We start from the raw sequence: 72,089 nt of genomic DNA on the forward strand, positions 1-72,089 counted from the left end.
GATTTTCTGTGTGAACTTTTGTCACTATCCCTTGTGGGTACGCAAGCTGTTGAACAACTGTTCTTCTTTCATTAGATCACAATGAAATATGAGTGCGGCAACAGACAATTTAAGAAAAATATTTGATCCCAGCACTCGTTCAACAAAACAAGTTAAGGAACTATGGGTATTTCAAGTTGCTTTTCTTTTATTGCTGGAGAAACGCTGTTCCTAATAAGCATCAGCAGTTTCGCAAAAATAAAAAAAATAACTTACCGTACAAGCAAAGCAATTTAAACTGAGGTAAAGCTGATTTGATCTTCAGAGCGCTCTCTCCGTTGGAGAGTGATAAGGGAGGAAATGAGCCGCTGCCTATTCAGAATCCGATCTCAGCATTCGACTGAAGTTATGTAGAAGAATCAGGAGGCGCCTTAGCTTTAGATAGATTTGTACTAATGTCTTAATGACAATAGTGGTGAACATGTTTACCACAGGCAAAACACAGCCTCTGAAATTGATTTGCTTCAGTTAAACGTGTCAGCAAATCCATAGCGGGCAGAGCCTCAAGGGTGCACGTCACGTCTTACAACATGAACACGTAATAAATTTTTACAAGTAGAGAGATATACGAGGGTAATCCCAAAAGGAAGGTCTCCTATTTGTTTTAATAAGTACATTGACCTGTTTATTTCTACAATTGTTTACATCAGTTTACAGCTTGAACATTTAGCTACTTTTCGACATAATCACCATTTATGGAGATGCAGTTTTGTATGCCCATGTCATACCAACTCGCCGCCATGCTGTTCAGAAAGTTATGAACTTCTTCTTTCACCTCGTCGTCAGAGCTGTATCTCTGGGACAACAATTAACGCTCACGTTACTGTGAGAATCTGAAAAAACTCGAACGGGCAATTCAGAACCGGAGAAGAGGTTCAAATGGCTCTGAGCACTATGGGACTTAACATCTGAGGTCATCAGTCCCCTAGAACTTAGAACTACTTAAACCTAACCAACCTAAGGACATCACACACATCCATGCCCGAGGCAGGAACCTTCGACCAGTTTCAGTAGAACATAGTCACCCACCCACCCTACAGTCCTGACTTGGCGCCCAGTGTCTATCACCTGTTCTCTAGATTAAAAGAACATCTGGCTGGAAAGCCATTCAGCTCCGACGACGAGGTATAAGAAGAGGTTCATAGCTTTCTGAACAGCATGGCGGCGAACTGGTATGACATCGGCATACAAAAACTGCCACAGCATCTACAAAAATGCATCGACAGACATGGCGATTATGTCGAAAAATAGCGAATTGTTCAAGCTGTAACCTGATGTAAGCCATTTTAGAAATAAACAGGTCTATGTACTTATAAAAAATAGGAGACTTTACTTTTGGGGTTACCCTTGTACTTCTGTTTCGAACCCTAAAGTTTTCTCTGTGGATACCAAGTTAATGGGATCTCATGGACCTCATGTCGTCAATAGATACATAACGTATAACCAAAAATTTTGAAATCTAGTTGCATTTAAGAGATAGTAACTAACTTGTATATGCATAATAAGCTCAGGGGCATTTGATCATTCTTAGTCTATTAAAGCCATGCATCATCATACAGGAATATCAACTTACTTACTTTTCACACAGGCCGTATACTACAGACAACTGATCGATGCATCATTTACCTGACGAATTGTGACAGGGATATCGGAAATTTCCAATTCCTGTGGACAACTACGGTCTGCCCTTGCTGCAACCGTAGCGTGAGTGATATCGAGCGCCCTCTGTCTAGGCATCACGCACGAGTACGTGCGTGGGGCGACCAGCCAAATGTGTTCGCATCACCACGATAGTCAAGGTTCCCACGAGACACGGCAACACTAAACTATTGATCTGTGGGGTATCATTCTTATCTCAGGTCAGTTCCGATTTAGCTAACAAATTACGTTATACTCACTTTGATTCGTTGGGTAGTCCGGACCCGTTATCCTCTATCAACCTGTGTAGTGGACAAGACTCTGTACGGCGAAACTGTGTCGCGTAGACTTTCAGGTCTTCTATCACATATAACTGCGAGTACACACCGCCGTCGATGTTCACAGGCTTCTGATTCTGGTACAACAGATCATTACTAGATCTTACAAGAAAATATTCGTAAATGATAGGTTCGTATAGTGGTTGGCTACTTTGATAGCAAAAATTCAGGGCATATGGCATCCAGACTGATTTCCAGGCCGGAATACTACAGAGCATGAGCATGCTTCTTGCCACTGGCAATCAAGCTGAAAGCAGTTTTCAAGAGCCATGTCAATCACGTCCTGCAGAGCTCTTATACACTCCTGGAAATCGAAATAAGAACACCGTGAATTCATTGTCCCAGGGAGGGGAAACTTTATTGACACATTCCTGGGGTCAGATACATCACATGATCACACTGACAGAACCACAGGCACATAGACTCAGGCAACAGAGCATGCACAATGTCGGCACTAGTACAGTGTATATCCTCCTTTCGCAGCAATGCAGGCTGCTATTCTCCCATGGAGACGATCATAGAGATGCTGGATGTAGTCCTGTGGAACGGCTTGTCATGCCATTTCCACCTGGCGCCTCAGGTGGACCAGCGTTCGTGCTGGACGTGCAGACCGCGTGAGACGACACTTCATCCAGTCCCAAACATGCTCAATGGGGGACAGATCCGGAGATCTTGCTGGCCAGGGTAGTTGACTTACACCTTCTAGAGCACGTTGGGTGGCACGGGATACATGCGGACGTGCATTGTCCTGTTGGAACAGCAAGTTCACTTGCCGGTCTAGGAATGGTAGAACGATGGGTTCGATGAAGGTTTGCATGTACCGTGCACTATTCAGTGTCCCCTCGACGATCACCAGAGGTGTACGGCCAGTGTAGGAGATCGCTCCTCGCACCATGAAGCCTGGTGTTGGCCCTGTGTGCCTCGGTCGTATGCAGTCCTGATTGTGGCTCTCACCTGCACGGCGCCAAACACGCATACGACCATCATTGGCACCAAGGCAGAAGCGACTCTCATCGCTGAAGACGACACGTCTCCATTCGTCCCTCCATTAACGCCTGTCGCGACACCACTGGAGGCGGGCTGCACGATGTTGGGGCGTGAGCGGAAGACGGCCTAACGGTGTGCGGGACCGTAGCCCAGCTTCATGGAGACGGTTGCGAATGGTCCTCGCCGATACCCCAGGAGCAACAGTATCCCTAATTAGCTGGGAAGTGGCGGTGCGGTCCCCTACGGCACTGCGTAGGATCCTACGGTCTTGGCGTGCATCCGTGCGTCGCTGCGGTCCAGTCCCAGGTCGACGGGCACGTGCACCTTCCGCCGACCACTGGCGACAACATCGATGTACTGTGGAGACCTCACGCCCCACGTGTTGAGCAATTCGGCGGTACGTCCACCCGGCATCCCGCATGCCCACTATACGCCCTCGCTCAAAGTCCGTCAACTGCACATACGGTTCACGTCCACGCTGTCGCGGCATGCTACCAGTGTTAGACTGCGATGGAGCTCCGTATGCCACGGCAAACTGGCTGACACTGACGGCGGCGGTGCACAAATGCTGCGCAGCTAGCGCCATTCGACGGCCAACACCGCGGTTCCTGGTGTGTCCGCTGTGCCGTGCGTGTGATCATTGCTTGTACAGCCCTCTCGCAGTGTCCGGAGCAAGTATGGTGGGTCTGACACACCGGTGTCAATGTGTTCTTTTTTCCATTTCCAGGAGTGTATATCATTAACGAGTATCTCAAATAGCTATCTTCGGTATTACTGCTAAGGGTAATCAGTGGATATAGAAACTTCTTGCGGCATGCCTCACTGACAAATCCGTATAGTACATATGAAACATATTCTTAGATCTTTTTTCAGTCATCACTCTTCTGACTGGTTTGTGCGGCCGAACACGAATTACTCTCCTGTGCCAACCTCTTCATCTCATGTAACCCACGTCCTCAATTATTTTCTGGATGTATTCCAATCTCTGTATTCCTATAAAATTTTTTCCTGCTACAGCTCCCTCTAGTACCAGGAAAATCGTTCCATGATGTCTTCTGAGATATCCTGTCGTACTGTCACGTCTCCTTTTCAGTGTTTTCCACATATTCCTTTCGTCTCCGAGTCTGTGCATGCCTCCTCATTCTTCACCTTATCAGTCCACCTAATTTTCTACATTCGTCTGTAGCGCCACATCTCAAATAGTTCTAATTTCTTCTGTTCCGGTTTTCTTACAATCCGTGTTTCAGTACCAGATACTGCTGTGCTCCAAACGTCCGTTCTCAGAAATTTCTTCCTCAAATTAAAGCCTATGTTTGATGCTTGTAGACTTATCTTGACCACGAATGCCCTTATTGCCAGTGCTAGTCTGCTTTTGATGTCCCTCATAGATTATTTTGCTGCCTAAGAGGCAGAATTTCTTAGTCTCATCCATTTTCTGTCCATCAATCCTGACAAATTTCTCGCTGTTCTCAGTTTTCCTACTTCTCATTACTTTCGTCTTTCTCTTATTTACTCTCAGTCCATATTCTGTAGTCATTAAACTTTTCATTCCATTCAGCAGATCACGTAATTCTTCTTCACTTCCACTCAGGATAGCAAATGTCATCAGCGAATTGTATTTTAATTACACTCCTGAACCTTTCTTTTATTTCCACCTTTGCTTCTTCTATGTACAGGTTGAAGAGTAGGGACGAAAGACAACATCACTGACTCACCTCCTTTTTAATGCGAGCACTTCTTTCTTGGTTGTCCACTCTTATTATCCCATCTTGACTCTCGTACAAATCGTATATTACCCGTCTATCCCTATAACTAATACCTATTTGTCGCAGAATTTCAGACACTTTGCTCCATTTCACATTGTCGAACGTTTTTTCCAGGTCGACAAATCCTACGAACGTGCCTTGCTTTTTCTTTATTCTTGCTTCCATTATCAACCAAAACGTCAGAATTGCCTGTCTTGTGCCTTTACCTTTCTTAAAGCCAAACTGATCGTCATCTAACACATGCTCAATTTTCTTTTCCACTCTTCTGTATATTATTCCTGTCAGCAACTTGGAACATGACTATTAAGCTGATTGTCCGACCTCGCGCTTGTCCGCTCTTCGGAATTGTGTGGATGATGTTTTTCCGAAAGTCAGATGACACGTCGCCAGACTCATACATATTACACACCAACGTGAATAGTCGTTTTGTTAGCATCTCCCCCAGTGACTTTAGAAATTCAGATGAAATGTTACCTATCATTTCTGCCTTATTTGCTCTTTTAAATTCTGATTCTAATACTGGATCCCCTGTCTCTTCTAAATCGTTTCCTGTTTCTTGTTCCATCACCTCAGACGAATCTTCGCCCTCATAGAGGCCTTCAATGTACTTTCTCCTTCTATCCGCTCTCTCCTCTGCAGTTAACGGTGGAATTCCCGTTGCACTCTCAGTGTTCCCACCGTTGCTTTCAATTTCACCGAAGGTTGTTTTTATTATCCTATATTTTGAGTCAGTCCTTCCAAACATAACTTCTTTTCCGGTGTCTTCATAATTATCATGCAGCCATATCATCTTAGCTCCCCTGCACTTCCTATTTATTTCATTCTCAGCGACTTGTATTTCTGTATTCCTGAATTTCCCTGCACATTTCTGTACTACCTTCTTTCATCTGTCAACTGAAGTTTATTCTGAGATAGAAAACAAATTCTTATTATGGAATTGTTCATTAACGTTTTATTGAAGCCACGTCATATACTATCCACTTTCACTTACTTCCCTAACATTCGATACTTAGCTGTCTGGGTTTTCGTTTTTCTGTTTTTTTTTTTTTTCTTTTGGTTTATAGAAATCAGTAATCATAAATCTACTGTACATTTTTTGTGTTTGTGTACTATGAATGAGTTAAGTGTCTGATATCTTAAAAATACGCTGCATTTGACGAGGTACTGTCTATTTACCTATGACATAGTCCATATCTGCGCTAGAAGAACGTTGGTGCAAACAATAAACATAAGCCTACGACAGAGGTGGTTATGTGTTCGCCACCGCGATTTGCTACCAGGAAGACCGATCTGTTCACCTTCCTCAGACAACACTACATTACGTCTCACATGTTGTAATATCTCTGGAAAGAGCATCCGGCCTGTTACGAGCCTATGACATACACACTGAAAAACCGTCTGCTGCATGAAGTGGAGCTTCTATATCATTTACTCATTTAGTATCGTTCCATAGATCGATAGTAGGAAGATCCTCAAGGATACGGAACTTGTCAACCCAAAAATGCGTAGCACATTTTTACAAAGAAATAACTTTGCTGACGTTCCTTTCGTGGGTCTGTAGTGAAATGGTCCTCAAGAATGTAGACTTAGTAAAAAATATGAAACATATTTTCATTTACAAATTAATACCAAACTTGCCCAAAAAACATGTTCACTGCGCAGGCCCTAGTCTACTCACAGCACGATGGTTTGAATTATTTGCTGTCCTATATGCAAATATGATGTTCTATGTCACGCTTCACATGCTCTTCATTTCTTCATTTCCACTAACGTATACCACAGCTTATGTGGAAACGCGAGGGTGTGCTGAAATGCAATGCCTCCGAATGTTTTATGTCAAAATTCTTATAACCTTTTAAATAACACATACTCTATTGTAATTCTACATCTTTATTATTCATATCTACATCTTTATTTCTCAATATAGCCACCCTCGTGACGAAAGCATTTCTCCCAACCTGAGACCAGTTTGTTGATACCGTCACTATAGGATGTCTAACTTTGTTGACGGAGCCACAACCTCACTTTCACTCGCACCGCTGTACCACTATCAAAGTGACTGTATTGAGGATGATCGATGACAGTGAACCCAAGGCGTCGGATTGTTGCAGATGTCGCGGCGCTCGTGTGTGGCCTGGCATTCCCATGCTGCAGCTCATCACGTGTCGATGAGCTATTCGATTCGAAACTCGACTGCAGTACGCTGTTTCTCACGCACGTTACACACTGCCATGTTACACCCTATGTGGAGTCATTTAGCGGTATGGGGCTGCAAATATGTGAAGAATAAAGATGTGGAATGTTAACAGTGTCTGTTTTTAAAGCCATAAGAGTTTGTACATAAAATATCAGGAGGCATTACTTTTCAGCACGCCCTCGTGATCCAAATTCTTGTTTCTATTCTACATGAAATTTAGAAGTCTTGAATACAGATAATTTTTTTCCTGGTGTTAATGTATTGTGAAGATTTTGTTGATATTAACATGTTCAGTCGACATGTTTTTATTTGGCGACAATGGAAAATCGTTTCAGTAGGATGCTGGAATTCTCAGAATGTATGGGTACATCACGCTCTAAGGGTGAAGTAAGCTACAGATACAGCTTAAAATGGAAAGACAGCTATAATAACAGTGTCTGACTATATATCTTCAACTAAAATTTGGGAAATCTGTTCCATTACTGAGATAGATATCGAAAACTAGAACATGTTCTTACATGTCGAAAACGTATAATTTTATTGAGTTTGGTGCTAACCAGATGGTGACAGTTAACTGAAGTTTGTCATCGTCACGGTACCGCAGGTGTCGTCACTGTGAAATGGCTTTTCTCTCTGATTTTCGCACAAAATCTCCACACGAATCCTTGAGTTAGTATTTACGGCCGAATTTCTACTCACAGTCATCCACTGCTCTCACACAGCTCCAGCTCCAAACAGACCCAAATGACTCAATCACACAGTGAAAGCAGGCATGGCGTGTTTACACGATCAATACGACGTCAGCATCACAGTGTTGCTAACATGATTGAACTGAATTTACTTTCTGGACTACCTACGGTGGGAAAAGCTACAACACAGTGTCAGTTTACTCTACACAGTGAGATGACATAAGCCGTGCGATACCTGCTAATATCGTGTCGAACTTCCTTTTGCCAGGCGTAGTGCAACAATTCGACGTTTCAGGGACTGAAAAAAGTCGTTTAAGTCCCCTGCGGAAATATTGCCACGCTGACGCTATAGCCGTCCATTACTGTGAAAGTGTTGCCGGTGCAAGACATTGCGCGCGAACTGATTTCTCGATTGTGTCCTTTAAATATTCTATGAGATTAATGTCGGGCGTTCTGGGTGGCTAAATCATTTGCTCGAATTGTCCAAAATGTTCTTCAAACCAGTCGAGAAAAATTGTGGCCCGGTGACATGGTTCACTGTCATCCATAAACATTCCGTCCATGAATGGTTGCAAATGGTCTCCAAGTAGCCATTTCCAGTCAACGATCGGTTCATTACGACCAGAGTGCCCAGTCCATTCCATGTAAACAAAGTTGAAACCATTATGGAGCCTCTGTCAGCTTCCACAGTGCCTTGTTGATAACTTGATCCACTGCTTCATGGCTCTGCGCCACCAGCTTTTCCCAACTGATAAGGCCATGGTTTTTCAGTTGTCTAAGGACCAACCGATAACGGCACAAGCCCAGGACAGTCGCTACAGGCGATATCTTGTTTTTACAAAATTCACTCGCATCTGTTGTCAGCTGCCATAGCCCATGAAAGGCAAATTTTGCCGCGCTATCCTAACGTATAGTTTCATTGTGCGCCCACATTGATTTCTGCGGTTGGTTCACTCGGGGTTGCTTCTCTGTTACCACTGACAACTCTACGCGAACGCCTCTACTCTGTTGTTAAGCCAAAGTCGTTGGCGACTGCGTTGTCCGTGGTCAGAGGTAATGCCCTAAATGTGATATTCTGGGTACGCTCTTGACACTATGGATCGCGGAATATTTAATTCCCTAACGATTTCCGAAATGGAATGCCCCATGCATATGACGCCATCTACCATCCCGCATTGAAAGTCTGTTAATTCGCGTCGTGCGGCCACAGTCACGTAGGAAACTAGTTCACATGAATCACCTGAATACAAATGACAGCTCGGCTAATACATTGGCCCTCTATGCTTTGTGTACGCGTTACTACAGCCACCTGTAATTGGTTGTCGCTGCCCCATGACTTTTGTCATATCAGTCATAACTTATTTATCCAGGGTATTTTGTTATAATTTCTGTCAGCCACAGCGCCCTGTTGACACAGAATGGGATGAAAAGAGAACAGAAACTAACTAGGTCATTCATTACGACTTCCGTGAAGAGACACAGCAGCACCAATTACGTGTAGATCTTATTTTGACCTATAACGCCAATGTACATGCCTTAATATAAGGAACTCACTTCCCTTTGGTACTACACACTGTTGGAACCAACGTATTTTATGTCTGAGCATACCTCGGATTCGTGTGCAGCGTGTGAAGGCAAACATCCTCTTATCAAAATGGTTCAAATGGCTCTGAGCACTATGGGACTTAACTTCTGAGGTCATCTGTCCCCTAGAACTTAAAATTAATTAAACCTAACTAACCTAAGGACATCACACACATCCATGCCCGAGGCAGGATTCGAACCTGCGACCGTAGTGGACGCGCAGTTCCAGACTGAAGCGCCTAGAACCGCTCGGCCACATCATCCTTATCAGTGGGAGCTTGCGGTAAGTGGCTGGAAGGCGGGAGTATGCATAAAGGTAGGCCAGTTTCATTATGGGGTCCTTCAGTTCTGTCACTTAATAAAGTGGTTGCACAGAGAAATCAGTAATTATGAAGTTCGCTTTCTAACGTCCCTTTACCGTGGAAAATCCAGTAGTACTCTCCCACTTTAATTCTCGCACCACTGCAAAGACGAATGATATAGATATTAGCGTCTGTCTTCAGATGGCTACAACAGAATCATCACTAAGTGTATGCAGAACATGCTAACTACGGTCCTTACGTTCACTGTCAGCTATAGGAATAATGCTACCACGTGTAAGAATGATTCTGAGTTGCACTTAGAAACGTTATTATTACGGTCAACAGTGTACTTAAGGACAGTTTTTTTTAGTAACCATGTTCTGAAGATACTTTTGGTGATGGTTTTGTTGTTGCCTACATTATACGTAGACACAAAGGCTTCAGTAACTTCGGTTATCTACGAACTATAATGTTGTCTTATTGCGACCAACAATACAACAAAATTTTACCAAGTATAGAGATATACAAACAGAATTATTTCCTCTACCCGACGAATAGTAATGCCACAACCATCGGTCACTCAAAACGCGAATCACGCTTCTCTCACATAACATCCTGAAGCTATTGATCACGGAAGGCAGACGGATGCATTAATTTTTGAATTCCGAAAAGCACTTGACTCACAGTTACATTTGATTCAGTACAAGTAAGGGTTAAATAAATTTTGTTTACCAAATCTTCTGTACGGCGTATCGAATACTAAACGAGATTACCTCAAATAAGGAGGAGACGAAGCAACATTTATCTTGGATGGATTGATGTAAAAGTAACTTGCCTTATTGGGAACATTTCCGTTGGTGTTGCATGTTAATGACGTCGGAGACAATGTTAAAAGTTACCTCAGAGTTTTTGTTGATGACACAACTGGCTCTGAGCACTATGCGACTTAATTTATGAGGTCATCAGTAGCCTAGAACTTAGAACTTTAATTACCTAACTAACCTAAGAACATCACACACATCCATTCCCGAGGCCGGATTCGAACATGCGACCGTAGCCGTCGCTCGGCTCCAGACTGTAGCGCCCAGAACCGCACGGCCACTCCGGCCGGCTGATGACACAGTTATCTATGATGAACTACCGCCTGAAAAGCCTGTACAAACGTTGAGTCAGATCTTGATAAGACTTCAAAACGGTGCAAACGTCGTCACCTTCAATTAAATTTTCAGAAGACCAAACTGTGCTGTTCACAAACCGCTAAAACATATGATTACAATGTCATTCAATCACTAAATAAATTTTCTCAACTCATACAAACTCCTGGTTGCAATAATTTGTAGAGATATGAAATGGAATGATCACACAGGTAAATCAGATTGGCTTCGGATAATTCGTAGGATACAGCGAAAATGGGGAAAAAATTACAAAAAACAGTGCTTACGAAATAGTAGTGTGAAACATTGTACAGTAATGCCCATGTGTGTGGGACACATAGTAAGTAGGTCTAACAAGGAATATTACTGAGTATATGCAAATTAGTGCAGCACAAATGCCACAGTTTTATTAGGTCCATGAGAAAGCGTCACTGAGATAGTAAGAAACCTGAACTGCTAGACACTTGAAGACGGACTATCACTCAAAAGCCTACTTATGAAGATGCAGAAAGCATGTGCTACAACCCCCTACGTATTGCACCTGTAGGCATAACCGAGATAAGATTAAGGTACTTACAGCATGTGCAGAGGCATTTAAACATTCTTCCCGTCGCTTCATGCGGGAATGGGACGAGAAGAAACTTTAATACTAGATTATGTTCTGTGTACCCTCTGCCGTGGACTTCACATTGTTTTCCAGAGTACGATAGGGTAGTGCAGAAGTTGAAATGTTTAGATGCAAAGAGAGACTCGAGAGGTAGGGCTCTTGAAGAGAAATTTAGCTAATTGAATTACGTGAGAGAGAGACTTTGATATGGCGTGTGGTACCAGGGACGCAAAAGACCAGGGAGAGTAGCTACAAGTCAGCCGGTATGAGCATTAGAGGCGGGAACTAGTACGTAACTGAATTACGTGAAAAGTTATCGACGGCACTGTTTACAGTTGACAAGCAGAGATTAAAATGTTACCAGAGGATAGAAAGGGATACATGTCGGCATGAGAGGAGTTGCAAGACGTGTAAAAGAAATCGAGAAATCCACTGTGTGGAGGAGTGCAATGTCGTAATAAGAAAACTGACCACCTTTCGCACAGAACACCACTCGCGAACGTTGCCTTGAGCAACGGCGACCGGGCTACAAGTGCCCAAGGCGGTAGTGGCGACACGGGAATTCCCGCCACAAGGCCCTGCTGGTTGCGTGTTCGCTGTCTAGACTGCCGTAATAGTGGACGCTGGTTTTCCTCGTTCATTTCGGTACTAACACGATCGACTTTCAATAACGACCTCCCCAGGTTTAGATGAGAGGGGATGAGCGACTGCGTGTGAACAGTAATTGGTTGTTAAGATGAATTTTTGGCATTCTATAGAAGCTTCTGAACCAAGGATTATTCTTACTTTATTTACACGTGGGAATTAACAAAGTTTTTGGTGGGAATCATAGCAGAAATACTATGTTTTTCGCCACACTCAACACTCTCAGAAACTTCCTGGCAGATCAAAACTGTGTGACAGACCGAGACTCGTACTCGGGACCTTTGCCGTTCACGGGCAAGGTACTGGAGGAATTAAAGCTGCGAGGACGGGTCGTGAGTCGTGCTTGGGTAGCTGAGTTGCTAGAGCCCTTTCCCGCGAAAGGCGAAGGTCCCGAGTTCGAGTCTCGGTCCGTCACACAGTTTTAATCTGACAGGAAGTTTCACACCAGCGCACAATCCGCGGAATAGTGAAAATCTCATTCTGCCAACACACTCAGAGGTTGAACAGGTTTTGTAATCAGTCAAAAAAAAAAAAAAAAAAAAAAAAAAAAAAATAATCCGCAGGATAAATCGTTATTATTGCATTTAAATTACTTTGTGTTCCGGGCTCGATGGTTTCACTATTTAAACTCGAGTACGGATAACCGCATGCGAAGGGTTTACCTACATTGAGTAAACAAAAATAATTCAATAACACTGTAACAGAAAGTACTGGAGTAGCAATCACAGATTCCTACACCACAGAGTACAGTTGTGATAAAACTGAACTGAAATTCTCCAACAAAGATAAGTCCAGGATGGAATAACAATAGTATTGTTGAACTGAAATACTTTTTTTGTTGCCTGACAATGTGTGTGACCGTTGGCAGCAAACTAAAATAGCAAAGAATTTTAAGAATCGTCTACAAACCGGAACGAATATAAAAAAAGACAATAAAAATAATAACAGACGTTTCTGTTAGTTTGGGGAGCAGCATGTGCAGCCATCCATAAACAAAACACATAGTATTACAAAGCGTAGTAGAACTCCAAGTATCCACATGAATCGGGAGCGGGCCCGATGTCGATAGTCAAATATTCGGATAAGTGAATAAATCGCGATAACAGATCATTAAGCTAAATATGTGTATAAATGCTTCTATAATATGAGTTTTTGTCTAGAACTCGTATAGTACTGTACACACGTACAGTATCAGTTCTTGAAAATATCAGTGAGTCAGTTGTTTCAGTATCTTCCATCGTTTTCGTGTGTCACTTCTACTACACGGTGAACACTCATACATGGTCGCACTCAGGCTGGAGCTCCATCCATATAAGCGCATTGACAGGACATGCAAACGCCTCACCAGCTAACTGTTCCACATGTGATTCAGTGACTGACTATCACTTTCTTCTTTGATTCTTTGAATAATTTCATTATCACTAAGAATTTGGAATTCAGGCTCCAAAGAATCACAGGCATGTCACTTGTCTATATCCTCTGCACTGCATTTTCAACGCCTAGGGATTTTCAAAAGAATCATTCTTATGTCCTCAACTGTATTTCGTCCTCTGCCGCTTTTATTTCTCTTGCCTTTCACGTTTTCTTTTCATTTTCGTCTTTATGTACCGCATCTGTACTTGAAATGCCTTTCAGTTTACTCCTAGCTCTTCAGTGTGGTTGTCTTCACTAAATTTCATGCTTCCGTCACCAAGAGCAGTCCTTCAAATTTAAGTTTCGCCGATAAGCAAATCTGTCAAAAGGTCCCTCAAGAAACGTCTTCTTAGTGTTGCTGCATAGTTTCGATAACCGATAGGTCAATTGACGGAAGAGAGATTGTTTTGAAACGTCTATCTTCTCTATCAAGAAGGCTTTGTGTGGTGAATGCGTGCTCAGTCCAGAATTAATATCACTTAATGCTTCCTATTCCAACAGCCTAGGGATTTTCTATTTTTTTTTAAAAAAAACAAAGCAATAGCCATCCTAGACATTGGTTGATTCATGTAAAAGTTGGAAAGGTTTTATTAAATCCTAGGGTATTTATGATTTACCTACCAACAGAAGGGGTATTTTGTGGTCTCCCATAGAGTCAACACAATTCTGCAGGATAACACGGTATTTACTAACACTGTGGCCAGGAGCACTAATTTCCCTTTTACAAACTACAGTTTTTTTCAGGAAAACCTTCGAAATAACAACTATCTCATCTGCGCTGTATAAAAATTCAGGGTTTAAAATTCTGATCCAGTTTTGAATTTTTTCATTACAATTTTCTGCTGCTTTTGAGTCTAGTGGGCCTTGCCATTGCTCTCTTTAAATGTAGACAAACAGTAGATTTCTCGGCTGAAAGTTTTATTTTTCGCCAACAATCGAACTTTGAATAGGATTTTCCCTATGCTCACTTGAATACGGCCTCTGTTTCCTGCTTTTTTCATCGCTTTTATCGACAAACTCTCAACGACAGCCACAAAGGTTAAAATTGGTAACTTGTTTTTATGTCTGACGTTATTGATGTTCGTACACTAAACATCTCAGCTAACTGCTTACCACCCCTGACTTCGACTAGTTGTTCAAGGACTTTGAAAAGAGTTTTACCAGGGGGATGGTAAAGGTCAACAGAAGGGGTGTGGTACAGAAGGGGAACTCAAGGGGAACTCAACAGCAATACCATTCATAGTTCAGAATTTTTAACAGTATATGTATTTAACAACCCGCAATCTTAATTTGAAATTGCTACCTTAACTAATTGCTTGTATTTATGATAATGAAATCTGAAGGATAATATTTTTTACGGATCTTATTCAGCTTGAGAAATTTCTAATGTATTTAAAGTTATCATCTCTTAGTAGTTAAAACTTCCGGGCTGAGAGGCCGTGGTCGAAACAGTAGAACTTCTTCTCCCTGACGTTTCGTTGCCAGCTGCGGACAACATCTTCCGAGGCGAGTCTACGACTGGCTACCAAGCCGCGGAGGTCCTGTATATATAGAGCGGGTAGAGGGCACCACCACTCGTCACGTGATGTCAACAGTAAAACTATCTCTGACTGGCGTCATTACTCTCGATCGAAGGTAATCGATTGTCACATCTTTGATGCAAGGTTGATCGCCATATTTTATCTAACTTCAAACCTTCTTCTTTCTCAGCCCGGAAGTTTTAACTACTGACGATGCCGGCCGTGAAAGCCTACACGCTATGATTATCATCTCTTAATTAAAAAAAGCATTGTATCATGAATAGGTTTAATAAACTCTGTTTGTATAAGTGTCATAATTTTATCAGTTTTTGATTTCAATTGCTTTTTCTTTGACTGTGTGAGTGTGTATTGATGTACGTTTAGTTGTGTATTTATGAGAAGAATGGGATTTTTTATCATATACTGAAATTTAGATCTCAGTCAATGTACACAATGAGTGGGTAACTGCACGTGGCCATGTAGTGGCTTCTTTTCGGTCTTTGTTTTCCATATGTGATAGTTTTCTTACATAGTCAGGAGATGCCTTTCATTGTTCATTCTTACTATTTCAGTGTTTTTCTCTTTTTGTAGTAGACTTGTGATTCATTTCTCTTAAACGTTCTGCAAAAATTAAGTAAGTTGTTCCATATTTGTATCAGCTGTCGAACTAGCAAGAGTTGGCAACATAAAAACAAATGATACTCTGTGCACAGGAGATGGCTATTATAGTGCTGTGTTTCGAAAACAAAGTGACCACAAGTAGAACTACATGCTTCAAACCTCTCTTCTATATGAAAGAAAGTTGCTTCGATTAAAAATAACCAGTTACACGCTGATTCGTCAACACCTTTCCATTTTGTCATACAACTACCAAGAACTGTTTAAGGCTCCGATCTATACGTGAAAAAAGTGTAATATTTCAGGACATACATGTAAAAGAGGTGAAACTGGTCTGGGTGTATCAATTAACTAAAAATTAATGTGCAGCGTGCAAAACGCCTTTTTCTTCTAAACTTCTGCAGTTTAAATTGTAACTGCGTGGTGGAAACGAAACATTCTAAGAAATTCCATAACATGATTTTCAGTAAATTCAAATTATTATAACAAATATACAAAAAACTAAAAACAAAAATCAGTGTTTTATGTCAATTGACGTATATATCTGTATTTTACTGTCTGCATATGTGAACTACTATGAGAGTTGTGTCAAGTGTTTTAGAATTTACACCAGTGCAGCCTGTGTCGGTGGAAATACAGCTTTCTAGCAATGATTTGTGTCGGTGTAATTAAAAATTGTCTTTCTGTGTTCAACGTAATTTTTCAACCTACACTCCTGGAAATTGAAATAAGAACACCGTGAATACATTGTCCCAGGAAGGGGAAACTTTATTGACACATTCCTGGGGTCAGATACATCACATGATCACACTGACAGAACCACAGGCACATAGACACAGGCAACAGAGCTTGCACAATGTCGGCACTAGCATAGTGTATATCCACCTTTCGCAGCAATGCAGGCTGCTATTCTCCCATGGAGACGATCGTAGAGATGTTGGATGTAGTCCTGTGGAACGGCTTGCCATGCCATTTCCACCTGGCGCCTCAGTTGGACCAGCGTTCGTGCTCGACGTGCAGACGGCGTGAGACGACGCTTCATCCAGTCCCAAACATGCTCAATGGGGGACAGATCCGGAGATCTTGCTGGCCAGGGTAGTTGACTTACACCTTCTAGAGCACGTTGGGTGGCACGGGATACATGCGGACGTGCATTGTCCTGTTGGAACAGCAAATTCCCTTGCCGGTCTAGGAATGGTAGAACGATGCGTTCAATGACGGTTTGGGTGTACCGTGCACTATTCAGTGTCCCCTCGACGATCACCAGAGGTGTACGGCCAGTGTAGGAGATCGCTCCCCACACCATGATGCCGGGTGTTGGCCCTGTGTGCCCCGGTCGTATGCAGTCCTGATTGTAGCGCTCACCTGCACGGCGCCAAACATGCATACGACCATCATTGGCACCAAGACAGAAGCGACTCTCATCGCTGAAGATAACACGTCTCCATTCGTCCCTCCATTCACGCCTGTCGCGACACCACTGGAGGCGGGCTGCATGATGTTGGGGCGTGAGTGGAAGACGGCCTAACGGTGTGCGGGACCGTAGCCCAGCTTCATGGAGACGGTTGCGAATGGTCCTCGCCGATACCCCAGGAGAAACAGTGTCCCTAATTTGCTAGGAAGTGGCGGTGCGGTCCCCTACTGCATTGCGTAGGATCCTACGGTCTTGGCGTGCATCCGTGTGTCGCTGCGGTCCGGTCCCAGGTCGACGGGCACGTGCACCTTCCGCCGACCACTGGCGACAACATCGATGTACTGTGGAGACCTCACGCCCCACGTGTTGAGCAATTCGGCGGTACGTCCACCCGGCCTCCCGCATGCCCACTATACGCCCTCGCTCAAAGTCCGTCAACTGCACATACGGTTCACGTCCACGCGGTCGCGGCATGCTACCAGTGTTAAAGACTGAGATGGAGCTCCGTATGCCACGGCAATCTGGCTGACACTGACGGCGGCGGTGCACAAATGCTGATCAGCTAGCGCCATTCGACGGCCAACACCGAGGTTCCTGGTGTGTCCGCTGTGCCGTGCGTGTGATCATTGCTTGTACAGCCCTCTCGCAGTGTTCGGAGCAAGTATGGTGGGTCTGACACACCGGTGTCAATGTGTTCTTTTTTCCATTTCCAGGAGTGTACATCAAATAATTTACTTTCAGAAACGAAAAACCGGAATAAATTAATTTTGAAGAACACCAGGACCACCAGTTCCACTTGCAGTACACAAAAATTGAAACGAATACATGACAAAAATGGTATGTCGGCAATGAACTTTCGTCGAAATCAACGATCCAAAAGGTGAGAGAAATATGTTGCGCATACTGTTGTCGAAAACTTTTCAAAACTTTGCTTTACACCCACTTTGTTGGCTTAAGTTGTTGTTGTTGTTGTTGTCTTCAGTCCTGAGACTGGTTTGATGCAGCTCTCCATGCTACTCTATCCTGTGCAAGCTGCTTCATCTCCCAGTACCTACTGCAACCCACATCCTTCTGAATCTGCTTAGTGTACTCATCTCTCGGTCTCCCTCTACGATTTTTACCCTCCACGCTGCCCTCCAATGCTAAATTTGTGATCCCTTGATGCCTCAAAACATGTCCTACCAACCGATCCCTTCTTCTAGTCAAGTTGTGCCACAAACTTCTCTTCTCTCCAATCCTATTCAATACCTCCTCATTAGTTATGTGATCTACCCATCTAATCTTCAGCATTCTTCTGTAGCACCACATTTCAAAAGCTTCTATTCTCTTCTTGTCCAAACTAGTTATCGTCCATGTTTCAATTCCATACATGGCTACACTCGAAACAAATACTTTCAGAACGACTTCCTGATACATAAATCTATATTCGATGTTAACAACTTTCTCTTCTTCAGAAACGTTTTCCTTGCCATTGCCAGTCTACATTTTATATCCTCCCTACTTCGACCATCATCAGTTATTTTACTTCCTAAATAGCAAAACTCCTTTACTACTTTAAGTGTCTCATTTCCTAATCTAATTCCCTCAGTATCACCCGATTTAATTTGACTACATTCCATTATCCTAGTTTTGCTTTTGTTGATGTTCATCTTATATCCTCTTTTCAAGACACTGTCCATCCCGTTCAACTGCTCTTCCAAATCCTTTGCCGTCTCTGACAGAATTACAATGTCATCGGCGAACCTTAAAGTTTTTACTTATTCTCTATGAATTTTAATACCTCCTCCAAATTTTTCTTTTGTTTCCTTTACTGCTTGCTCAATATACAGATTGAATAACATCGGGGAGAGGCTGCAACCCTGTCTCACACCTTTCCCAATCACTTCTTCCCTTTCATGCCCCTCAACTCTTATGACTGCCATCTGGTTTCTGTACAAATTGTAAATAGCCTTTCGCTCCCTGTATTTTACCCCTGCCACCTTTAGAATATGAAAAAGAGTATTCCAGTTAACATTGTCAAAAGCTTTCTGTAAGTCTACAAATGCTAGAAACGTAGTTTTGCCTTTTCTTAATCTTTCTTCTAAGATAAGTCGTAAGGTCAGTATTGTCTCACGTGTTCCAAAATTTCGACGGAATCCAAACTGATCCTCCCCGAGGTCTGCATCTACCAGTTTTTCCATTCGTCTGTAAAGAATTTGCGTTAGTATTTTGCAGCCGTGGCTTATTAAACTGATAGTTCGGTAATTTTCACATCTGTCAGCACCTGCTTTTTTTGGGATTGGAATTATTATATTCTTCTTGAAGTCTGAGGGTATTTCGCCTGTCTCATACATCTTGCTCACCAGCTGGTAGAGTTTTGTCAGGACTGGTTCTCCCAAGGCCGTCAGTAGTTCTAATGGAATGTTGTCTACTCCGGGGGCCTTGTTTCGACTCAGGTCTTTCAGTGCTCTGTCAAACTCTTCACGCAGTATCGTATCTCCCATTTCATCTTCATCTACATCTTCTTCCATTTCCATAATATTGTCCTCAAGTACATCGCCCTTGTATAAACCTTCTATATACTCCTTCCACCTTTCTGCCTTCCCTTCTTTGCTTATAACTGGGCTGCCATTTGAGCTCTTGATATTCATACACATGGTTCTCTTCTCTCCAAAGGTCTCTTTAATTTTCCTGTAGGCAGTATCTATCTTACCCCTAATGAGATAAGCTTCTACATCCTTACATTTGTCCTCTAGCCATCCCTGTTTAGCCATTTTGCACTTCCTGTCGATCTCATTTTTGAGACGTTTGTATTCCTTTTTGCCTGCTTCATTTAATGCATTTTTATATTTTCTCCTTTCATCAATTAAATTCAATATTTCTTCTGTTACCCAAGGATTTCTAGCAGCCCTCGTCTTTGTACCTACTTTATCCTCTGCTGCCTTCAGTACTTCATCCCTCAGAGCTACCCATTCTTCTTCTACTGTATTTCTTTCCCCTATTCCTGTCAATTGTTCCCTTATGCTCTCCCTGAAACTCTGTACAACCTCTGGTTCTTTCAGTTTATCCAGGTCCCATCTCCTTAATTTCCCCCTTTTTTGCAGTTTCTTCAGTTTTAATCTACAGGTCATAACCAATAGATTGTGGTCAGAGTCCACATCTGCCCCTGGAAATGTCTTAAAACTTAAAGCCTGGTTCCTAAATCTCTGTCTTACCATTATATAGTCTATCTGATACCTTTTAGTATCTCCAGGGTTCTTCCACGTATACAACCTTCTTTCATGATTCTTAAACCAAGTGTTAGCTATGATTAAGTTGTGCTCTGTGCAAAATTCTACTAGGCGGCTTCCACTTTCATTTCTTAGCCCCAATCCATACTCACCTACTATGTTTCCTTCTCTCCCTTTTCCTACACTCGAATTCCAGTCACCCATTACTATTAAATTTTCGTCTCCCTTCACTATCTGAATAATTTCTTTTATTTCATCGTACATTTCTTCAATTTCTTCATCATCTGCAGAGCTAGTTGGCATATAAACTTGTACTACTGTAGTAGGTGTGGGCTTCGTATCTATCTTGGCTACAATAATTCGTTCACTATGTTGTTTGTAGTAGCTTACCCGCATTCCTATTTTCCTATTCATTATTAATCCTACTCCTGCATTACCCCTATTTGATTTTGTGTTTATAACCCTGTAGTCACCTGACCAGAAGTCTTGTTACTCTTGCCACCAAACTTCACTAATTCCCACTATATCTAACTTCAACCTATCCATTTCCCTTTTTAAATTTTCTAACCTACCTGCCCGATTAAGGGATCTGACATTCCACGCTCCGATCCGTAGAACGCCAGTTTTCTTTCTCCTGATAACGACATCCTCCTGAGTAGCCCCCGCCCGGAGATCCGAATGGGGGACTATTTTACCTCCGGAATATTTTACCCAAGAGGATGCCATCATCATACAGTAAAGCTGCATGGCTTAAGTTACAATTACAAATTAAGTTTCAATATACATTTAGCAATCGAGAAGAGTAGTATGAACGTTACAACTTGGTGGACGCGCTGAGATGATATGTTTGTAGCAGGTACTTCAGTACATTTGCAACTGAAACGTGACATTCAGGAGAGGCGGGTATCAGTGGCAATGTAGTTAGCTTTGCTGATTGTCAGCACTGCAAGACAATGCAGAACATTAAGCATATGCCGATGAAAATTCACTCCATCCATACCAATATCTGCAGCCGGAGTCGAAGTCCCAATTGCTTAGTTGTCCGCATTTAGGTTTGAACGGAGTTGCTAAATATGACGTGATAATGGCACTAGCGGTGGATGGACGTTGGAGAGCCAATTATCTCGCCTGAGGTACTCCCCATTGATATGGCATCAGAAGAGTAATGTTTTTCTTGCTTATTTGTGACTAATAATTTTTCCGTACCTCTTTTAAAACCACACTTAAGGTGCTAGTGACTTACTGATATCTACTTCAGTTGTTTATAAGACATGAATTACCTTTCAGTCGAGACATTTTATTTGTGTTACGTAACGCCTGGCTACTGAAGATAACACAGACTTGCAAACATTTCATTATCTTTCCACTTACAGCTAAAATTTCCGTCTTGTGTTGGAGTTATTGATAGGAGATACGGATCGCATCACGTCCTTTGTTCTTTCATTCTCGTTATGCATGATCATGCTGATTTCTAATGGGACCCAGACCTAAGAGAATCGAAGCAAACTGTGCCGCTGAGTTACCTGCGACTCAGCGATCAGTCTTACAGGTAAAGTGTAACCCGTGATCTATACTTAGCTTCTCCTCTCATGTGAATGTATGTATTTATAAGTGTAGTGCTCGCCGAAGATTGTTTTGACTCATTTAAGCTCTCTCAGACAATAAAGATTACGATGAAGACAATAGCCATTTTAATTAATTTTTATTTTATTTAATTTTAACTTTTACTTTTCAACATTATTTTTCGAGTAGCGAGGGAAGGGGGCAGCCTGTTTATTCCTCATTCTAACTTGTTATACACGAAACAAAATCTGTCTAAGAGGGTCGAGCAGATTTAACAAACGATTCACGTGTAAATCTCGTCGTTTGACGACAGGGCCATTTTGGGCAAGGATGGTTTGTGTTGATGCAACATGTAATAGGTAAGACACCGTATGTATCACATGTAAAGTAAATATGTCGTCAACTGTAAGTTTCAATTATATACCACAGTGATTTACTATACACAGCTCTTTTCAAAAATGTTCAAATGTCTGTACATCTTATGGGATTTAACTGCAAGGTCATCTGCCCCTAAGTTTACACACTACATAACCTAAATTATGCTAAGGACAAACACACACCCATGCCCGAGGGAGGACTCGAACTTCCGCCGGGACCAGCCACTCAGTCCATGACTGCAGCGCCCCTGACCGCTCGGCTAATCCCGCGAGGCTACACAGCTCTACCTTCCACCTGAGCATTAGCTACACAGATCAGTTATTGAGAACGAAAACGAAACGTGGAGCAAGGTTTATGGTGCAATTTTATTTCTTCACAGATGCGAAATACGGAAAGGTCATATAATTTTGTAAGCATCGGGAAACAAAACCTAGAAAAAAAAAACCTGACGATTAAGTCTGGACCACTGGATCTGTAATCTGACTAATACACGAGTAGCCACAAAGCGTCACATGCGGTCACTCTACGCTTATCGATGATAACGAAATAGAAGAAGTAATAACCAAAACGATATGGAACAACAATTAACTATTCACGAGTACTGGATCACGTTGTTACAGGAGGAAACTGAAGCCATAACTGTAGGTGAGAATGGAAGAGAACAGTGAAACTACGGACAAGAAAGGCTTCCGACATTCTTCTGAAAGTTTCGCATACTTTTCAGAATTTTATTTTACTTTTTTTCTAAATCGAGAAAAACAGTTATTAATGTGTTGTCATGTTCTTCCATGTTTGAATATTCTTCGCTTTACTCCTCTTTTCAGTTCTCAAGTTCTATTTCTGTATGCCTCATCATACTTTCTGTAGGTATGTCCTGTCTTCTTTTTTCGTGTTTTGTGGAACCTATTTAGTTCGCATATTACTTGTTCACTTGACTTTTAACATCCTTCTGTAACATCACATTGCATTTGGTGATTCGATTTTCCTTCGGTCCGCGTTTCGCTTTCTTGGTGTAATGTGTTACGCGCTCAGAACAGTTTTTCTGGATTCCACGCGAGTATACGGTACCAGCAGACCATCTGTTGCCCACAAGTGCTCTACTGGAATAAAATACTCACATGGACAACTGTAGAAAGTACTTCTATTGGTCGACTAAGGAAGGAAATACCGAAATGTTCAGCATAAGAATAGAAAAGACCAGTATTATTCGCCTAACACTCTTAGAAAGTGAAAAGATGCTGAAGAGAAAAGTGTAAATAAATAGAAACCGAAATGGATATCGTAAAAGGACAGTCAGGTTCACCGTAGAGAAAAGACACAATAACATATCATAAAATTAAAGGCAAAGGCTTCAATATTTGGGCACAAATGCCAATGCATTGATGACCTATTTAATGGGGAAGAGCTATCTGCTGAGGTGATAAAGAAGAAATACACTACTGTCCATAAAATTTCTGCACCACGAAGATGACATGCTAAAGACGCGAAATTTAACCGACAGGAAGAAGATGCTGTGATAGGCAAATGATTAGCTTTTCAGAGCATTCACACAAGGTTGGCGCCGGTGGCGACACCTAAAACGTGCTGACATGAGGAAAGTTTCCAACCGATTTCTCATACACAAACAGCATTTGACCGGCGTTGCCTGGTGAAACGTTGTTGTGATACCTCGTTTAAGGAGGAGAAATGCGTAACATCACGTTTACGACTTTGATAAAGGTCGCATTGTAGCATATCGCAATTGCGGTTTATCGTATCACGACATTGCTGCTCGCTTTGGTCGAGATTCGATGACTGTTACCAGAATATGGAATCGGTAGGTTCAGCAGTGTAATACGGAATGCCGTGCTGGATCCCAACGGCCTCGTATCACTAACAGTCGAGATTACTGGTATCCTATCCGCATGCCTGTAACGGATCGTGCAGCCACGTCTCGATCCCTGAGTCAACAGATGGGACGTTTGCAAGACAACAACCATCTGCACGAACAGTTCGACGACGTTTGCAGCAGTATGGACTATTAGCTCGGAGACCATTGCTGCGGTTAGCCTTGACGGTGCATCACAGACAGGAGCGCCTGCGATGGTGTACTCAACGACGAACCTGGGTGCACGAATGGCAAAACGTCATTTTTTCAGATGAATCCAGGTTCTGTTTAGAGCATCATGATGGTCGCATCCGAGTTTGGCGACATCGCGGTGAACGCACATTGGAAGCGTGTATTCGTAATTGCCATACTGGCGTATCGCCCGGTGTGATGGTATGGGGTGAGATTGGTTACACGTCTCGGTCACGTCTTATTCGGATTGACGGCACTTTGAACAGTGGACGTTACATTTCAGATGTCTTACGACCCGTGGCTCTACCCTCAATTCGATCCCTGCGAAACCCTACATTTTCAGCAGGATAATGCACGATCGCATGTTGGAGGTCCTGTACGTCCTTTCAGGATACAGAAAATGTTCTACTGCTGCCCTGGCCAGCACATTGTAAACGTCTGGTCAATGGTGGCCGAGCAACTGGCTCGTCACAATACGCCAGTCATTACTGTTGATGAACTGCGGTATCGTGTTGAAGCTGCATGGGCAGCTGTACCTGTACACGCCATCCAAGGTATGTTTGACTCAATGCCCAGGCGTATCAAGGCCGTTATTACGGCCAGAGGTGGTTGTTCTGTTTACTGATTTTTCAGGATCTATGCACCCAAATTGCATGAAAATGTAATCACATGTCAGCTCTAGTATAATCTAATTATCCAATAAATACCCGTTTATCATCTGCATTTCTTCTTGGTGTGGCAATTGTAATGGCCAGTAGTGTACATGTCAGTTTGGAAAACTTATGCATTCATTATTCGTGTCAGAATTGAACGATCTTTGGAAGAATTGCTACCAAAGAAAACAGAAAGGATAGATAATGTTTCTCCGGTTTGTGATTTGATTGGAGGAAATGGTAGCCAAACGATTTTTCAATTTATTATATAGAATTTATGAAACTAGAAACACATCAGCGAACATTCAGAAGAAAGTAATCAACATAATTCCTAAGACAGAAAGGGCAGATACAGGTGAGTTGTATCGCACAGTCAGCCTAACACCTCATGCATACGAGCTGTTAACAATAATAATAATAATAATAATAATAATAATAATAATAAAAATGAAGAAAATGAGATGAGACATTGTTAGGCGACGTTCAGTTTAATCTGAGGAAAGGGAACGGTGCAAGAGTGGCAGTTCTGACGATACGTTCCATTATGGTGGTAACACATAAAAACAATCAGTACACATTCATAGGATTTTTCGACGTAAGAACATCGTTCAACAATATAAAATAGTGACAGGTAATATCGTTAGAAGAATTAGGTAGTCCTGCAGGAAAAGATAAGTAATGTACTACATGCACAAAAACAACCAGGCAATAGTAAGAATGAAAGACCGAGGTAATAGTGCTCGGAACAAAAAAATAGTTTGTAAGGAAGGGAGACATTATTGTTCTTCTACTGATCAATCTGTATATTGAAGACGCAATGAAGGAAAAAAAAAACAGTCGGAGGTTGGGCTAAATTTCAGGGTCAGTGTCAGTGATAACATGCTGGCAATTGGCTGCCCTTTGTGAAAGTGAGAAATAACTGCAGCATCTGCTGAATTGCGTGAGCAGTCTGATGAACACTTAATACTGACATAGAGTAAACGAAATAAAGTCGAAATTACTGAGGAATACATGAAATAGGATTAACGGCAACTTGAGGACCATGCAATAGACCAAGTGAAGAAATTCTCCTACCTGGGAACAAAATAACACATGACGAACGCAGCAAGGAGTACTTAAGAAGCAGACTAGCACAAACAAGAGCATTTCACGCCAGAAAGAGTCCATCGGTATAGAACATAGGCCTTAATTTGCGGACGAAAATTCAGAGAACTTATAACTGGATCATGGCATGGGAAAGAAGCGAGTATTGAGTCGTAGGAAAACAGGAAAATAGGTGAACCTAAGTGTCTGAGATGTGGTGTTATTCAAGGAAGGAAAACGTGCAGTGGCCTGGTAAGATAAGAACCGAGGTTCTTGGAGGATCAGTGAGTAAAGATACGTGGAGGACAGCGACTAGGAGAAGGGGCAAGATGATAGGACATGGATTAAGACATCAAGAATCAATTCCAAGGGAATAGAGAGTGCCGCAGAATTTTGGACGAGATACAGATTTGGATGTATGCTGGAAATAACTGACGATGTTGTGTGTAAATGCTATTCACAGATTAACGGTTTGTCACAGAAGAGGACATCGAGGTGTGGGTGCTTCATACCATTTAGAAGCACTGATGACACACAAAGCAAATGGCTCAGGTGCGAGTGGGACTCGTGCAATGAGGGCTCCGTACAAACGTAGTTATGTTTACAGACAGGTAATTCACTCCGGGAATCGAGGGTCTCTAACAGTTTTGGCTGTTATCGACAATGATGCTGTCAAGATATCGGTCCCAGCGATTCCATTTTAGAGACTAATTTCAATAATGTAAATGTGACAAAAAGTCATGCAGGAGGCAAGCGACCATTGTTACAATCATCAGTAGTTCCCCATTCAGGCTGACTGGGTCGCAATGCTAAAAGTGAAACATCCCAAACGCGTCTTATGACCGACAAAGTCATTCCTTGCCGAATATTTTATCTTTACCATTGCGGCTCAGTCAGACCCAATGCAAAACTACTGATTGTTTTAATTTCAAGTTTGATGTCGGATAACAAATGACAAAAGAAACATTTTTTGTGTCGTGTAATTACAAATTAACAATTTAATGATTTTTTTTTCCTTTGGCTGTATTGCGAATTCTTCCTTCCTGCCAAAATTTTGTGATTCTAGGCCAACGGACGTATCCTGTAGGATTTGATGAGTGGGCTTGAGAGTATCAAAATATGTCACCTTAATGGCCGTAGCTTTGTTTAAACTGATTTATAATCTTATATTTATTACACTGCAAAGGACCTATAAACTTTATTATGTGACAAAAATGTCAACTTGATATGGCTACCCGTTCCTGAGGAAAGGGGGCAGTCAGTCAGATAACAAATGACAAAACTTTTTTTCTTGTGGTATAATTTCAGGTTTACAGTTTTCGGATTTTTTCCTTTGGGTTTAGTGTGAAATCTTGCATATTGCCAAATTTAATGAGTCTAGTCTAATTGGAGGTGTCCTATAGGTTTTGCGAGTATCAAAATAATGTGTGACATAAATTGCCGCAGCTTTTTGGTTGTACTGACTTATAAGCTTACATTTATTACACCGCCAAGGGCTTATAGACCCTAGTATGTGACACAAATTTCAATGTGGTAAGTCTACCCGTTCCTGCGGAAAATGGTTTTTAAGAGTCGGAGAAAAAATTGGAAACTTGTGGTAAGGTCTTATGGGATCAAACTGCTGTGGTCATCGATCCCTAAGCTTACGCACTACTTAATCTAACTTAAACTAACTTAGGCTAACGACAACACACACAGCCATGCTCGAGGCAGGACTCGAACCTCTGACGGGGGGAGCCGTTCGGACCGTGACAAGGCGCCCACAGACCGCGCGGACACCCCGCGCGGAAGAGTCGGAGAGACAGAGAGACAGACAGATGACAACGAAGTTATCCTATAGTGGTTCCATTTCTACCGATTGGGTACGGAAATCTAGTAGGAACACAGAAATCTTCTGCGTAGAGAAAAGAGCCAAAGCATTGGCGACTTCTCACGTGCGACTGAGTGACACCTGGTGATGGCAAAACGTGTGACGAAATAAGGGAAGTATAAGCGACTTTGACAAAGTGCAGGCTGTTGTGGCGTGGTTCCTTCACTAAACAACCTACGTCTGGGCAGGAGCGTGTCACACACTTGGAACTGATCAGCTGTTCGCATACTACTGTCGGCAACATTTGTAAAAGTGGTTGAAGGGCCTTTAAAACACGAGTAGGAAGCAAGGTTGACCACACCTCATCATAGAACGTGGAGGTCGCGCGCTCTACACAGCATGGCAGGCAGCGATCTGTGGCAGATATGACAATAGTATGCAATGCTGGAGAAAGCCCAATGGTATTGTCAATTACGATTGCAATGTGCACGGAATAATCGAGAATGGACTGCTTATCATTGGAGACATGTCGGCTGGACGGATGAAGAACTTTTTTGTTACAACAGGTCGACGTATCCGATACCTCGTCACCCAGGCGGACGGCTGATCGAAACGCGCACCGCGCCAAGGGCATAGAACTATGTGGGTAGTATTGGGCTATAAGATTTTGGGGGATGGGCGGTTGGGCATTCGACTGAGATCCGCGGACCTGCGATGGTAGTCGAAGGCACCATGACTGCTGTGGACAACGTGAATATTGTCGTGTACCAACTGCAATCTTTCAGTCGTGATGTATTCGCCGATCGCGTCCTCCAGCAGGAAAATCTTTCGTGTCACCAGCGCAGAATTGTGCTCCAGTCACGTGAGGACCATAATACCGACCGCACGTTGATATCTTGCCGGCTAAATTTCTTCGCACCTAGGTTGCTACCGGAAGACAGACCCGCGCCGACAAACTACCGGCCCCTGATGGACGGGAGCTGCAGGCACCTGGTGCGATATATCTCCGGGAATCTACCAGGTACTTGCCATATACAGGGTGGTCCATTGATCGTGACCGGGTCAAATATCTCACGAAGTAAGCGTCAAACGAAACAACCAGACGGCGCTATGGTTGGCCCGTTAGACGGCGCTGCCGTAGGTCAAACGGATATCAACTGCATTTTAAAAAAATAGGAACTCCCATTTTTTATTGCACATTCGTGTAGTACGTAAAGATATTTGAATTTTGTAGTTGGAGCACTTTTTTCGCTTTGTGATAGATGATTCTGTAATAGTTACAAACATACGGCTCACAATTTTATACGAACAGTTGGTAACAGGTAGGTGTTTTAAATTAAAATACGGAAAGTAGGTACATTTGAACATTTTATTTTGGTTGTTCCGATATGATACATGTACCTTTGTGAACTTATCATTTCTGAGAACGCATGCAGCGTGATTACCTGTAAATAGCACATTAATGCGATAAATGCTCAAAATGATGTCCGTCAACCTCAATGCATATGGGAATAGTTGTAACGACATTCCTCTCAACAGCGAGTAGTTCGCCTTCCGTAATGTTCGCACTGACGCATGTTGTCAGGCGTTGTCAGTGGATCACAATAGCAAATATCCTTCAACTTTCCCCATAGCAACAAATCCGGTGACGTCAGATCCGGTGAACGTGCGAGCCATGGTATGGTGCTTCGACGACCAATCCACCTGTCATGAAATATGCTGTTCAATAGCGCTTCAACCGCAAGCTAGCTAGGTGCCGGACATGCACCATGTTCGAAGTACATCGCCATTCTGTCATGCTGTGAAACATCTTGCAGTAAAATCGGTAGAACATTACGTAGGAAATCAGCATACATTGCACCATTTAGATTGCCATCGATAAAATGGTGGCCAATTATCCTTCCTCACATAATGCCGCACCATACATTAACCCGCCAAGATCGCTGATGTTCCACTTGTCGCAGCCATTGTGGATTTCCAATGGCTCAATAGTGCATATTATGCAGATTTACGTTACCGCTGTTGGTGAATGACGCTTCGTCGCTAAATAGAACGAGTGCAAAAAATCTGTCACCGTCACGTAATTTCTCTTGTGCCCAGTGGCAGAACTGTACACGACGTTCAAAGTCGTGGCATTTCAATTCCTGGTGCAAAGAAATATGGTACGGGTGCAATCGATGTTGACGTAGCATTCACAATACCGACGTTTTTGAAATTCCGGATTCTCGCGCAATTTGTCTGCTACTGATGTGCGGATTAGCCGCGACTGCAACTAAAACATATACTTGGGCATCAAAAATTGTTGCAGGCAGTGGTTGACGTTTCATATGTGGCTGTTCCTGTTCCTGTTCCTGTTTCCTTAAATAACGTAACTATCTGGCGCACGGTCCGGACATTTTGATAATGTCGTCTAGGATACCGAGCAGCATACATAGCAAACGCCCGTTGGGCATTTTGATTACAATAGCCATACATCAACACGATATCGACCTTTTCCGCAATTGGTAAACAGTCCATTTTAACACGGGTAATGTATCACTAAGCAAATACCGTCCGCACTGGCGGAACGTTGCGCGATACCATGTACTTATATGTTTGTGACTATTACAGCGCCATCTGTCACAAAGCGAAAAAAGTGGTCCAAGTAAAACATTCATATTTCTTTACTTACTACACGAATATGTGATAAAAATGGGGGTTCCTATTTTAAAAAACGCAGTTGATATCCGTTTGACCTATGGCAGCGCCATCTAGCGGGCCAACCATAGCGCCATTCTCGTTTCCCCCTTCAAACTAGACGAGTTTCGCTCTTTGTAGTTTTTTCGTCTGATGCTTATTTCGTGAGATTTGGTCCGGTCACTATCAATGGACCACCCTGCATATCCAAGCCATGCAAAATCTCTTAGGTGTACTGTGTTTGGAGAGTGGACCAGCGTGCTGTCAAGCACGATATTTCAATGGGTGTGTTATTCCGAATTACGATACAAAGTTCCTTCAGACAAGCAAGCATGTCCGAAGGAGCTTCGCATCGTAAGTCAGAATAGCACAGGCAGTATAATATGGTATTTATCCGCTGACACCGGGCAAGAGACTTTCAAGTAAAATGTCTCCACTGTACGGGAATATTTATAACGGATGCACGAGTACAGGTTGTGAACACATATTTGATGACATAAGCTTGGGTGTGGCCGTGTGTCGCGCTCGGATAGCCGAATGATAAGGCGACTGCCGGCACTAAGCGGGAAATCCATGTTCGAGTATCGGTCCGGCACAAATTTTCATAGTCATCATTGCATTATGCAGCTGGTGATAGTCCATGTCCGCAACTGCGAATCATTTTATTATCAAGCAGGTACCCTTAATGTTTTGGCTCATGATTGCCAACTTGATTCTGAGGCCTTCATTGTGTCCGCTGTCCAATAGGGACGGGAAAAATCAACCGGTTAAATCGATACCGGTATTTTAGTTCTGAATAACCGATATTTTTCGACATTTGTTTGATGTCGGTTACAACAGCTTTTTCATTTCTTTACCAATAACGAAAAACTGGAATATCAATTAGCCATAGCAGCGGTGCTAAAATCTTCCGGTTTTTAATAAACCCTTTTTAAAAGAGGAGTGGTTTTTATTCGTTAAATTTGCATTGTTTTGAAATATTGCGTTATTATAGAAAGGCGATCACTGATTTTATAAACAATGCCGACATACCGAGCAACTAAAGCACACAATAGGAACTGTTGCAGCACTGCTGAGGCGCCGGCCGCGGTAGTCTCGCGGTTCTAGTCGCGCATTCTGGAACCGCGCGACCGCTACGGTCGCAGGTTCGAATCCTGCCTCGCATGGATGTGTGTGATGTCCTTAGGTTAGTTAGGTTTAAGTAGTTCTAAGTTCTAGGGGACTAATGACCACAGCAGTTGAGTCCCATAGTGCTCAGAGCCATTTTGAACCACTGCTGAGGCGATAATGTCCAGGTTGCCGTGTGTCGTCGCTAAACGTACGAGTGTACCTCCAGTGTGCGAGACTTGCCCCTATCCGGTCTATACGGTAGTATTTAACTGTCGTCGCCGGACACTCGTCGTACTGCCGAATGGTACAAACTCTAGTCCGGAAATATTTTTACTAAGCGACCTAGCAGTGAACTACAAAGGTTCATTTGCTTCACAAGGTTAAAGATCTACCTGTCGTTTGTTCGAAGCAATGAACAAGAAAGGAAATTATGGTAACAGTAATAAATTTATAAATCTAACAATTCATTCATAGTATACAATGAAAATAGAAAATAACTGATCTGAGCCTGTATGTATATAACATGCCTACATCGGCTTGTAGCCCTTGATAACGGACAAATCAACATGAAAATACAATACTCCTCCAGACTCAGTTTTCACCCTTTAGCATTGACAATTAATAATGCCCAAACAGCGGTATGATCCCAGATTATGATTTTTGAGCAGAGTTTCAAAAAATCAGAATCAGCAGTGTTTCAAAAAATCAGAATCAGGAGGACAATACTGGTGACTTTTTGTAGTATTAAACTATTTATCACATTTCGAGAAAGGTAGCGAAGAATGAACGGACTAAGTTTTCGTTTTTCCCCTATTTAATTTAATATTGAGGTGGTCTATAACTTTGCAGTTTTTTTCGAAAGTTCAATAAAAACAACAGATACACATAACAGAGACTTTAATCACCAATAATATATTGTCCTTCACTATTAATCTGCCAACGATGGGGTAACTTTACAATCCCACAACTGTAGAAATCACATGGTTTTGAGAGGAAGAACTCGTGGAATCATGCTCGGAACGCATTGTCATCCAGAAAGGAAGTTCCTTGAAGGTTGTTCGATAGAGTGGAAAAGGTGAAAATCTGAGGGCGCAGATCAGGTCAGTAAAGTGGATGCGAAATGTCTTCCCAAACCAACTCCTGTATAGCGTTTTTTGCCAGTGTAGCAGAATGCGGGCAGGCTTTATCGTGCAGTAGCACCACTTCACGCAGACTTCCTGGTCGTTGTTCTGCGATTGCGCCTGCAAGACGTCTCAGTTATAAAATGAGTGTCAGCAGTAATGGTTATACGTCAGGGAAGCATTTCGAAGTACACCACACCGTCGCTGTTCCACCAGATACGTGACAGTACGAGGAGTTACTGCTTTTCCTGGCTCAACAATTTCTTTCTTTTCCTTACGTTAGCATAGAGACACCATTTCTCGTCACCAGGAAACGATACAGGAATTGTCGGTGTTGTTCACGAACCATTTGAAGACGAGGAAGTAGAGATACACATATGCCCACTCAGTGATTTTTGTAAGTTTGGCTGAGAGCGTGCGGTACTCATACACCAGATAACTGAACCTTACCACGGCATGAAAATGTCGCACGCTGGTGGAATGATCACAGTTCTTCACATTTTCCAGTTCTAGAGTACATTGACGTGGATCATTGAAGATTAATGCATTTAAACGATCTTCATCAAACCCCGAAGCTCTTCCTGAAAGTGGATTGTCACTAATATCGAAATGATCCTCATTAACACGAGAAAACCAGTTTCTTGACGTGCTCTGTCAATGGCGTTATCTCCATACACGGCGCAAATGTTTCTGGCTGCCCCTTCACCCCACAGCTACCACCCCTCTATTGAACTCAAACAGAAGATTATGTCGGATACTTTCCGGTACTTCCATTTGGCACTCAATTTTCTAGCGTTCACAGCTGCACTCACCATCTCCAAATGACAAAATAACAACATGTAAGCTCAGCTAGCAACAGTGAACTACAAATAAAAAATGGCAATCGATAAGTAAACCCATAGCAACCGGAATACTCCAATGCAAAACATATACGCTACGAAATTATGCATCAAGCTAATATTTTGCTTCTACGATCTTGAAACTGTGTGAGTCAATATTTTTTTAAATTTTAGTTTGATTCCTACTTCTATTACGCCAATAATAAGAATAAGAAATCGAAAACTGATTGGTTTAGAAACCAGTCATTTTGAGCGGTTTTGACAGAGTAAAGTGGAGCGAAAAAAAATGATGAAACCGAAAACCAGTTGTTTCAGCTATAAACAGAATCCATACTGCCTAGTTGTACAGGAATACAAAAGCCACTCGAGTCGAGCTTATGAGTGCAGCGACCAGCTTATGCTACACGATATCAACTGAATTACATTGACGTTGGACAAATGCAGAAACGAAATGTGGGGTTGAACAGGATACCAAAATGTTGGGATGAACGCTAACAAACGAACAGACTTAATAGTCTCAGTACAAAGATAGGAAGTATTCTACAACAGAATGAGCTGGAAATGGAACTGTAATTCTTAGATGTTGATCTCCAAGCTGAGCAGGTGCTTTGCAAATAATTTAATAAAAACAAACGGAAATACATGTTGAAACTATTACAGACGGTGTCAAAGTCATAGGAATATTAGTTGGAAGGGAGCTTCTTTTCTACAAGTCGTTCATTAGTCCCCTACTCTTGCAGTAGACGCCTTGGATGAAATTCTGAAAACTGTCGAAATATATATGTACATTATCACAACTACATTAATTAGTTTCCATACTTGTTTAATGAAACGTGAAATTAGCATCGTACTGAAAACGGATTTCCGACTGCGTCTCATCGTCGTTACTCTTGACCTTATGTTCGACTCTACGTAGAACAAATTGCTACCAAGTGGCTAAACGGATCACTATAAACCCTGCACAGCTAAGATCAAGTGAAGAATTAAATGCTGAATGTCCTGTCGTGGTAGGAGTTGAAACCTAACCCTTATAAAAATTTATGAATGATTGTGCTGATAAACCCCTTACGTTATTTCATGTTCAAACAGCTGAGCAGAACTGAACGTACTCAGACATTTCGCTCTTTACTTATTCTCATCAACACTAAACTGACACACAATATTTTTAGCGCAACGCAATCTGACTTCCAATAATCCCTACAAAAGAATGGCCCTGACTAACAATAACCTATACCTTTCATGAATCACTTACCTCACAAAAATCTTCGTTACTCGAACTATTGCAATACAGAGAGCGCCAGTACCGTCAGCTAAATATAAGATTCTAACTACTGAAGTCACTAACTACTGATAGGCATAGCTAGCAAATGAAAGATTTTGATAGAGAAGAAACAATGTATTTACTTTAATAGTGTTCAAAAGTCATTATATATATATTAGTGTCTGATGGACACACGTACAGGTCATCCGCTCTCAAAACTACGCCACCTCTCTCCCCACACCACCACTGCTGGCGGCTCACCTCCAACTGCGCAACGCTACGCGCTGATCACATCCAACTGCCCAACACTACAATAGCGAATATTCCATCAATGCCAACCAGCCACAGACTGCACATAGCACAGCCAGTGATTTTCTTACAGAGCGCTACGTGGCGTTACTAACATAAAAACCTAAACAGCCTATTTACATAGCCCCCATGTTCCCCACTAAAAAATTTTACAAAATGTTTTGGGCAGTGGCCAATAATGATTTGATAAAATATTTCATAATTACAATAACAAAGATATCAAATGCACACACTTATTGATGCACTGTTGGTCAGAAGCAAAAATTGTTCTCAGAAAGACAGTTCTGATTATTTATCAGAATAGTGATTGCATTGTACAAAGTCTGATCAGAAAAAGAAAATGCACACAGAAGTACTGGATTTCCATGCAGTCTTGAAGAAGTAGTGTTGTCCTCCCAACGGAAAACAATGCTGACTCTTGACATGCAGACAGGTAATGGGCCACAACAGAACAAACCCACAGCAGAGTCAGTCGAAGTTTTGAAGAATATTGGTAGGTAGGTCATCACAGAGCAGACCCACTGTAGTCCTGCTAGAGAGTATGCTATTGGTGGACCATCAGAGATAGAGACCCAATGCAGTCCTTGTAGAGATGGCCAGCAGCCATCTGTTGCGACTGTGCAGGTGCCCAATCACTATCGAAGAGTCTTGCAGACAATATAGCAAGTCCATAAACCACTACTTGTGCACTCACAAAGTTTTTGGAATTGTCCTTAGAACCAGCAGAGTTGTTGACCAGTTCCTTGCTGAATTATCAACACATGTGCAAGCACTAACAGTCCCAACTTCTCACTTAATGTGCATGTACTATGACCAACAGAAATGTGTGCATTGAAACGAATGCTTACAAGTACCTCAACAGCCTGCTTACAAAGTCTTTACTCATAGCAACAGGTCTGCTAGACAAGGATGTCGGATTAAATGAGAACCAGTCGGGAGATCGTCTGAGGCGATTTAGCGAACCGAGAAAAAACTAGATTAAGGAATGCTGGAGGAGAAATTTAACTCTGATCCACTTGAGTGCGAGTCCATAGTCTTAAGAACTGCATTAGCTCGCATGGAATTAAAATTACGAAGAGGTTTATGGCCTGCCAGCGTGCATGTTATGGCGGAGGGCATACTTAAGTATTATGACACAGTGTTTGTACTCGAATGCTTATTGTACACAACGCTGAAAGACAAGGTCGTGACATCATTAAATCAGTTTATTGCTTTATTGAATCAACTAGGAGTGTATATGTTAGGGAAAGCGTGCACGCACACGTGAAAACGTCTGTAGAATCACATGTCACACGGCAGCTGCAACGGTTGCTGGAATCGACAAGGTCGGCAGACAGGCAGAGTCGACTTCTTATATAACGTGCTGTCTCCTAGGCCGGTTAGTCATTCCCGCGAGACGGTATCTTGTGGCAGAGAAAAACGTTACGTGCCGCAGCTCCTGTTTCTGGAACGTGGTAGAGTGCTGACAAGAGCTGAGACAATGGTTTAAAGCGGAACACGTGCACCATGAATTCATGGTGTAGAAAAAAAGGATGGTCATGGATAGTGTATATTAATCATTACGCAGACTGAACTAGATTGAAAATGATCTTTATAAACTCTTATTTTGCTGCAGGCAAACAGTGAAATAAAAAAGGGAATTGGCAAAGTGCTCTGCAACTTCGCTTGAAAACTGGGTGTTTGTGTTGTTCTATTCATTTCACCCCATCTTCAGCACAAAGAAGCACAAGTCGTAGATGTGGCGTCAGACTGACTAGCACCATTGGGCCGAACAACCCCAGCCGGGATCCCGCAGCCAATAATCACAGCCGGCCTCGGTGGCCATGCGGTTCTAAGCGCTGTAGTCCGGAACCGCGCGTCCCCTACCGTCGCAGGTTCAAATCCTGCCTCGGGCATGGATGTGTGTGATGTCCTTAGGTTAGTTAGGTTTAAGTAGTTCTAAGTTCTAGGGGACTGATGACCTCAGATGTTAAGTCCCATAGTGCTCAGAGCCATTTGAACCAATAATCTCATACGATCATTTTATTTCCAGAGAAACGTTGAGAATAATAAATGGAACTGCTGCAAGTGGAAGAGAGTCTCTCCTGGTTTTCGTATGTGATGCGGGCAGTCGCTGGCACCCCGTAGGGCGTATTTGTCAGTAACTGTCAACAAGTGTGCCGACTTCGACAGACCTACATTATATAAAGCAAAATGCACTGTGCAATCACATTAGTATGATGATCTATCAAAAGACTGAGTAACCACGTTTTGCAACACGGGCACGCAGGAAGAGTGTCAGTGGCGTTATGAAAGGTATCGACAGGGCTGTGGAGCCCAGATGACTCCAGCGCTGTGGCCAGCTGCTGCTGGGCTTCTTGGTTGAGGCTCCATGGCACCTACAGCTCGATCGAGGTGGTCCCACAGATTCTAGACTGGGTCTAAATCCGGCGAGTTTGGTGGCTGGGGGAGTACGGCAAACTCTTTCTGGTGCCCTTGGAACCATGCATGTATGTTGCAAGTTGTGTGCGTTCAAAAAATTATTAGACAAGACCAACCTATAAAGCTCTCACCCCCCCACCCCAACTCCCACTACCGCAACCCCACCCCGCCCCCAACACACACACACAGACACACACACAGACACACACACACACACACACACACACACACACAAATCCTAAAACCTATGGTCAAGCTCTCTTCCTCCGCTCTCTCTCTCTCACTCTCTCTCTCTCTCTCTCTTTCTCCCTTTTCAAGCACCACACCACACACACACACACACACACACACACACACACACACCTCTGAAAGATTCAGAACAACCGCCGGAAATACCTTCAACTGTTCCACTGTCAGCCGTCTTGTTTTTACACCTTCAACTGTTCCACTGCCCGCCATGTTTGTTTTTGCACGCTGGTAAACGGTGAAACAGAGACAGTGACAGTGGCAACTCAATATGTAGTGTTTGACAGTGATGAAGATGAGGAAAAAGGAAACGTAAGTGAAACATTATGTAATTACACACACACACACACACACACACACCACAACAATTTTCTAATCGTAATTTTGGCTTAAACAATTTATCTACTTTAAGGTATTAGTGGTTGCAGATGACAAACTGTGGAACAAAACAGTCACTGTAGAAACACTACACGTCAGAAAATCCACACCATGTGGTAAAAAGTATGAATTCATAATTTGCGTGTTTTTCAAATATCTGTAATTACGATTTAAAAACTAATAGTTACATGTATACAAAAACTAAAGAACATTCTTTATCTTTAAAACATGAAAAATAAAAGCCCACTGAAGATGCTGCAACTGCAGTGAAACATGTTTGGGTTAAAAAACAGAATTGCTAAAGGCGGACCTGTCCAAAAACATACGTATTATTAAAGCAAACACGGAAAAGAAAGAGCTTCAACCCCAAGATGTGTGACACACGTTGCACTGTCCTGCTGTTAGAGGTCATCGTAGCGAGTAAAAACAAATTGCATGTAAGAATTGACATGGTACCGAAGGATAGATGCCTTCTTGCGTTGACCCATTATGCCTTCCAGTATGACGAGATCAGCCCAGGGAAAATGCCACAAAGCATTACTGAGCCCACAACGTTCCCTCCACAGGCCTGCACCCTTCCCAGGAATGTCGCAGAGTGTTTGCTTTCACACGCTTCACGCCGTACGCACCAAAGGCCGTCTGTCCGACGGAGTATAAGACATGGTTCATCTGGAAAGGCCACCCATCACCATTCAGTGCACATCCAGTGGCGGTACTGGCGCCCAAGTTCCAGCCATCTTCTCCGATGTACAGCAGTCAGCGCAGGTGTTGCGGAGGCCGATACGGAGCAACGTTCGTAGAAATGTCGTTGAGGAGACACAGTTGGCACCTACAGCCCGATCGAGGCGCTCGCGCAGATTCTAGACTGGGTCTAAATCTGGCGAGTTTGGAACAGTTGTTAGATTTTGGTTCATCGTGGTGGTCAGTTGCTCAAGAGCTCCACGTCTATTCGCCGCACACATATCTGCAACCGTCGTTCACCTCTGTCACCTATGGCCCGTGGTGCAGCAGAAGCGCCTCGGCGCCGGCTTTGGGCAGCACCATGCCCGGGATACTTTGACCACAGTGGCAAGCGAACAATTTAAAAAATTAGCCGTTTCGGAAATGCTTTAACCCTTGGCCCGAAAGCAAGTGATAATGCCCTTTTGAACGTCAAACAAATCACTCCGTTCCCCCATTACGACAACGACTGCACTTCCATCTCGTACAATCGTATGTACTGCCACTGGTCCGCGACGTAGTAATTCGGCGTCTTCATCAAGAGTGTTCAGTCACAGTCCCAGAAAACACCTGATGAGAACACCGAGTTACGATGTCGAAATGTCCTATTGAGAAGACGCTTACCACTGGCAGTACATCCGATTCTGTGAGATGACAACGAACCGCCAGGAAAGAAATTATAAAGACTGGGCTGTTTTCCGCGTCTCCTGGACACGCTTTACACACCATCCACTGCTACTGTTGCCACCTGCCGTCTATAAGTGGTTACTGCTGGCTGACGTCGAGCATAGGCGGTGGTCAAGTTAATGGTACTGGACTGTGCATTCCTGTTGCCCAGAAAGTAATACATCGCGTTTTTTTTTATTCAACAGTTCTTTATTAAACATGATGAGAATTACACACGCGAAGGAATGGTGTTTCATCTACACACTCCATTTTTCCACGTAACCTCCATCTCGTTCTATGGCCCTCCTCCAGCGGGAAACAAGGACGTGTATGCCCTGTCGGTACCAATCCCTGTCCTGGTGGCGGAGCTAGTACTTAACAGTTTGAATAACCTCCTCGTCCTCAAAATGTATTCCACGAATGGCATTCTTTAATGCCCCAAACAAGTGGAAGTCCGAGGGGGCTGTAGGGTGGATGCGGTAACACTGTACAACCCTGTTTTTCGATGTGTTCAGCTGTCCTCAGACTTGTGTGGGTCATCGTGTTGCTGTGGCACCGAAGTCGCCGGAAGCGTCTCTTGAGTTTTGTTCATGTGCTGACGTATGCTTCTGAATTAATGGTACCGCCTCTTGGCATCACATCAATGAGAACCACACCTTCAAAGTCCCAGAAGACGGTGATCACTACCTTAGCGGTGGAAGCAGTTGCTTTGAATTTTTTTTTTTCTGTGGGAAATGGGTTCAAAAATGGTTCAAATGGCTCTGAGCAGTATGGGACTTAACATCTATGGTCATCAGTCCCCTAGAACTTAGGACTACTTAAACCTAACTAACCTAAGGACATCACACAACACCCAGCCATCACGAGGCAGAGAAGCTGTGGGGAATGAGAATCCATCGACTGTCCTTCTGTTTCAGGCTCAAAATGGTGAACCCACGATTGATCACCTGTCCCAATCCGGGACAAGAAGGCCTCGCCCTCAGCTTCAAAACGTTGCAAGAAATCAAGACAAATGTTATTTCTGTGCTGTTTGTGATCCACCGGGACCGATCTTGCACACACTTTTGAATATCCAAGTGTGCGGATAATTGCATCCGCACTTTCTTTTCTGATTGATAGATGCAGCGCCAACTGCCGAGTCGTAACACGTCTGTCCTCGCGAATGACACCAGCTCGCTGCAACATGTCAGGTGTGACAGCCGTGGATGGTCTCCGCGACCGCTGAAAATCGTGGAGCTCCGCCGAACCGCCTCCTGATGACCTCACCCTCCGTGTCCAGCGACTAACTGTACTTCTGTCGACAGCAGATGCTCCATAGCGTTCGTGAATATTCCCCACAATTTCTTTTTCTGCAGTGAGAAATTCAATGACGGCACATTGCTTATAACGTACAACACCTACAGACTCCATTTTGAAACAGTCCTGCACCTATGCTATCTGTCGAAGTCACGGAAACGTGGCGCACTGACTCAAGAGACTTCAAATAATACATAGGTAACGTTTCGCATTCGCAGCATTGTTTACTGCTGAGACAAAAACCTCGTATTTACATAACGGCTTAAGTGGATTTGTTGGCACATGCTGACAAAAACATCATATAACCCATGTTTAGAGCCGGCCGCTGTGGCCTAGCGGTTCTGTGCGCTCCAGTCCGGAACCGCGAGGCTGCTACGGTCGCAGGTTTGAATCCTGGATGGATGTGTCTGATGTACTTAGATTAGTTACGTTTAAGTAGTTCTGATGACCTCAGAGTTTAAGTCCCATAGTGCTTAGAGCCATTTGAACCTAATTTTAGGTTTCTACTTAGAATTGAAATACTTCGTTCCTTGATCGAAGAGCTAAGGGGTGTGATTAGGTTGCTTCTCAAACGTGGACAGTCTGTGGGAAAAAGGCAGATTAGCTTTTAACGCCTCGTCACCTACTAAGTCGTTAGAGTACAAGCTTGGATAAGCGTTGACAGGAAAGAAAACTGATGATGGTTTATTCAAAGATACCATCTCGGCATCTATCTTCAGAGATTTAGGAAAACTAGGGCAACCATAAATCTCGATGAATGGGTGGGCAACTGAACCAGCGCCTTTCCGAAACCGCTTTCGTTCTCTTGCTACTCCAGTATCTTTCTCGCTCTCTCGGTGTCATTCATATAAATCCCTCTGTCTAAGAATTTCTAACAACTTACTGAGGAAGTGTTGCGCTTATCTCTTGATCCATATTTCACATGTGATTCTGAAAACTGACAAATCCCAAAGAAGGAGTTTTAAGTTCGTATGGTTCAGTGCTATTATTATCGTGTATTTCGCGATAGCGACACCAGTTTAGAAACACTCATGGGGTGCACCTCATATGAGGTCCACCAGAATGTTAGTTATTTGATTATGACCTACATCTACATCTACATCTACATCCATACTCCGCAAGCCACCTGACGGTGAGTGGCAGTGGGTACTTTCAGTACCTCTGTCGGTTCTCCCTTCCATTCCATTCTCGTATTGTTCGTGGAAAGAAAGATTGTCGATATGCGTCTGTGTGGGCTCTAATCTCTCTGATTTTATCCTCATGGTCTCTTCGCGAGATATGCGTAGGAGGGAGCAATATACTGCCTGACTCCTCGGTGAAGGTATGTTCTCGAAACTTCAACAAAAGCCCGTACCGAGCTACTGAGCGTCTCTCTTGCAGAGTCTTTCACTGGAGTTTATCTATCATCTCCGTAACGCTTTCGCGATTACTAAATGATCCTGTAACGAAGCGCGCTGCTTTCCGCTGGATCTTCTCTATGTATTCTATCAAGCCTATCTGGTACCGATCCCACAACCGTGAGCAGTAATAGAGCAGTGGGCGAACAAGTGACTGTAGCCTACCTATGCGTCACAGAGCAGTGCCGTTACAGCTAGAGCATTTCCGCACTGTAGTTTCCCTTCAGATGAAATGTCACTGGGGCGGGGCACGGTTGATGTCCTTCAACTGACAGTTGTCTGAGAGTCTATCCATAAAGCATGGCTAGTCTGGACAGCGAGCTGCGCATCGCGAATCTTTCCGTGGAGAAGTGGCCCTGCCGCTTTTTCCACAGAGCGGCAAATTTGTTGACTGTGATTGCCTTTCGCTGTGACTCACAAGAACGTTCAGTATGGCATTTCAGTTTTTGTTGTTTATTGGGTTTTTGCATGGATTAGGTATATTGATGACGGTATAAACAACATTACTAACAGCAGTCTCAATATCCCAAAGAATTTCGCAGACGTTCAGTATAACTGCTTTCTGCAGCTATCTACAGAGCGAGGAATAAAGTTTTAGGTAGTGTATGCTTTTCACAGTCCGTTTCGGCTCAACGCCAGGGACCGATTCTACGGTAAGGATGGTGCGTACTGACTTCTATTTCCAAATGGCTTTCACCTCGCCTGCAGGCTCCATGTACTTGACCAGCTTCTGAGGGCAAGGGATTTACAAATCACGGGTGCGGCTTACAGAGATGCTTGTGAGAAACATGATTTCCTCAGCTTCATTGAACAGTGATATATCAGATCGATCATAGGAGATTGTTTCGTGCGAGTAGGTCGTTGTACTGATGTTCCGTTACATTTTGAAGTTCTCGTTTCCTACAACAGGAAGATAATCATATCTGTAATACGAAGTGTTCCATTAACCGGTGCTGCTGTCCCACCTCCTGATGTATTATTTTGGCCGCAACATCCGGCTCTTTCTGTGGATGCCAGGATTTTACGTCGTGATGTATTGTGTTACACTGTCTCCTTTCGAACAACACACTTACTGCAGGTGTCATATTCCTTGCTCTTGCAGAATATACGTCCAGTAGTTCCTGATTACAATTGCCTCATTTTTTATAGCTGTCAGAACTGCCCTAATTTATGCGTGCGAAACTGGCTACGTCAGCCATTATTATTATATTCAAAAGGAACACGTTTCAAATTAGCGTAGGGCAGTAGTAGGCTAGAGAACGGAAATGATCTTGATTCCACAGTACTCTGAAGAACTGCAGTCGAGAGAGATCCGAGAACAAGATGTCACGTTCCACTTTGAGAACTGACGCGGTGTCGACAGCATTCGAGATCAGAAGAATTGTTTACGTGAGACATCTCCGTTCTAGGATATGAATTGCTTTGCTTTTGTTCCCGGGTACCTCAGGTTAAAGGAATTGTGACATTTCTGTCATTCGTTTACTTCTTACACAAATATTGCAGTGACAGAAGCGTTAACAGTCGAGTGGTCACGCGGATGACTCCATCTACTCCTCTTTGAACTGCAATTGCTTTTTTTTTTTTTTTTTTTTTTTTTTTTTTTTTTTTTTTTGCAGCAATGAGAGCATGGCACCAGGAGTCTGCGGGGGTGGGCCTGAGACAGAGTGCTGCCACATGTGGGACTTGGAATTCGTTTTATGCAAGGGATATTTGCCCTTTCTTATCCTCCACGACACGTTTCGTTTAAGTTTTTTGTTTGATGTTTTTCTTCAGTATTTCATTTATTTTACACTTTTTAGCACTCATTTTATCATATAAAATATTTTCTATTCATGTCTGCATATGCTTTGCATTTTGAGTGAAATATTTCGTTTGTGATCATTGTGATCTTTCCCGTAGCTCTAGACGCTGTTTCTTGTTTTAAGGAAAGGGTTACTTTTTTATATCTCCTACCAGTAACTTACTTATACTTTTTTATATTTTAGAGGTAGAATATTTACTGTTAAGGACTGACACTTCCCTAGAGAAACAGTGAATACTTCATGCAACAAAGTTGCTGATAAGAATTAAATACAGAGGAATGAAAATAAAAACAAATGACGATCTATTAGATGACAGTATGTATTTAGTAAAGGTGATGGCATTGGAGGGGCAGTTCTGGCGTTCGACTTGGTGATGAAAGGAAGAAAAATTTAGACACCTTCATTCGATACATCAACATGAAAAGAGTGTTCTATAAAGTAAAATACTGCCAAAGAATAGGTATATGCTGTGGGGAAAGACGGGTAATATTCAGAACGTACAAGAATCAAGAGAGAACAACAAGAATGGGAGACCAAGGAAGATGTGCTAGAACTAAAAAGGCTGAAGAAGTAATACAGTCTTTCACCCCTACTGTTCAGTCTCTACACCGAAGAATTAATGACGGAAATAAAGGATTCAAGAGTGGGATCAAAATTCAAGATAACAGTGATTAAAATCTTGGGTGACATAGCTGTCCTCAGCGAAAAGTGAGTTCTAATGTAGCCCTCTGGCACAGATAATTTTGTAACCACACTTCTTGTGATTGGCGTGTAGTTTTTACGAACATTTCCTTTATAATTTTTACTTTTTATTTTTGAATAACTTTAGTAGTATTTTAATAATAAGAATAGAGCAATTACCTAAAATGATAAAGTTCAAAGCAGCCGAATATGGATTGTAAAACTCTATGGAGTACTATATAACCCTACGTTAGCATATTGTTAAGCTACTTCCGTTACTATCGTGGTTACGGTTACTGTTCTGACTACTTTTACAGTTACGGTTACTGGCACGATTACTAGCACTGCCCCTTGTGAAATGTACGTGCTCTTGTGAGCCATTTAATACTTGTGACGCGAACTGTATGAAAATACATCACAGAAAAGTATTTCATGGTATTTTCTTGTTCTGAGGAACTGGAAAACTTAAACTTTAAAGACAGTGCCTCTGCCCAGTCAAGCACTTAATTACAAAATTCGCCGAAGACTTCAAGTTAACCAAACGTGCAAAAAGACAGGAGGCTGTTAAGCACATTGAGTGTTAAGATAGTTTATAATGAAGTAAAATATCAGCACCTTAGCAAAGATCAGGTTATGAGTTTAACACGGATACGTTGAACTCAGCACAACATTTTCGGGAACAACTGAGTTCACGGAAGTCGCCCTGTGATTTCCACATATTAATCGGAGAGGAAAAAAATAACTACATAAAGAATCTGACCGAGCACATGTTGAACTCGGTATTGGTAACAGATGCAGTTGAATGAGTGAAAACCATACTGCCAATCTGAAATCCTCGTATACGTCGTATAACTCGGTTTGCGATCGCTGCAGTGGCTCACTAAGCGTTATCAGTGCCAGTCGATGGCCGATGTGGTGGCTGGAAATTCTGAGTAATCTGGCCTGCACCAAAGGCTACTCTCCCTCAGAGCCTGGAATCGAAGTCCCTCCCTAGGCTAAAGTGTCCTCTGGCGAGACTCGGATGGAAGCAAGTTTCACAGAGTGCTCCCGCAAGAAGCAGAATTTGCCTTCTTGAGTGTGAGTCTTGTGCAGGATTCTGATCATCAATGACAGCGATTCCTCCAAGTATCGACCGATCAGTTCCATTCTAACAGTGCGACAGTCTCTCTTCCACACTCAATTTTGATATAATTAACCAAACGCGGAGATTTTTAGTGCCGGAGCTCAGCCAATATCCGTTTCCCATCATCTGTGCTGTTTCGTATTTCAGGCAAGCAGTACTTCTCCACATACATACGTGTGAATTTGGTTCTCACACTCCAGCATTTATTTATGTTATTCAGCGGTATCTGCTCTTACTGTTTCTGAGCTAAATCAACAACAATTTAGTTAACTTGGTGCCAGCATGACAGAGAGTTGGATGGCCTCTTCTCTCACTTCGCTTCAGAGATCTTACCTTAGCACTATTTTGGGCCAAGATGTTCTCAGAATACGGGCTTGCTGCCGGGCCCAGGGGATTGCGGTGCTGCAGTCCCCATCACTATTAGCTCACGATGCTTCTTCCTGACTCCAGCGGACTCCCCACGTTAGAAACAGTATCCATAGTTTTCCTTCATTTAGGATGCTGCCTCTTCAGCGGAGTTTCGTCTGCGCACAATATACAAGTCCCAACTTCTACATGGCTTATCCTCCCCTTTTCCTACCAGCGGTGCTTGCCCTATGAAAATGACTGTATATTCCCATTCCCCCCCCCCCCCCCCCCCCCCGCCTCCCGCAATGGCTAGACACCGACACACTCTCCCCTGTTCGACCGGTCTCTGCTCAACATGCGCTCAATATGATTCTCAACTGCATCCAGAACATGATATTACTATGGAAATTTGGAAGTTAAATATGTTAATCACTGGCATTAAATTTAACCGTATTCTACACTCATTTATGTCTGAGAATTTGTTTAGATTGGCTGGGTTTATTACTTTAATGGAGTTTGATCATGATACGTGGCACTTTTGACAAAAACGGTCGATAACAGAATTGTGATGGGTGTTTATAGCATCGCTTCTTGAAAAAAGTAACCTAAATCAACTTATCGATATGGAACTACAACGAAACCGCTATACGTGCTCCTAGAATTGTAATTACTATTATCTCTGTATCCTAGTATATAAGAAAAAGATTTCTTTGTTTCACGTTCTTGTCTTCTTCTTTGTCTTCTGTGTCTTGTTGGTTCTAAATGTCCTAATTGACGATCGCATATAGATCACAGTCTGTAAATAATTATTTCAGTTATATGCAGTGTCATAAAAATTTTGTTAAATATATACGCAAATAGCTTGCTAGCATGTGTTTTTTGTTGTTGTTGTTGTTGTCTTCAGTCCTGAGACTGGTTTGATGCAGCTCTCCATGCTACTCTATCCTGTGCAAGCTGCTTCATCTCCCAGTACCTACTGCAACCTACATCCTTCTGAATCTGCTTAGTGTACTCATCTCTCGGTCTCCCTCTACGATTTTTACCCTCCACGCTGCCCTCCAATGCTAAATTTGTGATCCCTTGATGCCTCAAAACATGTCCTACCAACCGATCCCTTCTTCTAGTCAAGTTGTGCCACAAACTTCTCTTCTCCCCAATCCTATTCAATACCTCCTCATTAGTTACGTGATCTATCCACCTTATCTTCAGTATTCTTCTGTAGCACCACATTTCGAAAGCTTCTATTCTCTTCTTGTCCAAACTAGTAATCGTCCATGTTTCACTTCCATACATGGCTACACTCCAAACAAATACTTTCAGAAACGACTTCCTGATACATAAATCTATATTCGATGTTAACAAATTTCTCTTCTTCAGAAACGCTTTCCTTGCCATTGCCAGTCTACATTTTATATCCTCTCTACTTCGACCATCATCAGTTATTTTACTTCCTAAATAGCAAAACTCCTTTACTACTTTAAGTGTCTCATTTCCTAATCTAATTCCCTCAGCATCACCCGATTTAATTTGACTACATTCCATTATCCTCGTTTTGCTTTTGTTAATGTTCATCTTATATCCTCCTTTCAAGACACTGTCCATTCCGTTCAACTGCTCTTCCAAGTCCTTTGCCGTCTCTGACAAAATTACAATGTCATCGGCGAACCTCAAAGTTTTTACTTCGTCTCCATGAATTTTAATACCTACTCCAAATTTTTCTTTTGTTTCCTTTACTGCTTGCTCAATATACAGATTGAATAACATCGGGGAGAGGCTACAACCCTGTCTCACTCCTTTCCCAACCACTGCTTCCCTTTCATGCCCCTCGACTCTTATTACTGCCATCTGGTTTCTGTACAAATTATAAATAGCCTTTCGCTCCCTGTATTTTACCCCTGCCACCTTTAGAATTTGAAAAAGAGTATTCCAGTCAACATTGTCAAAAGCTTTCTCTAAGTCTACAAATGCTAGAAACGTAGGTTTGCCTTTTCTTAATCTTTCTTCTAAGATAAGTCGTAAGGTCAGTATTGCCTCACGTGTTCCAACATTTCGACGGAATCCAAACTGATCCTCCCCGAGGTCTGCATCTACCAGTTTTTCCATTCGTCTGTAAAGAATTCGCGTTAGTATTTTGCAGCCGTGGCTTATTAAACTGATAGTTCGGTAATTTTCACATCTGTCAGCACCTGCTTTCTTTGGGATTGGAATTATTATATTCTTCTTGAAGTCTGAGGGTATTTCGCCTGTCTCATACATCTTGCTCACCAGCTGGTAGAGTTTTGTCATGACTGGCTCTCCCAAGGCCGTCAGTAGTTCTAATGGAATGTTGTCTACTCCGGGGGCCTTGTTTCGACTCAGGTCTTTCAGTGCTCTGTCAAACTCTTCACGCAGTATCATATCTCCCATTTCGTCTTCATCTACATCCTCTTCTATTTCCATAATATTGTCCTCAAGTACATCGCCCTTGTATAAACCTTCTATATACTCCTTCCACCTTTCTGCCTTCCCTTCTTTGCTTAGAACTGGGCTGCCATCTGAGCTCTTGATATTCATACACGTGGTTCTCTTCTCTCCAAAGGTCTCTTTAATTTTCCTGTAGGCAGTATCTATATTACCCCTAGTGAGATAAGCTTCTGCATCCTTACATTTGTCCTCTAGCCATCCCTGTTTAGCCATTTTGCACTTCCTGTCGATCTCATTTTTGAGACGTTTGTATTCCTTTTTGCCTGCTTCATTTACTGCATTTTTATATTTTCTCCTTTCATCAATTAAATTCAATATTTCTTCTGTTACCCAAGGATTTCTAGCAGCCCTCGTCTTTTTACCTACTTTATCCTCTGCTGCCTTCACTACTACATCCCTCAGAGCTACCCATTCTTCTTCTACTGTATTTCTTTCCCCTATTCCTGTCAATTGTTCCCTTATGCTCTCTCTGAAACTCTGTACAACCTCTGGTTCTGTCAGTTTATCCAGGTCCCATCTCCTTAATTTCTCACATTTTTGCAGTTTCTTCAGTTTTAATCTACAGGTCATAACCAATAGATTGTGGTCAGAGTCCACATCTGCTCCTGGAAATGTCTTACAACTTAAAACCTGGTTCCTAAATCTCTGTCTTACCATTATATAATCTATTTGATACCTTTTAGTATCTCCAGGGTTCTTCCAAGTATACAACCTTCTTTCGTGATTTTTAAACCAAGTGTTAGCTATGATTAAGTTGTGCTCTGTGCAAAATTCTACTAGGCGGCTTCCTCTTTCATTTCTTAGCCCCAATCCATATTCACCTACTATGTTTCCTTCTCTCCCTTTTCCTACACTCGAATTCCAGTCACCCATTACTATTAAATTTTCGTCTCCCTTCACTATCTGAATAATTTCTTTTATTTCATCGTACATTTCTTCAATTTCTTCATCATCTGCAGAGCTAGTTGGCATATAAACTTGTACTACTGTAGTAGGTGTGGGCTTCGTATCTATCTTGGCCACAATAATGCGTTCACTATGCTGTTTGTAGTAGCTTACCCGCATTCCTATTTTCCTATTCATTATTAAACCTACTCCTGCATTACCCCTATTTGATTTTGTGTTTATAACCCTGTAGTCACCTGACCAGAAGTCTTGTTCCTCCTGCCACCGAACTTCACTAATTCCCACTATATCTAACTTTAACCTATCCATTTCCCTTTTTAAATTTTCTAACCTACCTGCCCGATTAAGGGATCTGACATTCCACGCTCCGATCCGTAGAACGCCAGTTTTCTTTCTCCTGATAACGACATCCTCCTGAGTAGTCCCCGCCCGGAGATCCGAATGGGGGACTATTTTACCTCCGGAATATTTTACCCAAGAGGATGCCATCATCATTTAATCATACAGTAAAGCTGCATGTCCTCGGGAAAAATTACGGCTGTAGTTTCCCCTTGCTTTCAGCCTGTTTTTTGTTAGTAGCAAAAAAGTGCCTTCTCTGACCCATAATTATCATTTACGTAATAATGAAATCTTGCCCTGGCCATTTTGTGTAAGTTAATTGTTGTAGCGACGCCATTAATGATAAAATGAGAAAAACGCATTTAATAGTCATTTCTTGCAAAAAGTATTAAAGATAATAATCTTAATAAATACAGAACAGAGTCTTGTAATACTTTCCATTTCATTTCTTAGGCCAGAGGTACAGTTTTATGAATAATAATTTTTATTAATGTAGACGCTGTCATTGCATATACGTAGCTATACTGGAGCATCAAGCTTCACAGAAAAAGAAATAATGTAGCACTTTATTTAACTGGTTTATCGCGTAACATAAAATAAAGATTTTTTAAAAATCCATCGTGAGTAAGACGGATGTCTTCAAGTTATAATACGTATGATATTTCTGGCGATGGCGCCCTCAGAAACAATTAGCCGTGGATTTTAACCAACATTTTCATTTCCAATTACCCAATAATTTATTTCATTCTCTTTTCAAAAATGGTTACGTGATATGTTGCATATATTTACAATAGCGTTTCATGAACTCCACGTAACGTGCTCTTTCCCTGTTTGACACGTTATAATACGGAAACTAATTATCGTAAGAGAACCAAACTTGGTAGCTCTAATGTCCAGCGTACGGGGTGCATGATTTCCACGCGTCAAAGAGCCACCGTCCAGTTCCAACTATGGCCTCCAGGTGCCGTGATCACTCTCGTGATTCATGGTCTCACACACCTGACCAGTTGCAGTGCACTTGTTGACGTGTCAAAATGAGCTCGGAAGAAAGGAGCAGGGCATTACTGGTGAAGCTCTGTTATCAAAACAAGAGTAATGCTGCAGCTGCACTTCGAGAATATCGCCGACTTAAAGGATTGCAGAAGGGTCCTCTTTCTCCACGTGCTGTGTGGTGCATGACGAAGTTCGAATCAGCTGGAGAACTGGGCGTCCCTCCGAGAAGAGACCAATGACCGGTTGCATCACAGGTGGTTGACGAAGTCGCTGTTGCTATGGCAGACAACGTTGCACGCAATTCTCGATTGTGAGGCAGTGCGCATGCTGTGTCAAGACAGTTGAACATCGCTTGGTCCACTGTACGGAAGATGCTTCGAACCGTTCTCGAATGGTACTCGTACAAGATACTTATTGTACAGCAGGTTGCACCACAGGACGCACGACGATGTGTTGACTTCGCTTTTCACTTTCTCGCTAGGATTGAAGTTGACGAGGGCTGACACAGACGAAGCTCATTTTACTCTGATGGGTGAGGTGGACACACAAAATAACCGAGTGTGGGGATCTTCAGCTACAGTCGCTGTGCATGAATTTCCTACTTATGGTGAACGTGTCACCGAATAGTGTGGCTAAAGGGCTACGCTCGTCATTTGCCGTTTTCTTTTCTTTTCCTTTTTTTGAACAGGTTGGCGCTCAAGGGCCAAAGACGTGCTGTGTGACGGGCCAGCGTTACTGCGATGTGCTTCGCCACTATGTCATACCTGCCATGCAAGAGAGAGACGCGTTGAACTAAACAGTTTTCATGCAAGATTCGGTCTCGCCACGCATCGTCCGTCAAGTTCACCTGCTTCTACGAAAAACATTTGGAGGCGATCAAATTATCAGGCGATCGTTTTCAAATGCTTGGCCGGCTCGATCACCGGTTCTCACTCAAAAAAGAAATGGCTCAAATGGCTCTGAGCACTATGGGACTTAACATCTGTGGTCATCAGTCTTCTAGAACTTAGAACTACTTCAACCTAACTAACCTAAGGACAAGACACACATCCATGCCCAAGGCAGGATTCGAACCTGCGACCGTAGCAGTCGCGCGGTTCCGGACTGAGCGCCTAGAACCGCGAGACCATCGCAGCCGGCCGGTTCTCACTGCCTGTAATTTCTGGTTGTGTGGGTACCTAAGAACGGGATTTACCAGGGGAATATTCACACATTTGCCGATCTGAAGTGTCGTAAAATGTGCTATTTGCGTTCAATAATAAGAGAGGTAGCAGCGGGGCCATGAGTATTAAACATACACAGCTTATGTTAAACAATGCTTATGACCTTGCACAATTTAACACAATAAAACAGATAAATTTAACAACCTCACAGGAGCATAATAAAATTTTTTCTTCAACCTCTGTTAAAATCTGCATATCAAATACATAAAACATTAACAAACTTTCTGTTGGTGTAAATAGCTAATAAAATAAAAACTTGCCAAACTCTGAACTCCAAGACTATCTTCTGTTTTGCAATATAAATTCAAACCAAGGTATAACATTAAGGCATAACATAAGGGACACAAGTAATAACAAAAGCAACTTCTAAAACTTTAGTGCTCGACAATGAAGACACCGGGAACACTAACTTCTGACTAAGGAATAATCCATTTGATGCCAGTACAGGGAGGCACTGATTGAAATAACAGACAATTAATAAAATAAACAGCGACTCAGCATCTAACAATTCCCTAAGAGCAAACGCACATGAAACCCTCCTTTATAACAAATAACTTCACAACGAGCACAAAAGGTACAAATATAATGAACCAATGGCTGATAAGGGAATACAGAATTAATAAGGCAGAGCCTCCAGCAATCTGGTCGGGCTTTAACTACAAGGTGAAAGCGAGTTTTACAGGTTTAAATTCATTATTCGAACGAAAGGTGCATTCGCCAGAGCGGCAGAGGAACGAGCTGCAAAGCTTAACGACGGGACAGAGCCAGGAACAAAGAGAATAGCAGCACTCAACTTACGGGAGCGGTGGAGACAGAAGGCCAGCAACATGGGGCCCGGTCTAACGAATCACAGATCCACTAGCAACGGCCAAGTCGCCAAGTCCCGGCGCCATGCCCCACCGTACCGCACGAAACTACAGCAGCACACTTGCAATTGCATATTCATCTTACATAAAAGATTAAAACATAATGTTAAAACAGGAAAACTCGCTAATTTTTTTTTTAACTCAACACTTAAGAACACTACAGTGCACGAGTAGATAAGATCGTTCCTTGAAACGTGATAGTAACAGCTGAGTATTATTTTCAATGGACAAGAGCCTACCAGAGCTACACTTTTGTGGAATCTGATATAGCTTTACGAGACAGTATAGTATTTCGTTACTGGTAATCTAAGATGCAAATTACCCAGGTCACAACCACTCTACATGCATAATCATCCAATAATGAGCAACTTACCGGGCTTCCTTACATATAGCAGCAGATCCATCATCAAGTGGTAAGAAACTAGGATGGAAAGCCCAATCCCGTTATCATGCCACGTGTGACACATCAGACTCGACACCAAATTCACACTGAAGACATCATTAATTAACAATTAACAAATATAAGATAAGCACACAATTGCACCTGTTTAAATCAAACATACACCATTTGCCCAGGCGAATTGTTAATGCCACGCGACGCTCCAGCAAGCTCTTCTTCTTAACATGCACTGCGTGTCGGGAAATGCCAAACACCACGTCTCTTGCCGGAACCCAAATCTTCCCGCCGTCTCCGTCCGCAGCTCTCCAGCAATACCACGCTCAATGAGCATTCGAAGCAAGTAAGGTCCAACCTTCCAGCCCCGTAACCGACAAACCATATCGTGAGTCGTGCTGCCTTGACGATGCGGACTTAAACGGCCGAAACCGCGATGAACAACTGACTCGCGACCAGCCAAAGCGAAATCGATGGCAAAGATGACACTACAAGAAAGAGATACTGGAACGAGCCGCGCGATGTTTCAGGCAGCATATCAGGAGAGGAAACCAGCGTAACGCGATGAACAACTGACTCGCGACCAGCCAAAGCGAAATCGATGGCAAAGATGACACTACAAGAAAGAGGTACTGGAGCGAGCCGCGCGATGTTTCAGGCAGCATATCAGGAGAGGAAACCAGCGTAACGCGATGAACAACTGACTCGCGACCAGCCAAAGCGAAATCGATGACAAAGATGACACTACAAGAAAGAGATACTGGAGCGAGCCGCGCGATGTTTCAGGCAGCATATCAGGAGAGGAAACCAGCGTAACGCGATGAACAACTGACTCGCGACCAGCCAAAGCGAAATCGATGGCAAAGATGACACTACAAGAAAGAGATACTGGAGCGAGCCGCGCGATGTTTCAGGCAGCATATCAGGAGAGGAAACCAGCGTAACGCGATGAACAACTGACTCGCGACCAGCCAAAGCGAAATCGATGGCAAAGATGACACTACAAGAAAGAGGTACAGGAGCCAGCCGCGCGATGTTTCAGGCAGCACATCAGGAGAGGAAACCAGCGTAACTACGTAAATGTTTCGTTCTGCTGTGCAGAATGCAATCCTGCGCTTTCAGACTCTTCTGTTCAATCAGCGCCATATTCAGCCCCTTCGGTAGCAGTAACTGCAGAGTTATGTAATTGTATGGTGTACCATAGCAACACATTAAAAGTGTTTCAATTGAATTGGTTCTGCATTATATCTGTTCCTCATGTCCTTGACATTAATGCTAACAAGTTTGGCACTCGTACGGTAATTAGTTTCCGTATTCTAACTTGTCATATAAGGAAGTTTAATTATATCCACCCGGTAGTTACAATGCTCTTACTGATCAATATAACATTGTCTGTTGTTGGGTTTTAGCACAGCTAATCAGCACAGTTTCAACTTGAAAACAAATTTATGATATGACAGAATTCTGTCAAAACTATCAAGGCGTGAAACGTCCCTGTCTTTCGGTCCAATGTATCTTCTGGACGAAAGTCTGCAATGTACGTATCTTCATTAAGCATATCTGGCTAACCCTTCTTAGGTCATTGTCGCAGTCCATTCACATTGCTCCGGTATGTAGATATGGTTGACGTGTCCTGTGAAGCCGTCTGTACGTACCAGCACTGCATAACATGACCCCTTCACATTTTACAGCTGATTGGCTTAGAGCTGACCTGTTGCACGGATGCCTTGCACTTAGAACTAGGAATTACATGCAGTGACTTGGCAACTGAATTGAACGTTATTGTATTCACAGACAACGGATTGCCATAACCAAAATCACAAATGTTTCCATAAGTACCCGCAGTTTATTTTCACGTGAAAATTCAGAATCCGTTCTTTTTATTTACAGATAACTGCTCAGAGATTAAGTTAATGACCAAATGGGCCAATTAAAGAATTGCTGCGGCACATTCAAGGAGAGCCTGTTACCGTAACGTAACGAAACAAGCCTAAACCGCTGTTGGGTAACAGGGAAACGTGCAACCTCCATTTTAAGTAGAAACAGAACAGTTGCTTGACAACCTGACAAACCTGCCGAATAGACCGGTAGTAGCAGGTGCCAGGCGGTCATAAAAATAGTTTCATCTGTGATAGTTGCTCTAGGATAAAAAAGTAGGAAATATTACCATTAGTATTGCAGAATAAGATGTGGAGAAGAACATCTGATAAAAACGAAGAAGGCAAAGAGAGGGGGGACCTCTGATTAATCACTTGGATCTTCGTTTCACGAGATTTAAATAAAAATTTATGAGAGGATGAACAAAGACAGTTGTTCATGCTCGACTTTTTTTTAATCTGTTGACTAACAGACAATATGCTTTAATAACCTTTCGCTGTGTACGTTTTCTTCAACGTTTCTCTCTGTTTTTTAAGCCGGCCGGAGTGGCTAAGCGGTTCTAGGCGCTACAGTCTGGAACCAGGCAACCGATACGGTCGCAGGTTCGAATCCTGCCTCGGGCATGGATGTGTGTGATGTCCTTAGGTTAGTTAGGTTTAAAAAGTTCTAAGTTCTAGGGGACTGATGACCCCAAAAGTTAAGTCCCATAGTGCTCAGAGCCATTTGAACATTTTTTGTCTTTTAATAAACAGCAGTAATGTCTTTGTTATCGGAAAAGCAGTGTCTTTGTAACTTTCTCTCCGCCTTCAGAAACACAAAAATGTTGCGTAGCACCAGGTTAGCAGAAGGAGGTACGCATGATAAATACAGGATGCCTTCGAGATTCGAAATATTGCAACCCGTATTCTGTGAAGGCTTCATTGTGACCCAAACAGCAGTGGTTTGGTGTGATCTCATCACCTACGGACGTCGTAGAGATAAACTGATACATATAATTTGGTATTTAGCGTGTAATAGTTATCGAGATTCATTATTTCGTAATGGCTGTTCGATGAGAAGGCAGATGACACTTTATATTAAAAATCCTTTAGTTTCGCAGAGAGTTCTTCATTTTCGGAACTACTTAAAAACATTCGACATAGTGAATAATAGTGCAAGGAGGAAGTGACAATATTTTGGACACCTATTCGCCTACGTGGCTTTTTTTAAACTTTTTTTCTAACACTGCGTAGTACGTTTCTACCTCTTCTGCATTTGGTGAGTATCGGACTGAGTGACAGATCTCACACTTCCGGTAACATCAGACATCGAGGATTGTTTCTCACTTTGAAAAGGAGATATCAGAATCTTCTCTCATCATCTGTTAAATGTATTTTCAGTGGATACTCTATAGCTTTACTTTACTGAAGGCATTTCATATGGAGTGCAACTTTGTACAAAGTTACACCAAAAATTCTTGACTGATTATTGCGCAGTAGCAGATGCTCTGAAGTTGTTTTGAATTCTATCCCCTCATTTCTCTACATTAAATTTTCCAGTTTTCTATATGAAAACTGTCTGCTAAGGAGAGTACCTGTCTGCATACTCCCAGGTAGCTCTTATCTTGTTAGTTGATTACTAAATACTTTAAATGAAATGGATTTTTAATTTTGTGTTCGTACATTCCTAAAGCCAAGCACCTATCTATTGAAACGTTTATTCGACAAGCACAGCTCCTTACTAAGATATTCCTTTTGGAGATGATTTATCTCCGCAATATTTTCTGTGTTTCAACACAGTAGCTAAGTTCTAGGAAGGTCAGTAACTGAATGTGGAATACGAACCACGATGCAACTTTTTTTTCGCATTTGTACAATAAGTATTCACATCACGCGTTTGGAATGGGATGTGTGCACACGATGCAAAGTAAATTGTCAGAAGAACAGGAAAGCAGCGCAAAGAAATGGCTGGACTGCAAGTAGCAGCTCATCACCTGTTCCGTCATAACAGAGCCAGCAGCAGGAAAGACAAGGCGCCTACACGGCCTACATCGATTACTGAAACCTGTTTTCATGGCACACACCTGACATACTATTAAAGTCTCGAAGATCTGAGTAATAAACATTTCCGTCGTAAACACTGCTATTCACAGTGAAACGCTGGCAACAAAACAAGAATAACAGTCTATATTATGTTCATGAGGGCGCATTTTAAGCCCCTTCCGTTGAGTTTAACGCTCAATCCACTGTTCTAAACACTCACTTGAACGAGAAATACAGTTATCAGCAATATAAACACTGGCATAAGCTGTGAATTAAAGGAGCAGATTACTTAACGATATTAAATTGTCACCACAACAGAAATACATATGATTCACCTACTACAACAAGTAGTTGTTGGAAATTTTGTTACGTAAATGTAAGAAAAAAAGGTTTGTCTAAAGATACAAAGTGGAATCTATTCTAAGCTATTTGCTACAATAGCATGCTCTGTAAACATGCCGTCTACATTCGATCGGCACCTTCACGTACACCGTAGTCTGCAATCCACTGTGAAGTGCATGCAATAGGGCGATTCCCACAGTGCCACTCATTACGGCATCAAGAATGGGTGCTTAAACGTATCTGTGCGTTCTGCAATTAGTCTAATCTTGTTCTCACGATCCCTACGGGCAGTAAATTCCTATATTCATCGCTTAAAGCTAGTTCTGAATATTTATAAGTAGACTTATAAGTGTCTGTCGGTTCAGTTCTTTGAGCATCTTAGAGACACTTTTTCGTGGGTTAAACAAACCTGCCGCCATACGTGCTGTTCTTTTTCAACGTTCAGTATGCTCTGTTAGTACACTTTGGTACTGTTCTCACATACTTAAGCAATATTCTATCATGGGTCCGAAGAGCGTTTTGTATGCGGCGTCCTGTGTAGAGTGACGGTACTTCTCTAGTACTCTACCAATAATCCGCAGTCTGACACCTGCTTTACCCACAACTGAGACGAGGGCAACCTTCTATTTCATATCCCTACAAATAGTTACGCCCAGGTGTTTGTGCAAATTGACCAATTCCAACCACGACTCGTTAATATTGTAGTTCATAAAAAGCTTTCGAGGTCTTAAGATTACATAAGCCAGAATTGATAGATAACATTCCATCAGAATTTCTAAAACCATAGGCCCGCATCTCGTGGTCGTGAAGTAGCGTTCTCGCTTCCCACGCCCGGGTTCCCGGGTTCGATTCCCGGCGGTGTCAGGGATTTTCTCTGCCTCGTGATGGCTGGGTGTTGTGTGATGTCCTTAGGTTAGTTAGGTTTAAGTAGTTCTAAGTTCTAGGGGACTGCTGACCTAAGATGTTAAGTCCCATAGTGCTCAGAGCCATTTGAACCATTTTTTTTCTAAAACCGTTGGGGGAACTGGCAACAAAACGACTATTCACGTTGGTGTGCAGAATGTATGTATGGTGCCATACCATCTGACTTTCGGAAAAATATCGTCCTCACAGTTCCGAAGACTGCAAGAGGTGGCTAGTGCGAATTATCGCACAGTCAGATTAACATCTTATGCATCCAAACTCCTGATAAGAATAATGTACGGAAGTATGGAAAATGAAATTGAGGATTTGTTAGATGACGATCGATTTGGCTTTAGAAAAGGTAAAGGCACAGGAAAGGCAATTCTGACGTTGCGGTTGATAATGGAAGCAAGATTAATGAAAAATCAAGAAACGTTCATTTGACCTGGAAAAAGCGTTCGACGATGTAAAATGGAGCGAAATGTTCGGAATTCTGAGAAATCTAGGGGTAAGCTACAGGGAGAGACGTGTAATATACGATATGTACAAGACCAAAGAGGGAATAATAAGAGAAGACAACCAAGAACGAAGCGCTCAAGTTAAAAAGAGTGTAAGACAGACATGTAATCTTTCCCCCCTACTGTTCTACCTGTACATCGAAGAAGCAACGATACAAATAAAAGTAAGGTTCAGGAGTGGGATTAAAATTACGGGTGAAAGGATATCAATGATACGATTCGCTGATGACATTGCTGTCCTCAGTGAATAATTATGTTCACTGGAATGAACAATCTAATGAGTAAAGAATATGGGTTGAGAGTAAATCGAAGAAAGACGAAAGTAATAAGAAGTAGCAGAAGTGAGAACAGCGAGAAACTTAACATCAGGATTGATGGTCACGAAGTAGATGAAGTTAATTAATTCTGCTATCTAGGCAGACTGCAAGAGCTGGCTAGTTCGAGAATTATCGCACAGTCAGCTTAACTTCTTACGTATCCAAACGGAGCAAGGAGAACATCAAAAGCAGACTAGCTTTTACTCTACAATGTATGTTGTGTGTGTGTGTGTGTGTGTGTGTGTGTGTGTGTGTGGTTGTCTTGGATAGTTTTCGCCGTCTGCGTATTGTGGTGGTGTTCTGGTGGTATCTTGTACTTGCCTGAGGTTGGCGAGGTGTTGGGTGTTTTGAGGATTAAGGATTGGTGTTAGGACTTGGAGATTTTGGAACTTTTCTCTTCGACCTAGTCGTCGAAGATCGTCATAGGGCGTTTCTGCTAATCACGGGCTATGTCATACCGACCTAGGGAGTGGATGAGGTTATTTCCAGATGTGGAAGAGCTCTCGTAGAAATCCCTTGTCAGATCTTGGGAATCTTTCTTTGAGGTGGGGGATTTCGGCAGCGGCGTGCAGATCGTCGGTGGGGAATCCCATTGGTAGATGCACTGCCCTCCTGACGTCGCGGTTCTGCAGCCTGTGGAGTTTGTCCAGATGCTGCTTCATTGCCTATCCCCAGACAGGGCAAGCATTCTCCATTACTGCCCGTGTAAGAGCCTGATAGACATTTACTCCTACACAGTAGGGAAGGGAGCTGGTTGTGTTGAGGACTGAGTATAGGATGGACATTCTGGCACAGGCCTTCCTGTGGACCACGTCTGTGTGAGGTTTCCACGTTAGGCCAAGGTTACGCCGAGATACTTGGCGGCTCTGGGCCAGGGGAGTCGGGATCCATGTACACTCCTGGAAATTGAAATAAGAACACCGTGAATTCATTGTCCCAGGAAGGGAAAACTTTATTGAAACATTCCTGGGGTCAGATACATCACATGATCACACTGACAGAACCACAGGCACATAGACACAGGCAACAGAGCATGCACAATGTCGGCACTAGTACAGTGTGTATCCACCTTTCGCAGGAATGCAGGCTGCTATTCTCCCATGGAGACGACCGTAGAGATGCTAGATGTAGTCCTGTGGAACGGCTTGCCATGCCATTTCCACCTGGCGCCTCAGTTGGACCAGTGTTTGTGCTGGACGTGCAGACCGCGTGAGACGACGCTTCATCCAGTCCCAAACATGCTCAATGGGGGAGAGATCCGGAGATCTTGCTGGCCAGGGTAGTTGACTTACACCTTCTAGAGCACGTTGGGTGGCACGGGATACATGCGGACGTGCATTGTCCTGTTGGAACAGCAAGTTCCCTTGCCGGTCTAGGAATGGTAGAACGATGGGTTCGATGAAGGTTTGGATGTACCGTGCACTATTCAGTGTCCCCTCGACGATCACGAGAGGTGTACGGCCAGTGTACGAGATCGCTCCCCACACCATGATGCCGGGTGTTGGCCCTGTGTGCCTCGGTCGTATGCAGTCCTGATTGTGGCGCTCACCTGCACGGCGCCAAACACGCATACGACCATCATTGGCACCAAGGCCGAAGCGACTCTCATCGCTGAAGACGACACGTCTCCATTCGTCCCTCCATTCACGCCTGTCGCGACACCACTGGAGGCGGGCTGCACGATGTTGGGGCGTGAGCGGAAGACGGCCTAACGGTGTGCGGGACCGTAGCCCAGCTTCATGAAGACGGTTGCGAATGGTCCTCGCCGATACCCCAGGAGCAACAGTGTCCCAAATTTGCTGGGAAGTGGCGGTGCGGTCCCCTACGGCACTGCGTAGGATCCTACGGTCTTGGCGTGCATCCATGCCTCGCTGCGGTCCGGTCCCAGGTCGACGGGAACGTGCACCTTCCACCGACCACTGGCGACAACATCGATGTACTGTGGAGACCTCATACCCCACGTGTTGAGCAATTCGGCGGTACGTCCACCCAGCCTCCCGCATGCCCACTATACGCCCTCGCTCAAAGTCCGTCAACTGCACATACGGTTCACGTCCATGCTGTCGCGGCATCCTACCAGTGTTAAAGACTGCAATGGAGCTCCGTATGCCACGGCAAACTGGCTGACACTGACGGCGGTGGTGCACAAATGCTGCGCATCTAGCGCCATTCGACGGCCAACACCGCAGTTCCTGGTGTGTCCGCTGTGCCGTGCCTGTGATAATTGCTTGTACAGCCCTCTCGCAGTGTCCGGAGCAAGTATGGTGGGTCTGACACACCGGTGTCAATGTGTTCTTTTTTCCATTTCCAGGAGTGTATGTGCGGGTGAAGGGTGAAGGGGAGGGGGGGGGGGGCGTTGACGGGATCTGCGTCTCTCGAGCCTGTATCTTTTCAGGGTTGATGGTGATGCGCCATCGACGGGCCCAGTTTTCTGTGTCATCTAAATCACTTTGCAGCCTACGAATGACCAGGTCCTTATTCACATTACAAGTGAACAAAGCCGTGTCGTGAGCATACTGTGCGGTGAGCACCAGGAGGGTTGTGGAAGTGTCCGCAGTGTACAGACTGTGCGAAACGGGCCTCAGGACCGATACCTGTGGCACCCCGGCACGAATACGCCTTTTGGTGGAGGTGGCTGTTTATGCCTCGACAGGGAAAATTCTGTTCGTGAGATATCTTTGGATTAACCTGAGTATGCTACCGGGGAACCCCTGTGTGTGTAACTTATATAGTAGCCCATTACGCCATACTGAGTCGAAGGCTTTGGCTGCATCAAGCAGCACTATCCCGCAGTAGCCTCTGTGGTTGAAGTCCTCTATGGCTGCTTCCACCAGTCTCGTGTTGCGGGGTGGAGTGGCACTGTCGGAATCCGAATTGGAAATCCTGCGGAAGTCACTCGTTGGTGATGTGATTTCGTAGCAGGAGGTTTAGAGTTGGAAAGAGGCTAATCGGCCTGTAGTGCTGTGGGAGTCAAGGGTCTTTCCCTGGTTTGTGTTTTTTTTTTAACTAGCTGGTTGGTGACACTGTCGTGTCCTGGCACCTGTTGTGTAGGGAGGACCCTATTTAATTTTGCCACGTCTTCGGGGGCGGAAAGTTTGAGTTCATCCTCTGGATCCTCCTTAGCATTGGGGAAGAGAGCCAGATGACGACGGACTACCTCTTCATGTTCATCATCCTGGGGTTCTGCCGCTTGAAACTGCTTCTCAAAGGAGTCGGCGAGGGCGTTGGCCTATTCAGCATGGCTGTAGGCCAGACCACGCTCACCGTGTAGTGGCGGGAGCCTAGGGCGTCTTTTGGTGAATTACTTGGTTGCTTGCCATAGTGTGTGATCGTCTACTTTGAGAGCTGTGAGGCGGTTTTGCCATTGCTGGTTTCTGTGCTCATTGAGAGTTACCTTCAGCTCTGTCTGTAGACGATTGCGCAGCCTCCTGGTGGCTAGTGATCTTCCACTCTTTTACCACACCTTGTGGCGGATTTGGGATAGCAAATGTTCCGGGAGTTGTACTTGCGGGGGTGAGCCGTCCCTTTGTAGGGGAGTCGCACCTTCCGCTGCCTGCAAGATGGTACCTGTTAGGTCATGTAGCGCTTGTTCTCTCCCATTCTCCCAAATCGACCTCTAGAATTACTGGGCTGCGGTCGGAGGACATTCTGTTGATTCTCCTTGCGGCCACAAACCCCGTGATCCTCCTAGTTAGGGCTATGTCTAGCACGTCGGGCCTGCCTCCATTTTTTGGAAAATGTGTGGGCTCGACTGGACGCCTTGTTCCAAAGTAGTGGTCGCGCACTAGTTGTTACAGTTTGGCGCCTACAGTGGAGGTTGCTCTAGAGTTCCAATCGGGCTGTTTGACATTGAAGTCGCCTCCTATTATGAGTTTGATTTCAATTTGCCTTAGAGCGGTTATGTCTCCCTAGTCTATCGCGTCTTTCGGAGGTGGTAGATTGCAACAATTGATAGCTGTCCGGTGGCAGTGGTTACTTCCAACGCAAATGCTTCAATTTTACTGGTAGCTGGTAGGTATACCTGGTGGTGTGGTATCCCTCTTGTTATGCATTCGGCCGCTCCTCCGCCTTGGGTTGGCCTGTTTTTACAGTAGCTAACGTACTTGGGAACTGTCGCTTTCATTTCCGGTTCTAGGTGGGTTTCCCCCATCATGTTTATGTCGATGGAGAAGTTCTTCATGAGTTCTCTGAACATTACCTCTTGATTAACAATGCTGTCTGCGCTGAAGACGCACATTGTCAGGCTTGGATATTTGGTCGTCTGTCCATGATGAAGTTTTGAAACTACTGAAGAAGTTGTAGGGGGGGGGGGGGGGGTGCCTGAAGGGCAACGAGGATGGGAGTGTTTTGCCTGTGAGTCTCCCTGAATTCCTTCATCATTTCCATGACGGGGTCATGGTCTGGACCATAATGCCTAACAACTGATCCGAGGGGGTGAATTGAGTGTGGGGTTCCCTAGAACTTCCTCTGTCTTGGTGGGCCTACACATACGGACTTATACAGGGTGATTCAAACAGAATACCACAACTTTAGGAATTTAAAACTCTGCAACGACAAAAGGCAGAGCTAAGCACTATCTGTCGGCGAATTAAGGGAGCTATAAAGTTTCATTCAGTTGTACCTTTGTTCGCTTGAGGCGCTGTTGACTAGGCGTCAGCGTCAGTTGATGCTAAGATGGCCACCGCTCAACAGAAAGCTTTTTGTGTTATTGAGTACGGCAGAAGTGAATCGACGACAGTTGTTCAGCGTGCATTTCGAACGAAGTGTGGTGTTAAACCTCCTGATAGGTGGTGTATTAAACGTTGGTATAAACAGTTTACAGAGAATGGGTGAGTGTGCAAAGGGAAAAGTTCTGGACGGCCGAGAACGAGTGATGAAAATGTAGCACGCATCCAGCAAGCATTTGTTCGCAGCCCAGGAAAATCGACTCGCAGAGCTAGCAAAGAGCTGCAGATTCCACAATCAACTGTATGGAGAACCTGAACGTCAACTACCCGAGGCGACGGATCGGGCGCCAGGCAGCCCATGACAGAGCACTTCATCACTGGCCTCCAAGAAGCCCTGATCTTACCCCCTGCGATATTTTCTTATGGGAGTATGTTACGGATATGGTGTTTCGGCCCCTTCTCCCAGCCACCATTGATGATTTGAAACGAGAAATAGCAGCAGCTATACAAACTGTTATGCCTGATATGCTACAGAGAGTGTGGGACGAGTTGGAGTATCGGGTTGATATTGCTCGAGTGTCTGGATGGAAGGGGCGCTATTGAACATCTCTGAACTTGTTTTTGAGTGGAAAAAAAACCTTTTTAAATACTCTTTGTAATGATGTATAACAGAAGGTTATATTATGTTTCTTTCATTAAATACACATTTTAAAAGTTGTGGTATTCTTTTTGAATCACCCTGTATTTACATGCCTCGAGTTGCCACCACTCTACATAACTCAATGCGGTGCTCAACACACTGGTTCACAGGGCACACTCGATATCGGACGAAAAATACCTGCACAAAGAACTCATACACCTAGAACATGTGGTCCGCAAGAACGGGCACAGCAATCGACAGATCCAGACAGTCCTCAGACGACGGAAACACAGCAGAAACCCAGATGAAGAACAGCCCAAAGATGAGGAAACAGGCAATGTATTTCCACCGTATGCAGACAACGTGACGTCAAAAATTGGGAGACTTCTAAAACAACAGAAAATTGACACGGTTTTCCGACCACCGTCCAAGATACGCGACTTACTGGGGCAAAGAAGGACGGATTTGGTCTCAAGAAAGCGGGCGTATATAATATTTCATGTGGTTGACGCAAATCCTACATCGGTCAAACCATCCGAATAGTCGAAGACCGCTGCAAAGAACACCAACGCCACACGCGTGTAGGCCAGCCCACCAAATCGGCACTAGCAGAACACTGCTTGGAAACTGGACACAACGCGAAATACGAAGTGATCAAGATTCTGGTTCCTATCAACTTCTACTGGGACATCATATTCAAGGAGGCCATTTAAATTCGCGTAACGGACAATCTCATAAACCGAGACACAGGTTTTCAACTCAGCAAGGCGTAGAAACTATTACTTGATTCCATCAAGAAGTCACGCCTCACGCGGACTCAACATCCTTCCACGACGGCCGCAGAGGACACTCCACGGGATTCTGAACCTTCCACCACCCGGCGCGACGCCGGGGACAGCGCAGACCGGGGTCGGCGCCCGCAAACGGATTGTCGGCGGCCACAATCGAAGCGTCGGCCCTCGCAATCGGAATGTCGGCGGCCGCAATCGGACCGTCGGCTCAGGGAATCGAAGCCAGACTGACAGACATAAATAACACGGTCGACAATGAGCAGACAGACCATTCCATCAGAACCACCTGATGATGACGAAAGGTTATTCTCCGAAATATCGTGGGACTTCAACAATCGCATCTGGCTGGACACCCGAGAGCCCTGGAAACAACACATACGCCAGGAAAACCTCCGATCACATAATAAACCTAACTTCACTTGGTTATCGAAACGCAAGTGTTGGACTATGCAATCGCAAAGCCATATTTCAACACTGCAGTGTGCTGCCGGTAGTTACCATTTTTCTGTGGACTACTGAAAAATAAGAACTCAAGGTCTCTGGAATGATGACTTGCTTATTCACATGCAAAAAACTTCTGTTGTTTCTGCAACAGCAAACTTGTTCCGCAGTGTTAGCTTCGCATGCTTTCTGTTTATGCTGCAGAGTCTAGAAGACTAGAAAACATTACGTCACTGTACATCAGAATGTTATGGAAGTGAGAAGAAAGAAGACCGATTGGAAAGTATGTGAATCATATGCGTTACATATTGTACAAATCAGTCTCAGGGTAGGACAAAAATGGGGAGATAGACAGAGAGAGAGAGAGAGAGAGAGAGAGAGAGAGAGAGAGAGAGAGAGAGAGAGAGAGAAAGAGAGAGATTGTCCTTCTGATTTTTGCTTTCTTTAGAAAAACATTGTAGTTAGTTTCTATGTACCGGGTGATCAAAAAGTCAGTATAAATTTGAAAACAGATTAAATCACGGAATAATGTAGATAGAGAAGTACAAATTGACACACTTGCTTCGAATGACATGGGGTTTTATTAGAACCCAAAACATAAAAACGTTCAAAAAATGTCCGGCAGATTGCGCTTCATCTGATCAGAATAGCAATAATTAGCATAACAAAGTAAGACAAAGCAAAGATGATGTTCTCTACAGGAAATGCTCAATGTCCACCATCATTCGTAAACAATAGGTGTAGTCGAGGAATAGTGTTGTGAACAGCACTGTAAAGCATGTCCGGAGTTATGGTGAGGCATTGGCGTTGGATGTTGTTTTTCAGCATCCTTAGAGATGTCTGTCGATCACGATACATTTACGACTTCAGGTAACCCCCAAGCCAATAATCGCACGGACCGACGTCTGGGGACCTGGAAGGCCAAGCATGACGAAAGTGGCGGCTGAGCACACGATCATCACCAAACGACGAGCGCAAGAGATGTCTCACGCGTCTAGAAATATGGGGTGAAGCGCCATCCTGCATAAACATAGTACGTTCCAGCAGGTGTTTATCAGCCAGGCTGCGGATGATCCGATTCTGTAACATCGGCGTACCTCTCACCCGTCACGGTAGCAGTTTTGCTGTCGAGCGCCATCTGTCGGATATTTTGTGAACTTTGTTTTTTTGGTTCCAATAAAACCCCATGTCATTCCAAGCAGATGTGTCAATTTTTACCTCTCTATCTACATTATCCCGTGGTTTATCAAGTTTTCAAATTTATAATGACTTTTTGATCACTCTGTATACGTAATAATTTTATCTTTCGTTTTGGATACATTTTAACAGCCCACATCCTGTTGAAATAACAGGGTGACAGTTATTAAACTATATGAAAAAAACGTAAAGTAATTACAACCTACGGCGTGCAAAAACTTTATTGCACATGTAAACGTCAATACAGGAATTCGGATTTACGTTATGACAAGTTCGATATGCATGCAATCATTGGCGATGATGTGGCGCAGACGAATAGTGAAATTCTGCATGACCTGCTAAAGTGTCGAAACATCGATGCTGTCGATGATCTCCTGAAGGGCTGATATTACCTCAGCAATGGTTTTGGGATTATTGCTGTATACTTTGTCTTTAGTATAGACCCACGGAGTGGAGTTGCATGTTTTCAGATCCAGAGAATATGTTGGCCAATCAAGGCCCAAATCACTGGCCTCTTGGTACCCCAGAGCCAGAATGCGGTCCCCAAAGTGCTTCTCCATACTATCTAACGCTCTCCCACTTCGATGGGGTCGAGCTCTGTCTTGAATGAATCTCATCTTGTCGAAATCAGTGTCACTTCGGATAATGGGGATGAAATCAACTTCTAAAAGCTGCCCGTACATTCTGTAGCCACCGTGCCACCAAGAAATATCCGACAGACTATTTCGTGATTCGACATTGCACACCACACTGTCACCCTTTGATGGTGAACAGACTTCTCGATCGCGAAATGCGTATTCTCAGTCACGCAAATGTGCCAATTTTGCTTATTGACGAACACATCCAAATGAAAGTGGGCTGCCGACCGGTACGGCCGAGCGGTTCTAGGCGCTTCAGTCTGAAACCGTGCGACCTCTACGGTCGCAGGTTCGGATCCTGCCTCGGGAATGGATGTGTGTGATGTCCTTAGGTTAGTTAGGTTTAAGTAGTTCTAAGTTCTAGGGGACTGATGACCTCGGATTTAAGTCCATTAGTGCTCAGAGCCATTTGAACCATTTGAATATGGTCTTCGTCGCTAAACCAAACCAAACTAATTCCCATCGTAACCCGCGGCCAACCGTGATGTTTGAACATCCTAACGCAAACCGTTCAGAAATTATGAGGATTTTATTCCATGTAGTTCAGTAATTGTATCAACGCTTTGAAAGCAACCATCCCGCCGTTTCCCTCAAGCGAGTTAGGGCAATCACAGAAAAACTAAATCTAGACGGCCGGACAGGCATTTGAATCACCATCCTTCCCAATATTAATCAAATGTCTTACCTTTGCGTCACCTCCCTTCATGGCGCACTATAGATCGTGTAATACTGATGTCTAAACATGTCACGATTATTTCTCTGAAAAATACAAGGGTTTGCTAAAAGAGACTTACCTTAAGGCAGTTTATTGTCTTTTGATCTTATTAGTCCTACATTTGTCACTTATAGTTCTTTAAAAGTTTGTTGTAAATTTTAAGTGAATGGATCTTGTCGCATTCCCAGCTACGTCTGTGCGACTGGTTTTTCTTGCTCTCGAAGGGACGTTATTTATGTTGACTATTTGACATCTGCATGTAGGAGTCGCTTCACGTTGTTCGAAGATTTAAACTTCGTACAGTAAACCAGTTTTGTAGCTTCCAGGTCCTTATAGAACGTTCTACGACGTTATTTTACGAACCCATTTAAATTTGTTTAGCCCGGATGGCAATATATCACTACTACAGCCAGAGATCGTTTGCGTTCTCTTTGTCCAGAACGCTGTACTAGTGAGTTATTTGTGGAAAGACTAAACTAATTTTAAGAAATATTCAAATGATGCAGAATTACTCGTTTGTTTAAGAAATGGTTAAGAACATAAAATCTGTGCAACCGTCTCTTCGTGTTATCGTGAAGTGAGGCACAGTCACGGGAAAAGCATCGTCTATAGTCAGAACAACCGAGTTGGTGGCATTCGTTCTGATCTTAAATCGCATCAGCAGTGTTCCGGCAGCATTACATCAACAAAGCTACTGTTTCGTCACGTTGTAGATGAGACGCTGCATCCATTTTTATTCGTTACCGACATTATATGAACTAATTATTTAACGTAGATATCTCCATTGGAGACCGAAATGATCCAGTCTATATTCGAAGATTTAATTATCTTTAGCGTCATTTTGAAAATGAGTGGCAGAGAACACTTTCCAGACTATCGCCTCTAGCGATCTCTGTAATGGGAATTTAATGTTTTCCTTATTCCATTTTTGAATAATAGAATTCACTTTACGTGTTCTGCAGCGTTTTCTTAAATTACAGAAATTACTCCGGAAACATGATTTTCCAAATCTGGAAAACTGTTTCAAGGTAAAGTACGGACTTGTGTCTAGGAATACACTTTCTGTTCAAATTTAAAAGTGTTGCAATGGAGAATATTTTGTCAATGCTTTGTTTAATAGTCTGCCTGTTACATTATTACTCTACTAAACATTAATAATCAGTATCTGAAATCAAATGAAGAATACACTAAGTACTATCGAAACCTCGCCACAAGTAAAAAATATACTAGCTGTTGGCAACTAAAACAAATTTATATTTCCAATAGAGAGAAAATGTCGAAGACATTACAGAAATTCACTTCATTTGCAAATATCACGTGTTCCTTGGCAGAGGATCCTCAGTTTCGAGGTATAAGGTGGCGCACGACCGACGAAGTGTGGCTTAATCATCTACTCGTAATGTAACTAATTTTAAAATATAACTGAAGGATTAAGAATATGTTTAAAATAGCTTTAAGCCACGCTAATATTACATGTGCGAAAGTAACTCTGTCTGTTACCTTTTCACGACTAATCCATAGAACTCAACTCGATGAAATTTTGCATTGAGACTGCTTGAACTCTGAGGAAGAACATAGGCTACTTCAGAAAGTACCAAGGCATTCTTTGGTTTGAAAATATTACACGGGTTAGGGAAAAGTATTTACTATCTGAAATAGCTATTTCCTCTTTGGGTTCTGAAATGCAACATATTTGTGAAAATATTTTTATTCGTTTATATGTTCTATGCAATACGAGTCATCATAATGAACACAATGGTTTTACAATCCTTAACGTATATAATACATACTTCGATACTAACATTATTAAATGCGCGTCTAACTGTGTTACACAGTCTAATGAATACAGTCGCGACACTCCCTTGTGCGAAAGTTGTTATCGTTTGACTGTTGAACGACACTAGCGCCCCAAGCTCTAAGAAATGGAACAGTCACATGTGTCGTAAGGATAATGTTCATCTTTATTAATTTTCTACTTAATTAACGTAAGAGTGGTTATATTTTGTTGTTCTATGCGTTAGTAAATTACCAAGCGAAATGAATTACCGTGAAATACAAGAAGAACGAATCGAATCACGCTGATTCAGTGACATAAGCTACAATCCTTTCATGAAGAAATACTTTCGATTATGTCTATATTTACAGCTTATTCTGCTGAAAGTAAGAGGATATAAACAAATTTCATGCTTGAGAATCACACATTTCTGTTGTTGTCGTTTGTTATAATCATAGGCACTCCTTGACAGTTAAATATTTTTTATTCTGTCCAATGATTTGCCCTTTCTTACACTTCACTCGACTTTATATTACACGAATAGTTTTGTAAAAATAATTACTTTCGCTTCAAAAGTGAATGAATTGAAGATTCTTGTCTTTTGGGGCTTGTAGAACTGGTTTTTCCAGTGTTGGAAAGCAGTTTTATTGATTTTTACTATTTTATTATCACTTCTGTGTGGTTTTCCCTTAAGCTACAGTCGTGGTGGCTTATTTAATACGTTGAGTAAAGTAGGTTTTACGTTCCGTATAGGTTTCCTACGTTCCACTTTCACCAGTTTTGTCTGGAAGTGTCGCGAACCAAACTCTGCTTTGATGTACGGAAATACGAATCTTACTGTAAAAGGTCAGGTCTTCTGGCGTTTAGTAGCAAGTTTTTCTTGTTAGAGAAAAACGACATTATTCAGTACACGTCTTTACGTTACAAGAGAATCGTAAATAAATTGTCCTTAGAAAACCAAATGATCACAATTGCGGTGTAATTTTTCAGTTATTGTCGATTTTTATAACAATAAATGCCCAATCTGGTGCAGAAGCTATGTTACAGATCAATATACACGTTAGTGTTCACATTCATCCGCTATCGTAATCAGAAGTGTCGCTTGCTGACTGTTTACTGTAAACTGTTAAGTTTTCGTTACCAAATCACTGAACCGACTTCGATGAGATTTGGTATGGAGATAGGTTGAGTCTTGAAGAAGAAGATAGGCTACCTTAGACAGTAAAATATATGAAAAAGTCTTAAGAGAGTGAAATTGAACACGCTTTTTCACAACAGTGACCGTAAACCATATTAAAAAATTATTGAATGGATTACATAATGTACGCGTTGTATAATGTATAGCTACAGCCACAGGTGGAAACACAAGCGGCCAAAGACATTGCTAGTTAGGGCATAGCCACCTATGGTAAACCTACATACGCAAACAGCGACAAACGTCGGTAAGTCCCTGCATATCAGCAACACTGGCTGGCAACTACCAGCTGCTATTAGAGCCGACCAACAGGCCACGGCAGGGACACCGCCGAGCTTGCCCACAGGCGCACAAACAAGCTGCCAACATTCCCTCACACTGTGTCTCCGGTATATGACCTATCGGACACAAGATTGATAACAAACCTAACAGTTGCAGGCTGCTGACGCTGAACGAGGACTCCGTACCAGCACCCAGCGCCAGCCGCCGAGCAGCACAACACACAACGCCAAGATATCGACAAGCATGATACCCACTACTAACAAAGCCTATCCTTGCACAACCTATCGCAGGCAGCAAGACCACCGCTACTGCTCTTACCACCCGACCTAACTATCGCAGAGGTTTTTTCCCCTTGGCTCTTGCCCTGGCACTTTTTTTCCTCTACCCTTAAAACCGCTACCCTTCGTCAGATTTCGACCAATCTATCTCCAGATGAGCGCGTATTAATGTTTAATCCTAGCCAGACGTACGCAAACATCGCAGTACCCACATCCTGCGACACCTCACTTTAGTGAATACTAACCCT

Source organism: Schistocerca gregaria, chromosome 1, assembly GCF_023897955.1.
Source record: "Schistocerca gregaria isolate iqSchGreg1 chromosome 1, iqSchGreg1.2, whole genome shotgun sequence".
Lineage (NCBI taxonomy): Eukaryota > Metazoa > Arthropoda > Insecta > Orthoptera > Acrididae > Schistocerca > Schistocerca gregaria.